The 72,089-nt window shown below is 34.4% G+C and overlaps 1 protein-coding gene and 1 non-coding gene across 4 annotated transcripts; one reads left to right on the top strand and one right to left on the bottom strand.

Annotated features, from left to right (window-relative positions):
* The first annotated feature begins 6,925 nt into the window (after positions 1-6,925).
* On the top strand, positions 6,926-11,436 carry LOC141678032 (uncharacterized). 3 transcript variants are annotated; one of them, XM_074484218.1, is made up of 7 exons: positions 6,926-7,715; positions 8,926-9,028; positions 9,138-9,203; positions 9,554-9,727; positions 9,839-9,935; positions 10,727-10,866; positions 10,962-11,436. In XM_074484218.1, the coding sequence occupies exons 1-6, from the start codon at positions 7,184-7,186 to the stop codon at positions 10,850-10,852; spliced, it is 1,098 nt and encodes a 365-aa protein (XP_074340319.1). In that variant the 5' UTR covers positions 6,926-7,183; the 3' UTR covers positions 10,853-10,866; positions 10,962-11,436. The 3 variants fall into 3 exon arrangements, with proteins under 3 accessions (XP_074340319.1, XP_074340320.1, XP_074340318.1); XM_074484217.1 differs by having other exon boundaries at positions 6,927-7,715; positions 10,998-11,436; XM_074484219.1 differs by lacking the exons at positions 10,727-10,866; positions 10,962-11,436 and adding an exon at positions 10,506-10,702.
* Positions 11,437-42,017: 30,581 nt separating this feature from the next.
* LOC141682252 (small nucleolar RNA R71) lies at positions 42,018-42,124 on the bottom strand. The gene has a single exon (XR_012559653.1). It is a non-coding gene; the product is annotated as a small nucleolar RNA R71 (small nucleolar RNA).
* Between the last annotated feature and the right edge of the window lie 29,965 nt (positions 42,125-72,089).

Below are 72,089 nucleotides of genomic sequence, written 5' to 3'. Positions count from 1 at the left end.
ACCATACCTTTGAAATCATTGAGACTCTTTCAAGTCTAAAATCATTCTTAATTTCAATTCAATAAACTTTATCATATTGCAAGGGTAGAGTATACCAAAACAATCATCATTTAGAAAATCAAAGGTATTATCAACTTGAAAGCATTTGCAATGGAAATAAGGTATAATAATCAAAATGAAGGAAAGAAACATGCTACCTCAATATACAAGGCTAATTGAAGGGTGACAGTGGGTATTCAATCATAACATAGAATCACAACATATGAGCCAAGGGTTGTAATGTTACTTGCCTTATTCACTTCCTTTCTTGACCACAAAACCTACTTTGTTGTCACCTAGTGGGGCCTTTCCTCTCCTAAACTGAGTGTTCATACTTTATGAATCTACACGTATAAAGACACTATTTTAGTATCTTTGTAGTCAATCGTTGTTCACCTTCAACGTCTAAAACTATTCTACCCATACGATATCAATTCCTGGCTCGTATTTATACATATTATCTCAACATACAAAATAGATAGGGCTCACGTACTTTTAAATTCGGTTCGGTAATTATTTTCAGAAACACATATAACCTTTGTTATAGAAGATAGGGTCATCAGACTCTTTTTGCGAAATATTTTCATCGCGATACCAGAGTGGGTTTCGTAAAATATTTATATTTATATAGCTATACATGTTCTTGACAATTACATGATACATTCCCGTATTTTTGAAATTAATTTCTCGGAAATCGGACAACTTTTCGTCTATTTATTGGACTACCAGTCGATATCATATCGACGCAATCAATCACTAACAACTCAATTCACAATCCGATAATCACTACCACTTAAATAACCAAACCGACTAATTTACGTTTTGGAAATAATTTTACGATCTAAATAAACATCACGGTCCACCGTCAGCTCGCCGAGAATCATCACCGACGGCGGCAAAATTCGGTGGTGCCCGTTTATTACGGGTTTCCTATGTGAACTTCACCGATAAATAATTATCTTCCATACGCAAATAAAGTTATTTCTTGAAAATTAATCAAATAATTTTCCTAAATAATATCCAAAAAGCCCAAATCAGAACACGCGCAAGAGTCCGAAAAATAAAGCACAAGCCGGAGGAAAATATGGCAACAACAGACGCACAACACACACAGTAACCACACACGCGCGTATGGACCACCTCGCCGGAAAAGAATCTGGCGACGACCGGAAAACAGAAATCAGGCGGCAACTTACCACGAACAGGGGGACGAAAGGAATGGGGAACCAACAGGGAGGGAGTGGAGGATCAAGAGAGAGGTGAGAGTAGGAGAGATGAGAGATCGAGAGGTGAGAGAAATGAGATACATGGGTGAGGTTTATGTATGTGTTTTTTTGTATATCTGCTCGCATAATTTTTTTTATTCCTATGCAAAACCAACAATTGACATGTATCCTGGGGTTAACAGAAGTGAGACACGTGTAATAAAAACTGACACGTATCCGTTTTCTAGCCTGATTTTGTTCCACTCAATGCTTTGTAACGAACCAAATTACGGGAGAAAATAACCTGAAAAATTTCCAAAAAACTTTAAAATTCTCAGAATATTTAAAAAATCAGTAAAATAAAAATTTCATAATTTTTGAATCATTTTTGGATTGTGCATGAAACCCGCATTTTGCGATTTAATGAACAAATGTGCGGGTAAATATAACAGGAAAAATTTCCGAAATAATTTTAAAATTCTCGAAATATTCAAATACTAATAAAGTATAAGTTTCATAATTTTTTGAAACATCCTTAAATTTAATTTTAAATTTGCACTTAATTACTATCATAACATTATTTAGGGATAAATAATTGATGAAATATTATTTTATAAATTTTATAAATTTCCATGATTAATTATTGAAATTATAAGGCCATGAAAATAATTTTAAAGATAATTCTATACTTATGAAAATAAATCTTCCATAAAATCATTTTTAAAATAAAAACAAAACAATACGACTCAACAATTAATAAGATAAATAATTCTCGAACACAACTGAGTCAAACCTCACATAATCACACATTTCTCTTCATGCTTCCATTTAATTTCCATATTAAATCGTAAATATTCTCACTTTTCCATTTTCGTTATATATACAAGAATCCAATATCCTTTATCGGTCACATCTTCACTTTATTCATTTAATCGTATAACAGATATGGGTCACTTAATCATGTACTCGCATATATACCCGTAAAATCATAAATCACTAGTTCTCTTTTAATTCTCATAAATTATCATTTTTCCAATTCCTTGCTCGTTAATTCCAAATCAATAACATTTAGAAGCACATCATACCAAAATATAAAATTATATATATATATATATTTATTTATTTATTTTCTAATACACATTCATATATATAATATTGATAAATATAAGTCGCAAAATTCTCGGATATTACAGTAGTCGGTCTGGTCACCGTAATTATTGTAATATTTAAATAAAATAATCTCATAAATAGATAAATATTCATAATATAATTATAATTTTTCTAATGGTTTTTGTTAAAACAAAATAATATATATAATTCACCCGCCCGAACTAAAAAAATTTATAATATTTATCCAATTTTAAATAAAAAAATTACATATAATTAGTTGGATTTGATGAATCGGGCTAAAATAAAATAATAAATATTATTGATTCCGCTAAAACATTATATTATCGAAATAGATTATAACGAAATACAAATTTGAAAAGAAATTCTTGGGGTCGATATAATGTCATCAAACTAAAATAAAATAATACATATAATCCATTCGGTCTAAAATAAAATAATAATTATCCGTGCTAAAATAAAATTAAACAAAATAGTAAGTATAATTAGTTGGAGTTGGTTGATAAAACGGGTCTGAAGCTAACATAATTTTTTTGCTTTTGACACATAAAATTTTACCATTGATTCGAGTTTAAACTTATTAAACTAACATAAATCTGAATATAGTTAGTTGGATTTGGTCGGTTAAGAGACTAATGACAATTCGTATACTATTGATCTCAACTAAAATTTACCTTTTAATTAAAAATAATAATTTTTCGTAAACACACCTATAAATATCAATAAAAATATAAATTTCAATCATTACACTATTTTTAAAAACTTTAGTATCACTAACTTACACACTTGTGTGTATATTAATACATACTAGCTTTACAACCCGTGTGATGCACGAATCTTTATTAATATTTATATATTATTTAAAAATTATAATAAATTTTCTTTAGTTAATATTAAATAGTATATAATTGATGAGATTTGGATTATTAACTGCTCAAGTTTCAGGTTTACTAATATAAATATTTGTTATTGGCGAGGTTCAAACCTGGGAGTTTGAGTAGTGTAAATTAATAATATATATATTTGTTAACCTGGGAGCTTGAGTAGTATAAATTAATAGTATATATTTGTTTTTGGCGGGATTCGAATCTAGAAACACTTGAGTAGTGTATATTATTTTAGTATTTGGATATAACGGTCCTGATTAGTTGATTAAAATGATCAAACTGTCATAAATTGGGATAACCAAACCAACCAAAAAAATAGCATACCAAAATATACCACATTCCGGTTATTATAATATAGTATAGATTATCAAATCATATTATAAAAATTTCAAATAAATAAATTTCATACCTTGATTTTTTTTACTTCAAAGTAAATTCAAAAAAATATGTAATTTTAAAAATAATCTGTGCGATGCACGAGTTTTAATCTAGTATTATTCGTACAAAAAAATATAAAAATTGTCTTTTAGTCGTATAATACAGAATTAAGTAATTTTGTCACCGAAATTATTTCTTCTACTAATCTCTTATTAATTTATTTATTAAAACTGCACTATTTCAATTCAAATATAACATACATAAAAGAAAATATATCCTGATTTTTTATTTTTACCATAAAATGTTAGTTAATATATTTTTATATATAGAGAAATATTATCTAAAATATAGTCAATTAAGTTATTAGTAATTTAATTTTAGTTAAGATATTTTATGTATATGAATGTTATCTAAAATATTAGTCAATTACTGGTGTTATAGCATCTCAAATATGTTCTTTAAGCAAACTCTTAAATCAAGTTATAAAAAGTATGGAAATAAATAAAGTTCTAACAATACTCTTAATGACTTTTAAATTCTTAAAAATCTCTTCTCTCTCCTATATTTTAAGAACCACTACATGACTCTTAACTTATTTTTATAAATAAAACATCTACTTACACATGTTTTCATTCAAATTTTGTTATTGAAAATTTCAAATATTAATATTATATAATTTAGAAGTCAAGATAAGAACATTGTTGAGTTAGACACAAAAACATATGCATTAACTTACTAAAAGTGACATTATTTATATTATATTTAAGAGCGAACTAGGAGACTATTGGAAATGGTCTTAGTATTTTTTAAAAAAAATCGTTGGAATGTTGTGGCATCACTATTTTTATCCTGAGTATGAATAACTATCCAGTGAATTTGCTCCGATCACTATTGTAGATAAAATACATGAACTTCTCGCTCGTTGCAGGCTTATTTATTATAATTGGGATGGACATTTTCCCCAAATCAGATGTGACTGTGAAATTTTTTTGAAAGAAAAAATAGAGAATGCGTAAGTGATAAAGATTAGGGTATTCCCGTCCCGTTTTTGATTACCGCCTCACTCCCGATCATCATTTATTATAGAAATAATATAATTACATTTAATATAAAAACAATTTATTGAAAATGGATATCATTCTTATAATGTTTATAAGTTTGAATTATTTTATTTTTTATTAATTAAAAATATTCAGAATCGAATGTATGTATTTTTATTTATCTTTTATTTAAATTATATGTAAATATTAATATAAAATAATATTTAAAATATGATATAAAATTAAAAAAAAAATTACAGTGTACTTTCAAAAATTAATTTTTTAGATTTTTTTTTAATATTTATTTGTTTAAAGGAAAGATTTTCCCGATTCGGGACCCCATTTCCCGTTCGAGACGGAGAGCGGGAAATTAAAAAGTCCTCGTTTTAGAATCGCAAAAGAAAAAAAAGTCATCGTTCAAGGTTTGGGAAACGATCCAGGATTCAGGGCAAAGCCGAGAGCGGGGATAACACTCCCGCTTGTGACATAACTCGATATATGCCCCTATTTGTAATGCATATAATACCATTAGTAAAAAATGCTATTTTCTCTTAAATTTAATAAATAAATAAAAATTAGGTCATTCAGGGTGATGATCATAATGCAAACCTCAAAAAATAGTCCAAAATGTGACGCTCTCAAAATCGGGGTTAGGATTGAGAACCTACAACACATATAATATAGCAACAGAAATATAATAAACCCCAAAAGCTACATCACGGATATTTCTTCAATATATACATCTTTGATGGAAATACAAATCCACCAGAAAGTTTTTATAATCTTATTTATTTACTTTGTGTTTGTTGAATACTTTTGAAGTTTTATTTGCATTCTTGCATATTCAAAACACAATTGTATATTTAAGAAAGGATTTTTCAGAAAAGCAAAAAAAAACCAAAATTTTATTCAACCTCCCTTTTGTAATTCTGTTGTTTTATTGTTAGGGAATAACAAGTCCGTTGACTCAAAACTTGACCAGGAGTCCTTGATCGATGGTTGACAGCGGTTGACGGCGATCTCTTTGTCAATCACTGACACGCAAAATGGGGCAAAGATGATCAACATTGGGTATGAGATTGACGGTCACATTATGCTTTCATTAATGGCGGAAAAAGAAAGTTACAAAGTTGTTTATGCAGTGGCCATGATTGAATAGAGAGATATAGAGATAAAAGTTAGGTTTTTCCTCCAGCGATTACATATTTTTTTTTGCATTTGAACCCACGACCGAGATAATCACTTGTTTGTCCAGTTTCGTGGATCCAGATTCCTACGGGCTTTGACGAACATTTGTATGAACCATTTTGGACATGAAGATCACCGCGATATGCATACAGTTTGAGGAAACATCAATATTTTTTATATCACATGCATTTTATTTGTTGCACACTAATTCGAGGATTTTCATGGAAACAATCTCCCTATTTTAGGATAGGAGCAGAGACTGTGTACATCTTAACCTCCCTAGACACCGTTCTAAACGGTTTATACTGGGTATATTTGGTTTGGTTTGATTTGATTTTGAATAATAATAATAATAATAAAAAGGTTATTCTTGTCATTTTTTCTTAAACGAGTCGGTCCGACTCGACTTTTGAAATTAAACAATCCAATTTTGAGTAGAGGTTTAGGCTCGATTAAGTATAAAATTAAACGAGTCGGCTCGCCTAACTTGTTAAAACCGACTTCTTTAGCTAAACCAAACGACTTGACTTAACTCGTGAAATTAATTGAGTCGAGTTCAAGAAGAGAATAAAGCTCGAATTACATCCAATCAATACTCGACTCGAGTCATAATCAGGCCAAGTAATTTGAAATGCAGGTATTTAAGTCATTGTTTCTAAAAAGTAAAAACAAATAATGTGTCCGTTTGAGAAATTTTAAAATAAGTAACTTATAATTTAAAATGATAATCGACTTATAAGTGATAACTAGATTATTACTTATAAATTATATAAGTGTTTGAATAATTTTACTTATAAATCAGAATTTTTTTACTTAAATAAATAAAAATAAATAATTTATAAATATAATTATCTTAATTTGTGAATTTAAATTAAATTAACATTTAAAAACATATATTTAAAAAAATTAAAAATTTAAAATAAATTGAGAAAAAATATATCGTTACTAACATTCAACTTATTAGCTGAATTTACAGTTTATAAATTGGGTCGACAAACTTATTAAAAAACCACTTTTTATATAGCAGCAACAGGCCCGATATAAGTTTTTCTAACAAATAATATAATCTACGCGTATAAACGGTTCCTCTAACATCTTTCTTCTTCAGCACTCAATAGTCCTCACCCCTTCTACAAATCTGTAAATCTACTTTCAATTCAACTCACCTCATTTTCATCACTTCTCTACCTCTACACACACAATATACACAACCCCTTTTCTCCAAACACCCTCAAAACACTCTAGAATCCTAAAAAGATCAAAACTTTATCTACAGATCTTGAAATCTTGAAATTTGATCATAAACCCTTGTGATGAAATGGGTCAAACATCAATAATTATATACATAACTATAGCTATATTGATTCTTTTCTTGATTTCTCACTCCCCCACCACCACAAAACCCTCTTCACACCGTCACCGCCGGCTGAAACTCCGGTCAAATTTCACATTTTCCGACCATTCTAAGCCGACCCATATTCCATTTGACCCCATTGTTGCTGATATTGAGCGAAAGCGAGAAGATAAGGAATGGGAAAAAACGCAGTATAAGATGGAAAAGGGCGAAGAATCGCAACCGGAATGGGAGGATTTTATGGATGCTGAGGATTATTTGAATGATGAGGAGAAGTTTAATGTGACTAATAGGATTGTGTTGTTGTTTCCGAAAATTGATGTGAATTTGAGAGATGGGTTTGTGAGTGAAGAGGAACTTACTGAGTGGAATTTGATGCAGAGTGAGAAGGAAACTTTGCATAGGACTAAGAGGGATATGGAGATTCATGATAAGAATGGTGATGGGTTTGTTTCGTATGTCGAGTATGATCCGCCTAGTTGGGTGAGAAATGCAGGTGATTGTTTGGTTTTGGTTAATTATAGCTTGTTCTGTTTGTGTTATTAGTAAGATTTAAATTTGATATTTTTTAGATTGATATTCTTGTTTATTAAATTGGAATGTACTTAAAAAAAAGAGAAGAAGATATAAATAAAATTTTGGATGATCACTAGGTTTAGTTCGAATTTGAGTTATGGACACTAAGATTGAATATTTACCTAGTAATCCACTTTTTAGTTTCAATGACATTGAGATGGAATTAAGATGTTTTGAGAGAACTGCTAACTTGACAACTTAATTATTAAAAGTTAAATTTTACCTAGAGTAACTAAATTAGGGTAATCGTCAACTCAATCAGCATATATACTTGAGCTCACAAGTGTAATGAATTTTGATACAGTAGTTGCAGATTCTTGTAGCACAATTACAATGCTGTCACATAGCTTAGCTAACTAGACCAGCATTAGCCAAGTGTTGTTAATTTTTAAAATGCTTAATACTTTTCTTGTACTTAAGTATATTTTCTGTTTTTTTATCTTTTTATATTGTATTAATTATCTTATCTTGTACTTTAGAAGTGTAAAGTTGTTTAGCCCTGCTACATGCTCTTTGAAGATGGGAAAAATGGATTCTTATTTGGCAATAGAGGGCAAGATAGTTTGTGGTTAGAATCAAAGCTAATAATAAGAGCACTTTACAATGAAGTAACTTTTAGCCTACTGAGTTTCTGTACTTTCACCGTGTTGTAAAGCCCTTAACTTCCCTTTAAATATATAAATATATCTAAATGGACTGCGTAAAATTGTAAAAACTCAATAAAGTTCTCTAGAAAGAGTTTGGTTTCATGCATTCTTCAGCAAACAATATGGAAAAAAACTTGACTTGTGCCACTTCTCAGTGAGAAAAAATGATATATCTAAAACCAACCTTTGTAACTATCGTTGCTATGCTGAGGCCTCTGAATCTAGTGGTATATTGTTGCAGAATTACCAAATCTTTTATGTGGAAGTCGTATCAGTCAATATATCTGTGTGTTTATCCACCAGTGCATAGGAATGTATGTATTATCCATGCCAATATGGTCTATATTCCATGCGGATTAAAGTTAATTAAATTGATTTTGGTACTTCGAACACTTGATTCTTTGTCTGCATTGAAAATTAAATATTTGACAGTATACCAGATGGGATGTTGAAACAATATAATCAGACTATTTCTTTTACCAGATAATGATTCCTTTGGATATAATATGGGTTGGTGGAAAGAGGAACATTTCAATGCGTCAGATGGAGATGGTGATGGACTCTTAAACTTAACAGAATTTAACAAGTAAGCATAGACAGAATTAGACAGTAGAAGATAGCTCCTGTTCACTTATCCATGCTTCCTTTTTTAGCTACATCTTTTTATAATGATTTTTTTGGGGGTGATATTATAGCTTTTTGCATCCAGCTGACAGTGGTAGTCCCAAGCTACTTCAATGGCTGTGCAATGAAGAAATAAGGTATCACTGTTACAATGTTTTTCTGTTTGACTTTACCTTCAGTCATATTTATTTATCAGGGACGTATAGTGTAGGATATGCATAGGCACTACATACTGGTATATTGTGTAGGTAGCATTCTTTAGATAATAAATATATCTCAGGTCTTCTAATTAATACAAACCTAACGGGGCTTACACTGAAATGTGATTAATTGGATCAAATCCGGACTCCTTAAATTTGTCATGTCTTGTGCAAATATTCACAAATCAATCAAACTAGTTTACCATTGGCAAGTTTCATGTAGTTATAAAGAAAGTACAAGTTTTATTGTAGGAGCTAATTTATGTGCTTTCTTTCCCTTCCCACAGAGAGAGAGATACTGACAAAGATGGGAAGCTCAACTTCAAAGAATTTTTTCATGGGCTGTTTGATCTTGTACGAAACTATGAAGAGGAGAATCATAACTCTTCGCATGAGTCTGATGATTCTGTGGACGCGCCTGCAAGAAAGGTGTTTGCAGAACTTGACAAAGACAATGATGGGTACATAACTAGAATTTATTCTGTCATTTAATTTTGAGAGTTTTACTACAATTTCTTTCGACGCATTTAGATTAGAATAATCTTAGCTACCAGCTAAAATTATTTTTACAGATATTTGTCGGCTACAGAGCTACTGCCTATAATTGGCAAACTTCATCCAACAGAGCATTATTATGCGAAACAACAGGCAGACTATGTTATACAACAGGTACTCATTTCTCCGAGTAAACATTGCATGAACGCGATCAAAAGTGAAGTAGATTTATACAGCTTTTATCTTAGAAAGTGCAATTTTTCTGTCTATATGAATGGGAGCAAGACAATGGGGCGGTATAGAGTATAGAAAAGAACTTTTTTGTTTACAATAAGCGAATTGGTTCTTCTCGGCGGTCCGTGAAGACTTTATAAGTGTATAGAAGTATAGGCAACCACCAAAATGTTATCATCAGTAGTATGAATTGCTTACAAGTGATATATCTGACAACCTAATGATATGAGTTCAGTTGGTCTCTTTGGCTAGTTAAGAGGATATCTTTGGTTAGTTGAAGCACACAAGTGTCTATCAGTTGACCAAATGAAACATATTCTAACATCTAATAATTTTTTATGTTTCATTTTTTGCATAAGTCTAACATCTAATATTGATGTTAGGTGCTGAACTAGGGGGTATAACTGATAGACACTTATGTATATACGTAGGAAACTAGAGATGATTTAGGATATATTGGGCCTCGGTTCTAGTTTCTTATGAACATACTCAATCTGCTTTTTGGGTCAGGTTTTGTATGCATGTCTTGTTATGCCCCCTAGTCCAGCAGCACCTATCGCTGGTTCACATAAGCTGTTTAGTTGGGAGAAGCACTAAACCCGGAAGTCAAGATTGAACTTGATCAGTCCTTTCTTTTTCAGTCTCAAGTGTTGGGACAAACAAGGATGGTTATAATAGCAAATTTTAGTATTTCATTTTCATTTTAAGCATTGCAGCTATAATATTTGCAGGCCGATGCTGATAAAGATGGACGTCTGACTTTGTCTGAGATGATCGACAGCCCCTATGTATTCTACAGCGCTATATTTAATGAAGACGAAGAAGATGACTACAATTACCACGATGAGTTCCGTTAATTCAGAAAAATTAGGTAATGAACGAACTTGCCTCTCGTCATCCACTTCTTTTTAGGCCTTATGACATGAAATGTGGTAATGCATATGCTTGCGATCTATTTGTTTCCAGTCTTTTTGGTATTGAACATGGTGCTTCTGGTGACAGCTGTGCAGGATCTCGAGACCACAATTAGTCAAAATTTATTTTGTAAGATACGTGAAGGCACTGCTTATGAAGGGGGATTGGCGAATTTCGGGAAAATGATGGTAAAAAGAATCCTCATGTAAAATTACTCAAGAGCTTCGTCCTACTTTCTTTTAGATTGGGAATGCTTGGCAACTTATACTAGTCATCAGTTAGGGCATACTTTGGAGTTCTCTTTTGGCAGGTGAAGCATGCACAGAGCTCTATTTCAATTGTACCTCGTTTTTAATTTAAAGAATTACGGTATTTTTTTTTTTTTTTAACTTTCATAACTTACAAGTAGTCATATTCTGTGTAACAGAACACTATACTACTATTGTGTCACACTATTAGACTGACCTCATTCCCCTACGAGAATTTGTTCTGTTCGAATGTATTCAGCTACTTTTGACATCGCAAATATCTTGCTTCAGTTTTTACTTTTTCATGCTGAAAGATGTGATCTGGTCACTTATTATTCCTGATGATTTGCAAAAAAAATGTAAACAATCGGTAATGGCTAATTACAACTTTTCTAATGTTCGAAGACCACTGATGTCTCCACCAAAACTCCAATCCTCGTAGGAGCTTGTGAACAATAACAAAACAAATTAAGTTCTCACTGATAGGGAGAACTATACCCGAAATGCGGGTAGCAAAATTTATTTGAGGGTACTAAATTTTTAATAAAGAGAAATTTTTACTTAAAAAGTAAATTAAATAAAATAAGAGAAAATAATTAAAAGGGGTTTATTTACCAAATTTTTACCAAAAGGAGTATAAAGAAATAAAGATTAGAACTTTCACGATTTTTTACTAAATAATCATCAGGACTAAAGGGCAACTTGTTTTTCCTTAGAAAAATATAATGCAACTTCTCCTATAATTTTCTTAATTATTTGAAGAAAACGTGTGTCATCAATGTTGACTATAGAATGATTTTTGTCTCCTTAATGTTAGAGGTTTTGTTTTTTCTCTCCTGTCTTACTACAGATTTGTGAGAGGTAGCTACTATGGCTACAGTGAATGACATGTGCACTTGGCTGATTTAGATATAGATAACGAAGAGCATGATGAGTTGGTTATTTGGGTATTAGTATAAAGGATTCAAGACCAGGTCTATTTTTGTTTCAACTTTGTTATAAAGATGATGTGCAATGGGTTGTCAAGAGAGGTCCGTGGTCGTTTGATGGGGCGCTAGTTGTTTTGAATTCGATTAAGACGGGGATGATGCAACTAAGATGCCATTAATGGAGGTCGAGTTCTGGGTTCAGATTTACAATCTTCCAGTGAGTTATATGTCAGAAGCAATTGGTAAGCAGCTGGGTAACTTTTTTGGTTCGTTTGTGCAATATGACTCGAATAATAATTCGAGTATCTGGAAAGTGGATGTTCGTAAGCCTCTAAAGTATAAAAAGAAAATATGTAAGAAGGACAAGAATGAGGTATTAGTCAATTGTAAGTATGAAAAACTTGGGAATATCTAGTTTGTATGTGAAATGTTGTCACATACTGAGAGATTTTGTCCGAAGAAACTCAGTATGGTTGTTGATGCTATTAAGAGGGATTGGGGTAGCTGGTTAAGAGCTCCACCACGAAGGGCGGCAGGTGGTAGTCGGAGCAAATGGTTGAGAGAGGATGGTGACGAAAATTGGGGAAGTAAGTTTGGCAATGACTGTCCAGGAGAAATTTTAGGGATTTCAAAATCCTGATTTTGCGCGGTCAGAGGATAATCAGTCCAACAAACGTAACAATAATATATCTAAAGCCAGTAACTCGGAGTTAAGGATTTTATGGATATAAATTCAAAATTTGGAGGGAAATGTTTTTCAGAATTTAACTGATGGGCCAGAAGAGGAGGAGTTAAATGGGCTCAGGTATGAGTTTTCAAATACAACTGTTTTTACTCACCAAACCCACAAGGAATCTGTTCTTTCTCGTACTGATTGTACATATGCCACCCCTAATATTTTGGCTACGCTTGCTAGGCAAGCTAGCCAGTCCAAATGAGTTGTTTATGATGGAACTGTCGTGGTCTTGGGAACTCTCGTACAGTTCATACTTTTCGTGACCTTATTAAAGAGCACAATCTCAAGTTTGTTTTTTTGGTTAATTTCTTTCGCAAATAAAATAGAGGATCTCAGAGCCCTTTTTGGTTATGATCAATGCTTCTCAGTTGATAGAGTGTTGATAGAGTGGGACGTAGTGTAGGTCTTGCTGTTATGTGGAAGTCTCCTGTGAAGTGTCAAATTACTAGTTATTCACAGAATCATATTGATGTGGTGTTTTTGGAGAATAATATTGAGGCTTGACATTTGTCTTGTATATATGGGTATCCTGAGAGAGAGAGGCGGGAGGCGGGGGGCAGGGCAGTTCTTTCACATCTTCCTTAGTGTATATGGGGGGGGGGATTTTAATGATCTTATGTACGCTTCTGATAAACAGGGGGTGCTCGGGGGAAGAGAGAGAAGGTCGTGGGAATTAATTCGTAGATGATCAGTTCTTTCACATCTTCCTTAGTGTATATGGGGGGGGGGGATTTTAATGATCTTATGTACGCTTCTGATAAACAGGGGGTGCTCCTCATCCTCAAAATTTATTGGAGAGTTTTCGTACTACTGTAGAAGATTGGCAGTTATCGGAGATTGATATTTTTGGAGGTAAGTGTACGTGAGAACGGAGTAGAAGAACTGATGATTGGGTCAGAGAGAAGTTAGATCGTGCTTTTGTTTCCTCTTTATCACTTAAAGGTTTTGCATACAACGGTCTTAGATCACGAACCTCTGTTTTTGGATTTGGTTTGAGTGGATATTCCAAAGAAAACTCTTAGATTCATATTCGAGAATATATGGCTCAAGGAGTCTTCTTTTATTGATGAAGTTATAGCTATGTGGAAGAGCCTTCCTAGAACTCATCTGCTACCCAAACTTTTTGTTGTATCATCATTCATGGCTAGGTGGGGTAAGTCATTTTTTCATATGTTTCGTGAGAAACTGAAGTTGCATAAATCGAATTTAAGCAGGTTGGTTGATTGTACCGATGAGGTTAGTATTCAAGAGTATTTGAGGGAAAGAGATAAGTTGAATAAATTGTTACTCAATGAGGAGATTTACTGGAAACAACGGGCTAAGTTGCACTGGTTAAATAAGGGTGATGAAAACACTAGATTTTTTCACATCTTCCTTAGTGTATATGGGAGGGGGGATTTTAATGATCTTATGTACGCTTCTGATAAACAGGGGGTGCTCGGGGGAAGAGAGAGAAGGTCGTGGAAATTAATTCGTAGATTATCAGTTCTTTCACATCTTCCTTAGTGTATATGGGGGGGGGGATTTTAATGATCTTATGTACGCTTCTGATAAACAGGGGGTGCTCCTCATCCTCAAAATTTATTGGAGAGTTTTCGTACTACTGTAGAAGATTGGCAGTTATCGGAGATTGATATTTTTGGAGGTAAGTGTACGTGAGAACGGAGTAGAAGAACTGATGATTGGGTCAGAGAGAAGTTAGATCGTGCTTTTGTTTCCTCTTTATCACTTAAAGGTTTTACATACAACGGTCTCAGATCACGAACCTCTGTTTTTGGATTTGGTTTGAGTGGTTATTCCAAAGAAAACTCTTAGATTCATATTCGAGAATATATGGCTCAAGGAGTCTTCTTTTATTGATGAAGTTATAGCTATGTGGAAGAGTCTTCCTAGAACTCATCTGCTACCCAAACTTTTTGTTGTATCATATTCATGGCTAGGTGGGGTAAGTCATTTTTTCATATATTTCGTGAGAAACTGAAGTTGCATAAATCGAATTTAAGCAGGTTGGTTGATTGTACCGATGAGGTTAGTATTCAAGAGTATTTGAGGGAGAGAGATAAGTTGAATGAATTGTTACTCAATGAGGAGATTTACTGGAAACAACGGGCTAAGTTGCACTGGTTAAATAAGGGTGATGAAAATACTAGATTTTTTCACATCTTCCTTAGTGTATATGGGGGGGGGGATTTTAATGATCTTATGTACGCTTCTGATAAACAGGGGGTGCTCGGGGGAAGAGAGAGAAGGTCGTGGGAATTAATTCGTAGATTATCAGTTCTTTCACATCTTCCGTAGTGTATATGGGGGGGGGGATTTTAATGATCTTATGTACGCTTCTGATAAACAGGGGGTGCTCCTCATCCTCAAAATTTATTGGAGAGTTTTCGTACTACTGTAGAAGATTGGCAGTTATCGGAGATTGATATTTTTGGAGGTAAGTGTACGTGAGAACGGAGTAGAAGAACTGATGATTGGGTCAGAGAGAAGTTAGATTGTGCTTTTGTTTCCTCTTTATCACTTAAAGGTTTTGCATACAACGGTCTCAGATCACGAACCTCTGTTTTTGGATTTGGTTTGAGTGGATATTCCAAAGAAAACTCTTAGATTCACATTCGAGAATATATGGCTCAAGGAGTCTTCTTTTATTGATGAAGTTATAGCTATGTGGAAGAGTCTTCCTAGAACTCATCTGCTACCCAAACTTTTTGTTGTATCATCATTCATGGCTAGGTGGGGTAAGTCATTTTTTAATATGTTTCGTGAGAAACTGAAGTTGCATAAATCAAATTTAAGCAGGTTGGTTGATTGTACTGATGAGGTTAGTATTCAAGAGTATTTGAGGGAGAGAGAGAAGTTGAATGAATTGTTACTTAATGAGGAGATTTACTGGAAACAACGGGCTAAGTTGCACTGGTTAAATAAGGGTGATGAAAACACTAGATTTTTCCATTCTTACGCTTCTACCAGGAAAAGGATTAACAGGAGTACATATTTGTTTGGGGAAGATGGGGTTCGAGTTGAAGATTCGGTGGGTATGAGTGGGGTGGTTCGAGATTATTTTACTAGATTGTTCACAGAGGAGGTGGAGGAATGTTGTGCAAGACATGTTTGTGTAATAACAAGACTAAGTCAAATTGATAGCCCTAAGAATTAGTTGTATGATAATCTCTATTTGTATTTTGTAATGTATTTGTTGAATCTGTAAAAATGTCAAAGATTAGACTGGTGTATATTTCTGTAAACAGTCTCAAGCCTAACATATAAACTCTGGAAGAAGATCAAGAAGATCATGCCTCAGAGAAATTATGAAGAAGCTTGGAGTTGAATAAATCTATTTTGGGAAAAATATTCTAAGTCTAAATATCTACAAGTCGGATCAAGTCATATAGAAAAGTTATTCGAGAACTCTGGAATGACTTATCGAGAAGTCCAAAATACCTTATAGAGAAGTCTCAGAGATATCGACAAGCCAAATGAAAATATGAAGATTGGAGATATCGACAAGTCAAAATTATTAATAGAGATTTCAGAGATATCGATAAGTCAAAATATATATGGAGATCTCTGAGATATCGACAAGTCATTTCTGCATTAGAGAACTTAGAGATATCGACAAGTCAAAATAAAGATGTGAAGATTGGAGATATCGACAAGTCAAATTCTCATTAGAGATCTCAGAGATATCGATAAGTCAAAATACTTATAGTGATCTTAGAGATATCGACAAGTCATTTCTACATGCAGAAGTTTGGAGAACTCGACAAGCCAAGTTCACTTATAGAGAACTAGAGATCTCGATAAGCCATTATACTTATCGAGATGTCAGTTCTCTATAGATCAAACTGGAGATCTCGATATGAAGCTCAAGTACAGAATGCAGACAAGTTAAATATTCAAGATTATCAATCAACAAACGATCTAATCACTTATATTGAAAAGTCTACAAAAGCAGCTTGAAGAGTAAAACTAGAGATCTCGATAAGCCATTATACTTATCGAGATGTCAGTTCTCTATAGATCAAACTGGAGATCTCGATATGAAGCTCAAGTACAGAATGCAGACAAGTTAAATATTCAAGATTATCAATCAACAAACGATCTAATCACTTATATTGAAAAGTCTACAAAAGCAGCTTGAAGAGTACAAGATCAAATGTCAAGATTAACTGACAAAGAAATTCATATATTCACAGGATTTGCAAAGATACACTAAGCCAGAAATGGAAAGATATAGAGATAACTTAAAGTAGGGTTTAGTATATTCTATTGCATGCTTTGTAAAGCTGTGTTTACTAATTTATAAAGTAAACACTGGTCCTTTGTTTTTAATTGTATAAAACAGATCTAAATTTTCTTGTAACTCTCTCAAGGAAGAAAATGAGTTCTTTACTTATAAAGAACCCAGGATTTGTAGCAAAACACTAGCTTGATTTTAATACGAAATTAAGTGAGTTTTGAAATATTGTGTGCACTGTTTATTTCCAGTTAACATAATATTGTTGCATTTCTTATCTGCTTTGTTCACCAACTAACAAACATTCAAAAAGCCTTAAAAATAACCTAAACACATTCACCCCCTGTGTTGTATTCATTACCTAACAAGTGGTATCAGATCAAAATCAAAAAGCAAATAGAATAAAGATCTTGGAAGAATGAATACACAGAAGATATATAGTATCAAGATTCCCGCCTTTGACAGATCTAACTACACATTATGGAAAAAGAAAATGTTGTTGTTTATAAAGATGGCCATCCCATTATATGTTCAGATTCTCAAGAATGACCCTTTCACCCCCATGGAAAGAGTTGAGGAATCTACATATAAAGACATGGTCATTCCAGCTCATTATGCTCCTAAAGATCTCTCAAAGTATACTGAACCTGAAAAGGAGAAATTCTCTATGGATAAAGGCTTACAACTGATTTTAATAGAATTACTTGACAATGTAATGCACAATAACATTATCAATTGTGACACAATCAAACAGATCTGGGAAAAAGATAGAGATTCTATGTGAGGGAACAGAGGAATTTAGGTCAAACCAAAGGAGAATTTTGGTATCTCAGTATGAGGGTTTTATGGCTAAACCAGAATAGAGTATAACTGATGTTTTTGAAAGATTCAATAAGCTAATTAATGACTTGTAGCTTCTTGACAAATATTATGAAGTTGAGGAGGTTAACTTGAAGTTTTTGCTCACCCTTCCTGACCATTTAGAACATAATATCTTAGCTATAAGAGAAAGGAGAGACTTGAGCAGGATGACACTGGAGGTTTTATATGGCATCTTAAAAACCTATGAACTGGAAATCATTCAAAGAAAGTCTTTAAGAGCTGTCAAGGGCACATTATTGATGGTTCAAGTGCTCTAGTGGTTAATGACAACCAGTCATCTGATGATGAACAAGAAATCCGGACTCCGGTTGTTTCAAGTAATGAGCAAAAGAACAAGGAACCACAGAATCAAGTTATTCTTGAACTTGAAGAGGATGAATTCTACATCTTAGATGAACTGAATGAGCTAGATTAGTCCATGGCTTACTTAGCAAGAAAATTATTTAACATTAGAGCAAATAAGCCAAAGTTCTTCAAAAAAAAGGGACAAACATCCAAAAAGAACAACAACTGGAAAGGAAACGCACAGTACAACTCTGGTGGTAAAAATGGCTACAAAACAGGATCTGTTGACAGGTTAGAGATCAGGTGCTTCAATTGTGATGAATTGGGCCATTTTGCTATAGAATGCAGAAAGCCAAAGAAAGTGAAAAAGGACAAGGCTTATCTTGAATTGGAAATAAAGTATGAAGCTCTTCTAAAAAAACAACAGGGTAAAACTTATATTATAGAAGGAAAAAGTTTGGATGATTTTGACAATGATGAAGATGAGGAATTTGAAAACTATGCACTCATGGCCTTGGAGCAAGAAGAGTCATCTTCATCAAAAATAAAGGTACAAACTCTTACTACTATTGATTTGAATGCTAGTCAATATAGGGTGACTGTTGAAAAGATGAGCATAAAAATGTTCCACATCTATACTAGCTTGGTAGCAGCTACTGATGTAATATCCGGGATATGACGTGTAATTATTTTTATTAGTAATAAATATTAGGTGATTATTTTATGAATTCTGGTAATTATTTGTTAAGTGGTATATGTGTTTGGATGTTTAAAAATAATATTAATTGAGTATTTTAATTTTTATATGTCCAAAATAAAATATAGATAATTGTCATATCTTCCTATTTATTTTTATGTTGATTTATGATTTTATAGGAAATATATGGATTTTATAAATTCTTTTTTTCGAATCTTTATAAACTATTTTATACAATCGGGAACCAACCGACGTCATCCGTTTTTACGTTTTTATAACCCGAAACTCTTCCGAGAACTCCTTTCTAACCTAATTGCAATATTCCGAGCATTTTCCATGTTTCGACTTTTTCGATCCGGCGTACGGTTTGTCCTGTGCGGGTCCCGGCGCAATATTTTCGATACATTATTCGTTTTGGTAAATCAATAAAACTCGTATTCTCGATAAAGGGGATCTTTTTATTAAATTATTACAATTATCACCTCGTAATAAGTGTAACCAGGCGCTGAGACCCAGACCGCAGTACAAATTGTATTGATTTGGATAATTATCCCGAAAACTGATACCGTTTGGATCTGTTTTTATAAATAAACGTATTATTTTATATCCAGAACGATCCAACGGGATACCAATTTTCCGTAAATATAAATAGCCAGTACAGTATCTATTTCTGGTACAGATATCATAAAACACAGTAAAAATCCTGTAAAATCCAGAGAAAACCCTAAATCAAATTCTGTTCTTCAAAATCAAACCCAAATTCGGAGGCGTTACCGGTCTCAGATTTTGACGCTCATATACTCAAAACGAAGCTACTGAAATCTAGAATCCAAATCTTTCATCAATTTCAACCCAGAAATATCAGGTGATTTTCTATTTAATTGTTTTAATTCAAATTTCTTGATAATTAAATTATGAATTTTTGTACGGATGATTGTTTGTATGATTTGATGATTGTATGTTGTAGAACTTTTCTTCCTGATGATTTTGATATATTATATGACTGATTTGGAGTTCAATAACATGCTCAAATATGTGTTTGATTCTCGAAATTAGAAATTAGGGTTTTTAATTAGTTTGAACATTCTTGATTAAAATTAGGTGTTTTTGAATTAGGGGTTATTAGTTAATTTGGGTGATTGGGTTATGTTCTTGATGAAAATTGCAATCGATTTATATATCTGGAAGTGCCAAACGGTTCCTGGGCTGGTCTAATTGACCGATTTAAAAATCGCCGAAGTTCATGGTCGAACTCGCCGGATTTCTTGTTCAGTTATTGTTTGTGATATTGGATGGTGATTTTGAATTCCCAGAACGTTGAGGAATGAATTCATGACAGAAAACGATATAAAAGATCGTGGTTTGCAGGCAGATTAAGGTCGCCGGAGTCCGGCGGCCACCGAAAACTGGGTTCATCCTAGAAACCGGCGGTTCGTCCCGACCCGGTTACCGACCCGTTTACCTGATTATCAAAACCCGGTTTTGATCTTATAATCCCAATTACAATTCCTAGAAACTGTTTCTGGGATTTTCTTTTTTAAAATAATTCAAAAATCTCTATTTTAACTTCTAAAAATTCATTTTAATTACCAAAATTCATTATTTATTATTCTGAAAATTATTTTTAATTCAAAAATTAATCTAAACTATTTAATTTTAGTTAATAATTAATTATTTAGTTGATCAATTAATTTAAATATTAATTGATTAATTAATTTAATTAGTTATTAATTAATTTTAATAAATTATTTAATTAGATTTAATTATTTTGAAATTGATTTAAAAATTCCGAAAAATAGTTTCGAGATTTAAAATATTATTTTAAATTGTTTTCAAGGCTTGATAAATATTATAAAATTATATTGAAGCCAGATTTGGCCAACCGAACCCTGTTTATTGCTTTAAAATTTATCCAACGACGCATTTTGACTCCGAAAAATACTTTAAAAATCATATTAAATACCCGAAAAACTGTTTATGACCCGAGACTTCCTTATAAATGAAATTTCATTGATTGTTTAACGTGTTATGTGTTATATGTGACTTGCTTGTTTAATTATCGGACTATGTGATCAGTGTATATTTGTTTTTAGCATAACTTTTAATTCGTTAATCGTATTTGGGTGAAACGAAGGGTAGATGAAACTTTATACCGTCCATGTGACGATTAGAATAATGTGAGATGAATGTTGATAGATACTCATGATGCCTAGCAGAGTAGACCAGGCGTAGAAAAGGGAAGTAGGTGATCAGAAAATGGAATCGATGCGTAGAAAATACAGCAGGTGATCAGTGAATAGAAGCAAGGCATAGAAAAATAGACGAGTGGTTGTTGAATAAAGTCTTTAGACAAGTACAAGTGAAATTTGAATCGATTGTGATAAGGCAAGTACTTATAAACCTTTTTCGAGATATAATGCAAATGTTTCTAAATTTTCTCGTAACATATTGTTAAGTATTCAAAATAGCTCTGTTTTATATTGCAAATACTTTGAATCCTTCAGCCTTGAACCTGAGCCACATTATTTGATCTTTGAGCCGTAAGCCTTATTCTTTGTGAACTATTTCTTATTGATTTACCAGATACTAAACGACACAAATACGATACTACTCCACAAATATATATACCCATCATATACCAAACACGGGAACATAATTGTTTAAACATACAGAAACTTTCATACTCAACCATACCTTGTGACATCAAAGAACTAAAATCTTGTAATAATATTGTTCATCTAATACCCGATTCTTCTACAGGCTGGAGGCCATTTCTTTTATATACTTGGACATACCCTTGTGGTATCCATGAATTTTCACCATGCTTTTATACAATTTTTTTTGTTCTTGATTATGATCCGGTTTTATTAAAATTATATTGTTTATCATATTGAACTGCTTTAGAATTGGTTAATTTTCTTTATGTGGACCAGATTCGTGGTCAGACCAGATTCGTGGTCGAATTTGGCCAATGTGTGCCTTGGATCCAGTTCGTAGAGCAGAGCTGTGTGCCTTTCTCGGGGTTAGTGCGTGACTGATCAACAGCCTAACCTTGGTTTTAAAACTTAAAATGAATATCCAATTCTAATGATTGTTTAACAAGAATCTTAATTTCTCCGAATCATCTCGTTTGATCATTGATTAACCTCAGTTATTGTTATTGTGACTTATGAGCTAGTTAGCTCACTCTTGCAAATCTTTTTAAGTATTCTACAGTTAAGAAGAATACGGTTGATAGCGAGGTTTCCCAGTTCAAAGTACGAGCTAGGATTCCAGATTGAGTTGGATCGATCTAGCAGGAGCTTACTTCGGTAGTGAGATAGTAAGATTATAAGAATAATTTTATTATCAGTTGTAAGTTAAATTAGTTGGGATTTGGTATGTTGTAATAAAAGTTAAGGTTGTGGCTTGTTTTCATACTTTAACCTGTTGCGATCCGTGGTTATGTAAAGCAGGGTCATTGCAAATAATATTTCATATACAGGTTTATATTTTGTGTATGTGTTGTGGACCCCAAACTTCTGACTCGGGTTTGGAGGGCGCCACAGGTTGGTATCAGAGTTACAGGTTATAAGTCATTGAAACAAGCCTAGATTGTCGGGATTGGGTAGAGGATTAGGATTAGGAATAGGAAATATAAAGATAAGTCACTGTGAGGTTGAGTGCGACTGTATAGTAGGTCTTCGGCACGGTTCATGTTACGATTCGGGATTCTTAGCTTGCGACGTAATTTCCAGACAACGACAATGGCAGATCCTAATTTCCCTGTATCATCTGATCATTTGGAGCCTTCCGTTTGAGGATCGTCGTCTTCTAGATTTGATTTACACTTTGTTCTTCCATCGGTATTAATGGTATTCCCTTCTGTTATGACAGTTGCGCCTCTCCAAGTTATTCTACGCTATTATAACACCTCTTGACACGAGACTTCCTATTCAAGAACCTCCATTTGCTTATTCTTGTTCTTCTGTACATTCAACTATGAATGTATCTTTTCAGTTGACTCTACACCATGTTCTATACCCTCAGTTTAAAAACCTGTCTTATGGAACTACAGTATTTATGAGAAGGGATGCGATAGCTACAGTAAATGGTAAGTACATGAGATATTAAAAAAGGTGAGAAGGGGTTTAGAAAGAAGATTCACGTGTTTCGGAGGATAGCTGTTACCAGATTAAATGGATCCACTAGTGAATAGACCACTCGTGATTAGATTGTGGGAGGGACTAAAGGAATTTTGAAAGAGTTAGAGAGAAAAGTATAGATCTGGAATTTTCATAGAATTAGATGATGATGCTATGATAAATATGATATATAAAGCAGTGATGTGACGTGATGTAAGCAAACTGTGTTCTATGAAATAGACTCGTTGGCTGTTAGATAGACCTGTTCCACTTAATGACTACAAAGACGATGACGGGAGTACTACCATTATGGAAGCTTCGAAATGAAGCTACGAATAAGATAATATGCAACGACAGCTGAAATTTTCGTCGATTATGGAAGGTAATAGACCCAATGAAGGAGAGAAGATAAATGGAAGTGAATGGACCTTTGTGTGATCATTTCTTTAACTTGGTATCTTGTTATAAGAAGGACACAACCAACTCATATAGTAAGGACAACCAGATGTGTGATTTTCAAAATTTTTAAACAAGTTTTCGAAAAAGATTTTCCCTTACAAAATTTCTAAAATCCTTTTTGGAATAAAATAAGTTTTAAACATTGGTTGTCAAGTTACTACTTGAGTTTCTTGTCTGTTAAAAGACCCGGATCACCTAGAAGGATGCTGTTTCAAACTTTGTATTGCTAATTCAGAGAACAAAGTAACCCGCGATTATGAAGAAGTTGATTATTCCTAACAGTAAGGTGCAAATATTGTTTGATAAGATCAACAACAGAATCAGCGCACAGTGTAACTATTCATCCAAATACTAGGACTATCAGAGTTCAAAGAATTCATTGATTTAACAGAAGCCTGAGCATGACTGAAGAAGATTGGGAAGATTTCCAGACTTTTCTACAAGAAGAATATTATTAACAAAAGGATCGTTATGTTGAATGATTCATGGTTATTCTAAATTAAAAAGAGGAAACTCGAGGTGATCTGATAAGAATGCCATTATGATCGAATTGTTAAAGTATTATACATGTAGATACGATGTTACAGACGCAAGACTTAACAAGTAAGAATCTACCATAATGCTTAATTTGCGAAGGCATTTCAGCGTACTTTCTAAAGTTGTTATATGGCACAATTGGGATATGATCGAACAAGCTCGAAAGATGAATACAAGTGAAATGTGGATGGTGACCAATGGTATCATTCTTGTCCTCAATACCACATCGTATATTCCTTTTTAATTCCTAAAAATGTATGAACTTCTTTTCTTAATAAATTCTTTCTGATGATATCAAAAAGGAGGATTTTGCATTCCTTTCAAATTTAATTATTTCCCTCAAGTTTTGCTTTCTGATTGGGACAGACAGTGTTATGATGAGACACTTTATCGGAATGACGAAGAGTCGGGTGGGACGTCACCTAACCATGTGCTGTATGCCATATGGTATGAAGGACTGACCATCTTAAGTACCAATGTGGTTGTCTCATCCATATTGAAATCATTACTTCTTCTTTCTTTTCAACTCTAAGTTTATTAAAATTATGAATCTTTCTAGTTATTTTGTTGTACAGTCGTTCTTTGCAAGGGTTTTTCAAATAGAAGTCAACGTATTATGAACCAAGCGGGCAAAGTTCCATCCACCTCTCATACATGAAAAAGAAATAAGGGCATATGGAGAGGATTACAAATCACTAGCCCTATCTAGGGAAGCACTAAGAGTCAAGGGAATCTACTTCAATAAGAAAAATGTCTCCGAGAATGAGAGTTTGCGATTTTCCTGTGAAATATGTTATTTAGAATACGTATGTGATGACGTGAATGATTATTGCGGATACCTTATGCGTTAAACTATTGAAAGATGTGGGAGCAACTTGATTGTTTATCTCTCAAGGTTTTGTTGATAAGATGAATTACCCTGTTGAATTGATAAGATTATGACTAAAGGACTAGCAAGTCAAGAACGTGTAATTGTTAAATAAGTACCAATGGTGGAATTGAGATTTCTAGCAATAAGTTGTGAGGAACTGATATCATTTGAGATAAGAGGATTGGACATTATTCTAAGGAATGGATTAATTATTTAAGCGTGATGCCCAGATAGACCATCGTGATGGAAGATAGTTCTGAAGATGCCAAATGAGAATATGAAGAAGTTTAGAAGACGAAGGAAGGTAAAGAACTTGTTAACAATGATTTAAGTTAAAAGGTTACAGTGACCAAGATGTAAGAGCTATGGCGATTATAAATAAAAGTCAGGAGCACACATAATTTGAAGATTTTATAGTTTCAAGATATGTTTCCATACGAGTTACCAATATTTCCTTCAGATAGAGAAAGTGAGTTTATGATTGACTTAGCACCTGAAATGAAGCCAGTGTCCAAAGCCCCGCACAGAATGGCGCCAGACAAAATAAAGGAGTTACCAGAGCAAACGTAGGAGATAATTAGAATAGAAAGCAACTGGACCTAGCGTACCCCCTAAAATGCACCGGTATGATTTGTTAATAAGAAAGATGGAAGTGTGAGATTATGTGTCGACTAGCGGAAGCTCAACAAGTTTACTCTTAAGAGCAATTATTTTTACCTCGAACCAATGATTTGTTTGATCAAATGAAAGAAGCAAAGTATTTTTATAAGATTGATTTAAGACTAGGTATATTACCCATTGAAGATTGAACCTATGGACATATCAAAGATAATTTTTAGAACTAAATACTGTTGTTATAAAAGTCTAGTAATGTTATTTGGATGAACTGATATACTAGTAATATTTAAATTTGATGAGCAGAATCTTGAAGGAGGATCTGGATAAGATGTAATTGTGTTACTTAAGGTCAAAGAAGAACCATGCAAATTATTTAATGATAGCTGGGAAGTCAAAGAAGAAAGAAGTGGTATGAAAAGTTTACAAGGTGAAAGCTTTAATGGCAGGGAGTATAATTCTTAGCATAGATAGTCAGTGAGGAGGAGACAAAAGGGGATCCAACAAAAATTAAAGATAGTATGAGTGAATAAAGACCAAAAGCACCAACAAAAGTAAGAAGTTTTATTATTAGCCGGTTATTATTATAAATTTGTTCAAGATTTCTTGAAAGTTGCAATATCTTTGACGAAGCTAACCAGGAAAAGCAAAAAATTTATATGAAATGTAGAAGGGTGAAGAAAGTTTTGCAGAACTGAAGGAAAAAGTGGTTACAACACTTGCTTTATCACTTTGAAAGTATCAAGGAGGTTTAGTAGTGATACTTCTCATAAGGGAATAGGATGTGTGTTGATGCAGCACAATAAATTTATTGTATATGCATCCAGACAACCGAAACCTTATGAGCAGAAGTACCCTACTCATAATTGGGAATTAGCAGCAACAATAATATTCGCTTTGAAAGATTGGGAAACATTATATGTATGGAGAAAGATGTGAGATATATACAGACCATAAGAGTTGAAAGTATGTATTCATGAGGAAGAGCAAATGTGGTGGCAAACGATAAAAAAAGAAAAGAAAAAAAGGAGAGAATGAACATGGAGACATTACTAGAAGAATTATCTATGGAATTTTAGAAGTTGGAAGTGGAAGTCAGGGTTCATGATCCAAAAGGTGCAGGAATGGATAGTATGACCTTTCAGTCGAAGTTGGTAAGAGAAGATAAAAAGATATCAAAAGAAGATGATGGATCAGGATGTTAACAGTTAGCAAGAAAAGACAATGGATCACGATATTAACAGTTTAATGAGAGGAAATTTATGCACTTAAAAGAATGATCATGGTATCCTAAGATTTCTTTCAGAACTTGGATGCTACAAGTGGCAGAATTAAGGAATGAAATCCCAAAAGGGAATTTACAATCCTAAGTATTTAATCCGATCAAGAAATACCAAAATATCCAGAAGTTTAAAGAAGAATATTGATAGCCGAGTACGAAAAGGAAATTCCACAATGGATTATGATGTGTTAGGCATATTAAATAAGGCAAGTGTTAGAGGCCTAGTGGATTATTGCAACCATTAGAAATACAGAATTAAAATAACAGCGTATCACTCTGGATATTATAGTCAGATTACCAAGAACGGAAGCAAACCACGATGCTAATTAAGTTATGGTAAGCGAGTTGGTTAAATCATCTCATTTTTGCCCATTAATGAAAAGATATTCACTAGATAAGTTGGTTCGCATGTATTTGAAGAAAATAGTAATTTGTCATGGGGTCCCTGCGTCTATTGTATAAAGTCAGGTCCCACGATTCAATTCAGGATTTTGCAAAGGTTTTCCAGAATGTTAGACACCAAGTCAAATATGAGTACAGCTTATCATTCGCAGACTGACATCCAAGAGCGAGAAAATGATCCAAACAATTGAGGACATGTTACGTCTTTATGCCATTGATTTCAAAAGGAAATTAAGGCGAGCATTTGCCTTAGTAGAATTTGCTTACAACAATAACAACTATCATGCCAGTACTGGGATGCCGCCATACGAGACTTTTTATGAACGTAAATGTCGATCACCAGTATATTGAGATGAAATTGGCAAACATGAAATATTTGGACTAGAATTGCTACAACCGATAAAGGAAGCTGCCGAAATTATTGAGAAAAGGATAAGAGCCACGCAGGATTGTTAAAGGAAATGTGTAGATCAAGCTAAAAAGAGTACACAACTTAAAGAAGAAGATTTAATATTGTTAGCAATATTACCATAATAAGGGATCATCTAGGATCGGAAGAGAAAAGAAAGATGAGTCCGAAATACGTTGGACCTTTTGAAATTTCGAAACCTTTTGAAATTTCGAAATATATCGATAAAATAGCAAACAAATTAGCGTTACCCAGCACGGGTAGCATATTCACAATGTTTCTATGTGATAAGGTTAGAAAAGTACGGTATAGAATTTTAGACATGCGATAGGATGTGAGCCGATAAAACTTCAGACAGAATTGTCCTATGTTGAGAATCCAATAGAGACTATAGAAAAAAAAGAGAAAGTATTAAGAAAGAAAGTTGTAAAGTTAGTAAGATCATTGTGAAAACCAAAGGGTTGAAAGAATAACCCAAGGTTTAGAAAGTGATATAAGTGAAATACTGCCCAGAGTTATTTGCTTAAGTGATTCCGAGGACAGAATCCTTTTAAGGGGGGGAGGATGTAATATCCGGGATATGACGTGTAATTATTTTTGTTAGTAATAAATATTAGGTGATTATTATATGAATTCTGGTAATTATTTATTAAGTGGTATATGTGTTTGGATGTTTAAAAATAATATTAATTGAGTATTTTAATTTTTATATGTCCAAAATAAAATATAGATAATTGTCATATCTTCCTATTTATTTTTATGTTGATTTATGATTTTATAGGAAATATATGAATTTTATAAATTCTTTTTTTCGAATCTTTATAAACTATTTTATACAATTAGGAACCAGCCGACGTCATTCGTTTTTACGTTTTTATAACCCGAAACTTTTCCGAGAACTCCTTCCTAACCCAATTGTAATATTCCGAGTATTTTCCCTGTTTCGACTTTTTCGATCCGGCGTACGGTTTGTCCTGTGTGGGTCCCGGCGCAATATTTTCGGTACACTATTCGTTTCGGTAAATCAATAAAACTCGTATTCTTGATAAACGATATCTTTTTATTAAACTATTAAAATTATCACCTCGTAATAAGTGTAACCAGACGCTGAGACCAAGACCGCAGTATAAATTGTATTAATTTGGATAATTATCCCGAAAAACCGATACCGTTTGGATCTGTTTTTATAAATAAACGTATTATTTTATATCCAGAACGATCCAACGGGATACCAATTTTCCGTAAATATAAATAGCTAGTACAGTATCTATTTCTGGTACAGATAATCGTAAAACACAGTAAAAATCTTGTAAAATCCAGAGAAAACCCTAAATCAAATTTTGTTCTTCAAAATCAAACCCAAATTCGGAGGCGTTACTGGTCTCAGATTTTGACGCTCATATACTCAAAACGAAGCTACTGAAATCTAGAATCCAAATCTTTCATCAATTTCAACCCAGAAATATCAGGTGATTTTCTATTTAATTGTTTTAATTTGAATTTCTTGATAATTAAATTATGAATTTTTGTACGGAAGATTGTTTGTATGATTTGATGATTGCATGTTGTAGACCTTTTCTTCCTGATGATTTTGATATATTACATGACTGATTTGGAGTTCAATAACATGTTCAAATATGTGTTTGATTCTCGGAATTAGAAATTAGGGTTTTTAATTAGTTTGAATGTTCTTGATTAAAATTAAGTGTTTTTGAATTAGGGGTTATTAGTTAATTCGGGTGATTGAGTTATGTTCTTGATGAAAATTGCAATCGATTTATATATCTGGAAGTGCCAAACGGTTCCTGGGCTGGTCTAATCGACCGATTTAAAAATCGCCGGAGTTCATGGTCGAACTCGCCGAATTTCTTGTTCCAGTTATTGTTTGTGATGTTGGATGGTAACTTTGAATTCCCAGAACGGTGAGGAATGAATTCATGACAGAAAACGATACAAAAGATCGTGGTTTGCAGGCAGATTAAGGTCGCCGGAGTCCGGCGGCGGCCACCGGAAACTGGGTTCATCCCAGAAACCGGCGTTTCATCCCGACCCGGTTACCGACCCGTTTACCTGATTATCAAAACCCGGTTTTGATCTTATAATCCCAATTGTAATTCCCAGAAACTGTTTCTGGGATTTTCTTTTTTAAAATAATTCAAAAATCTCTATTTTAACTTCTAAAAATTCATTTTAATTACCAAAATACATTATTTATTATTCTGAAAATTATTTTTAATTCAAAAATAAATCTAAACTATTTAATTAATTTATTTTAGTTAATAATTAATTATTTAATTGATCAATTAATTTAAATATTAATTGATTAATTAATTTAATTAGTTATTAATTAATTTTAATTAATTATTTAATTAGATTTAATTATTTTAAATTGATTTAAAAATTTCAAAAAATAGTTTTGAGCTTTAAAATATTTTTTTAAATTGTTTTCAAGGATCGATAATTATTATAAAATTATTTTGAAGCCAGATTTGGCCAACCGAACCCTGTTTATTGCTTTAAAATTTATCCAACGACCCGTTTTGACTCCGAAAAATGCTTTAAAAATTATATTAAATACCCGAAAAACTGTTTATCACCCGAGACTTCCTTATAAATGAAATTTCATTGATTGTTTGACGTGTTATGTGTTATATGTGACTTGCTTGTTTGATTATCGGACTATGTGATCAGTGTATATTTGTTTTTAACATAACTTTTAATCCGTTAATCGGATTTGGTTGAAACGAAGGGTAGATGAAACCTTATGACTTCCATGTGATGATTGGAATAATATGAGATTAATGTTGATAGATACTTATGATGCCTAGCAGAGTAGACCAGGCGTAGAAAAGGGAAGCAGGTGATCAGAAAATGGAATCGATGCGTAGAAAATATAGCAGGTGATCAGTGAATAGAAGCAAGGCATAGAAAAATAGACGAGGGGTTGTTGAATAAAGTCATTAGACAAGTACAAGTGAAATTGGAATTGATTGTGATAAGGCAAGTACTTCTAAACCTTTTTCGAGATATAATGCCAATGTTTCTAAATTTTCTCGTAACATATTGTTAAGTATTCAAAATAGCTCTGTTTTGTATTGCAAATACTTTGAATCCTTCAGCCTTGAACCTGAGCCACATCATTTGATCTTTGAGCCGTAAGCCTTATTCTTTGTGAACTATTTCTTGTTGATTTACCAGATACTAAACCACACAAATACGATACCACTCCACAAATATATATACCCATCATATACCAAACACGGGAACATAATTGTTTAAACATACAGAAACTTTCATACTCAACCATACCTTGTGACATCAAAGAACTAAAATCTTGTAAAAATATTGTTCATCTAATACCCAATTCTTCTATAGGCTGAAGGCCATTTCTTTTATATACTTGGACATACCCTTGTGGTATCCATGAATTTTCACCATGCTCTTATGCAAATGTTTTATTATTGTTGATTGTGATCCGGTTTTATTGAATTATATTATTTATCATATTGAACTGCTTTAGAATTGGATAGTTTTCTTTATGTGGACCAGATTCGTGGTCGAATTAGGCCAATTTGTGCCTTGGATCCAGTTCGCAGAGCAGAGCCGTGTGCCTTGCTCGGGATTAGTGCGTGACTGATCAGCAGCCTAACCTTGGTTTTAAAACTTAAAATGAATATCCAATTCTAATGATTGTTTAACAAGAATCTTAATTCCTCTGAATCATCTCGTTTGATCATTGATTAACCTCAATTATTGTTATTGTGACTTGCTGAGTTAGTTAGCTCACTCTTGCGAATCTTTTTATGTATTCTATAGTTAAGAAGGATACGGTTGATAGCGAGGTTTCCCAGTTCAATGTCCGAGCTAGGATTCCAGATTGAGTTGGATCGAGCTAGTAGGAGCTTACTTCGGTAGTGAGATAGTAAGAATATAAGAATAATTTCATTATCAGTTGTAAGTTAAACTAGTTGAGATTTGATACGTTGTAATAAAAGTTAAGGTCGTGTCTTGTTTTCATACTTTAACCTGTTGCGATCCGTGGTTATGTAAAGTAGGGTCATTGCAAATAATATTTCATATACAGGTTTATATTGTGTGTATGTGTTATGGACCCCAAACTTCTTACCCGGGTTTGGAGGGCGCCACAATTGAAGAGGTCCGTAGGTTTTCAAAAGCTAATGAGAAGCTTGAGATTTAGAAACAAGATCTAGAACTGCAGCTTGTTGAGCTTGAAGTTGTCAAGCAAGAAAATGAATATCTAAAGAACAAACTAAAGTGTGCTACTGAGATAGAAGCCGTATTGAGGGAGAAGCTAGAGAAGAATGAAGTGAAATTAAAATCATTCAGAAATGCATCTCAGTTAGTTGGTCAGTACCATGAGAAGAACAAGCCATGTGCTAACATAGCTATTGACTTGGATTATGATGTATTGAACAATAACAAGAAAGTTGAAGGTGATAAGGGAAAAGCAATTATAAGTGAAGATGTCCCAGCTATGCTGAGAAAAGTTGGTTCACCTATGTTCAAAGCATGTGAAGTGAATTTCAGTGAAGAAGAGTTGATCCTAAAGCAAGAAATTGCTGATGAAGACAATGTAAAGAAATTTACAGAAATAACTCCAACTTCAAAAGTTGAGAAGAAGCCCATGATTGATCAAATCCCCAAGAAGCAAATCAAGGAAGTTAAAACTGAGAATGCACGAATGAAGAAGAAAAATAGAAATGGAAAGATTGGGATAAACAAAAGCAATAACTTTGCATTTGTTGCAGATGCTCCTAGAAAACAGTGTCAGAAATGTGGCTCTACAAATCATCTAACTCATCTTTGTAAAAAGGATGTTAGTAAGCCAAGATTGGGAGCATGAAAATATAATGAAGCAAAGACTAAGGATCCCTATTCCATCTGTGATAAGTTTGATTGCATTTCTTGTAACATGAAAGTAATGACAAGTTGCTACAAACTGAGAGTAGACCTTAAAGAAATCAATTTTGGGTCTACAACTAAAAAGGAACATGCAAATCAAGCAATGAACACCATTCTTTCTGAATTAACTCATTCTAATTCTGCATATTCTGTTAACAAGAAGAAAATACCCAACACTGTTTGGGTAGCTAAAAACACTTAATCCTCATTGTGTGCAGGGAAAAATGAAGAAAGTTATATGGATCATAGAAAGTGGATGTCAAGACATATGATAAGTGATATGACCCTGCTATCACAGTTTGAGGAGATGGTTAGCCCATTAGTGACTTTTGGAGATAACAACAAAGGTTTCACAATGGGATATGGAAAATTGATTTCTGGGAATGTTATCATAGAAGATGTAGCATTGGTTGCTGATTTGGAAGTAAATCTCATAACTGTCAGTCAATTCACTAATAAAGGATTCAATGTTAAATTTGACAAAGGAGAATGCTTAATCATCAACAAAAAGACTAATAAAGTTGCTCTTAAAGGAGTAAGAAAAGGAAGTTTATTTGTTGCAGACTTGGACTCAGCAAACGAGGATGAAATTTGTCGCTTCTACACCAAGGCAACTGAAGAACAAAGCAAGTTGTGGCATAAAAAGCTCTCTCACTTGAATTTTAAAGCAATCAATACTCTAGTAAAAAAGGAGCTAGTGAGAGATATGTCAAATATGGAGTTTCCTCAAAATGAGGTCTGTGAACCTTGTAAAAAAGGAAAAATGAAGAAATCAAGTCACAAGAGTAAAACTGTGAATTCTATAAGTGCACCTTTGCAACTTATTCACATGGACTTATTTGGACCAGTTAATGTCTTGTCAATTTCAAGAAAGAAATATGCACTTGTGATGGTGGATGACTACTCAAGATACACATGGGTAGAATTTATTCTTTCTAAAGATGAAACTCCACACATCATAATCGAACACATTAAGAAGATTGAGAAACAGGCTGAAGATCAGAATTGTGTAAAAAGATTGAGGAATGACAATGGCACAAAATTCAGAAATACAACCTTAACTGAATTCTGCAAAGACAAGGTTATTGTTCATGAATTCTCAGTATCTAAGACACCTAAATAGAATGGTGTTGTTAAAAGAAAAAATAGAACATTAGTGGAGGCTGCTAGAACAATGCTGCAAGATGCCAAATTGCCAACTAGTTTTTGGGAAGAAACTGTCAACACTGCATGCTATACTCAAAACATATATATCATTAACAAGAATCTTGTTAAATCACCCTACTCAATCTTATCTAAAAGAAAGCCTACTTTGAAGTATCTTCATGTGTTTGGAAGCAAGTATTATGTTTTAAAAGACAACTCTGAATATGTGGGAAAATTTGACTCTAAAGTTTTTGAAGTAATTTTTCTGGGATATTCATTGGAGAGAACTGCCTACAAAGTCTATGTTTTTGAACAAAAAAAAATTATGGAAAGCACATATGTGACTTTTGATGATGACAAGTGTCCAAGTTTGGAATGCCTTGATGAAAATGAAGCTGAGGCCCTGAAATTTGAAAATCTCAACATTGATAGTGATTTTGAAGATGAAGCTGAAATCGACACAAATCACAGAATGGATGAAGATTCAACTGAAAAAGTGAATCATGAGAATGAAAGCTCATCTCAAACACCTAAATTTGACAGTAGAAACACAGGGGGAGAAAGAGGAGAAAGTTCTGCAATTCATGCTAGTGGTGAAGAAAATGCATAAAACTCAAGTCAACAAACTCACACCAGAAGTGGGATAAGAGTCACACAAGAGAAGCAATTATTGGTAATCCAACTGTTGGAGTAAGGACTAGAAGTGCAACTTCAAATGAATGTTTTCATGCATGTTTTCTTTCACAAGTTGAGCCCAATAAAACTGAGGAAGCTCTACTTGATCCTGATTGGATATTTTCTATGCAAGAGGAGCTAAACCAGTTTGAAAGAAATAAAGTTTGGGAGTTGGTTCCTGCACCAAAGAACAGAAGTGTAATTGGAACAAAGTGGGTGTTCATGAACAAAATGGATTAAAATGGAATTGTCACCAGAAACAAAGCAAGGTTGGTTGCAAAAGGCTACTCACAAGAGGAAGAAATTAATTATGATGCAACTTTTTCTTCAGTTGTAAGATTTGAAGCAATAATAATTTTCCTTTCATTTGCAGCACACTCAAATTTCAAGGTGTATCATATGGATGTAAAGAGTGCATTCATCAATGGTGAGTTGGAAGAAGAAGTTTATGTGCAACAGCCACCAGGCTTTAAAGATCCAGAATTTCCAAACTTTGTATACAAATTACTCAAGACTCTCTATGGACTAAAGCAAGCATCTAGAGCTTGGTATGACACACTGTCCGAATTTTTGATCAAACATGGATTCACTAGAGAAATAATAGACAAAACTCTTTTCTATAAGCAGCATGGTGATGATACGATCCTAGTTCAAATTTATGTGGATGATATCATTTTTGGCTCCACTAATGAAAAGATATGTCAAAGATTCTCAAAGCTCATGCAGAGTGAATATGAAATGAGTATGATGGGAGAGTTAAGTTATTTTCTTGGACTTCAAGTCAGTCAAAGAAGTGATGGAATCTTCATCAGCCAAACTAAGTATGTCAAGGATTTATTGAAGAAGTTTGGTATGGTTGATTGTTCACATGCATCTACACCCATGTTTACAGCTACTAAGTTGGATGAAGATAAGAAAGGAAAAAAGTATAGACATTTCAGGTTATAGAGGAATGATTGGATCTTTATTGTATTTACCTGCTAGTAGACCAGACATCATGTTTGCAACATGTCCGTGTGCAAGATTTCAAGCCAATCCAAAGGAATTACATTTGATGGCTGTGAAGAGAATTTTTAAATACTTAAAGTGGACTCCAAACTTGGGATTATGGTATCCTAAGGGAACATGATTTGAAGTTGTTGGATACACATATACAGATTTTGCTGGATGCAGGATTGACAGAAAGAGTACTAGTGGAAGTTGTGAGTTTCTTGGACAAAGAATTTATCATGGTATAGCAAGAGACAACAATCTATGTCAACTTGCACACCTGAGGCTGAATACATAGCTGCTGAAAGTTGTTGTGCTCAGGTGCTTTGGATTAGAAATCAACTAATGGATTATGACGTAGTGTTACAAAAAATTCCAATTATGTGTGATAATACTAGTGCTATATCTATTTTGGCTAATCCAGATAATCATTCCAGAACAAAGCATATTGATATAAGTTACCATTTTATTAGAGAACATGCTACAAATGGTACCATTGAGCTCATTTTTGTTCCAACGGAAAAACAATTAGTTGACCTTTTTACTAAACCTTTGGATGAAATAACTTTCACTAGACTTGTAGGTGAAATTGGAATGCTAAATTCTTCATCCTAAAGGCAAGAACTCAGCTAATATTTTGCAGCAGATTAATTTCTAGTAAGTCAAAATTAATTGGATTTAATTGGAAATTAACTGAAACATGAATTATAAATATTTCAAATTTCTCTGCATATTTATTTTTCATTTTACTTATTGTCAACTTGGAATTTTTCAAAATTCTAAGTAAATTGTCTCTTTATTAATTCATATTATCAATATATGAAGTTAATAAAAGATAGATCTCAAAAGTAACAAAAGTATATAGAGAACTGAGTTCTCGATAAGTATAAATGACTTCTCGATAAGTCATTTTGAGACTTCTCGAAGTAGTTCTCGATAAGTAAGTTTTGGGCTTCTCGAGTAAGACATCTCGATAAGTCATTTTGACTTCTCGATAAGTCTGTGTTAGACTTCTCGTGAACATCTCGATAAGTTATTATAACTTCTCGAATGACTTCTCGAATAAGGTCATTACTATACTTCTCGAATGAATATATTGATAAGTCACTCTATGACTTCTCGACAAGTATTACTGAATTCTCGAGTAATCTACTTTGAGTTCTCTCTAAGTACAATTTAAACTTATCTTTAACTCAAACTGAAATAATTTTATTTAATAAAATATTTTTAGTGTGATACTTTTGATAAAATTTATTCAGGTTTTATTTTGATTTATTCAAATAAAAATTGGAAATAATTCAGTCTATTTAGGACAAACTGGGTATTTATTTGACATCTCGACAAGTCATTTTCTAGTTCTTGATAAGAGTGAGGAAAATGACATATCGATATGTATCTATTCTCGCAATATGACTTCTCGATAAGCGAATTCTAAATGTCCATTTTTAGTTCTCGATAAGTCATTTACCTTCTACTATAAATACTCAAACATCTCGACATACACCTCTTTGCGCCTTCGAGATCTCTAAGTGACCTAATTTTTCCAATTCTCAACCGCTCTCTCTCAGTTCAAACTATTTCTCTCTTATTTTTCTTACCCACTCAAATTCAAACTATTCCAATGGCCTTAAACATAGTTACACCTTTCATCCCAAATAAGGGCACCAATTACCTCGCTTTTACTGATGCAAACCAGGCTCCTGGTACTTTCAAGATTTTGTGAAGTTTCTCTCTAAGACTTATTTGGCTGGAGCCTTATAGCAATTCCAGTCTTGTGCTTGGATGTTCTAGGGGATTTATGGAACACAACTGTGATAAAGACAATATTGCATGAGAACCAAACTGCTTCCATGGTGGTTAATTACTTTAGTAAGGGTCAACAAGTGGAATTCTCTGAAACTGATGTAAACATGGCCTTGGGGATTCCTACTAAAAATCTGATGGAGGTTCCAACTCAAGATGAATTAGCTGAATTCATGGACTTCATCAACTATAGTGAAAGGATCAACTTGGCCAGTCTCAACAAGAAGAATTTGAGGAAGGAATGGTCATTCCTGTTTGACTCCATTGTGAGAGCATTCACATATAGGAAGACAGGGTATGATAACATTTCTAGTGTAGTTCAAAAGATGGTATTCTCCATGGCTCACAACAGACACATCAATGTGGGGATGCTAATTCTGCAGGAACTCAGCAACTATGCCTTTATCTTCAAGAGGTAAGGAAATTTTATTTTCTAGGTTTATAATGCCTACTTTAATCCATAAAGTTGCAGACATTCATTTACTTAATGGTATAGATAGGACAAAAATAGGCAATTATAAGCAAGTGTCCATAATTTTATTTGGTTTACTTACTACAAAGAACAAGGTAAGTGTGAGTCTCAAAATCACTCCGTTTATGTTGGAGAGATTTAAGACTTACCCTTACCCCATGCTTGACATGAGGTCTAATATTACATCTGGTGCAGTAATGGTTCCTGTACCTGTGGAAGAACAAACATAGGAACACCAACAGGGACCTTACTGAGACCCTTTCTTCTTTACCATTAGAATCTAGGAAACCAACCACTTCATCCTCTCAAAAGGGTGAAGTGAGTAAAAGAAGAGAAAGCAGGCACCTTTAGCAATAATAAATGAGAGTGGTGAGGACCAAACATAACAAGAGTCACCCTTGGTCAAGAAGACAAAGAAGGTTAAACAAACTGAGTTGACCACTCAAGCCACCTCTGCACCCCCCCAATAGGATGCAGTTGTAAAATAGGGAAGTAAACAGACTCTAGAGGCATCCTCAACAGAGTGTCTCTATTGAACAAAGTATTCACCCTAATACATCTTGTACAGAGTCTGCACCATCACTTGAACAAATTCAAGTGTATGAAAGGAGAAATAAGGATGGCACATACAAAGAGAGCACATCTCTTGAAGCTCCATTATTCATTTAGGGGGAGCTTCCAAAACTCAACTCTGAAATCCAAACTCTAATTTCCTAAATTTCTTCTTCATTTAATCAAAATCTTGAATCTGATTCTCAAGAGTTACCAACAACAATTGACATGGTTAAAGAAACTGTGTTCACCACCCAGGAACCAAATTTAGTTGGTGAGAGGCTACATGATGGGGTAGACCTTGATAACACCAACACAAACACAGGGGTTTCATCAGTTTTCACTAAAGACCCTGTGCTGGTTACAAATGCACCTTCATGTGCAAATCAACCTTCACAAGCTGTAAGGTTTGAGGGTAGTACTCCTGAGGGAGAGCTATCTAAATCTTCTCCAATTCAATTGGAGGTTCCTGTTGGAGGAACAACTCCCCTCAAAACCCTAGCTGAGATTGTACTCACAATTGAAGCTAGGAGTTCAATTGCCAATGATCCTGCTATGGGGGAGGCAAGTACATCATTTTCAAGTGACAGTATTTTGAAAGAAACACAAGGGCATGACAATAAACTAGTTAACTCCCCTCCAATTCAAATAGAGGTTCCCACTACAAGTGGAGAACGACAAACTATCACAACCACAGGTCACCCTGTGAGTCAAACTGTGACTTCTGTCACAGGTGGTTCTACTGAAACCCTACCCTCCACCTCACAACCTACAGACATTCCTTCAACATCCAACCCTTCACAAAAATCATCTCATCCAATCCAACAGTAGTTAGAAAATGCTCAATCCCAACCAACAATAGTAGATGACCTTTTGGTTGATCAATTTTCAGGCCTTGCAAATATCACACAACATCTGCTTACTACAGACATGACAAATCAAGACTATTAGAAAATTCTGTTAACTTATAATAAAGATATTGAGAAGCAAAAGTAGAAGATAGTGAATGAAGCTGAGCAGGATGGGAATGTGGATGCCTGGCTCCTTAAGGATTTCACCTTGGAGATGGATGAAGTATTGGAAAAGTTCAGGGAAGAATATGTTACCATTTTGGGGAGTAATGCCAAGGTCCTCACTCCACAGGAAGTGTATGATGCAGTCAATGAAGTCTACAAGGCTCAAATTAAGGCTTTTCACCTCTTTGGTAAAGCACTTCAAGTGACTTTGACTGGGCATCAGGACAAGATCAGAAAATTGGTGAGGGATAAGATGGATGAATCATTCCTTCACAAGTCAAGATTCAATCAAAATTCCAAAATTTTGCTGACTAGATGGCAAGATTTGATCTGACTACAGTGGATGCCAGTGTTAAAAGTCTAAGGCAATATTTTGTGGCTCTGCATGAAGTGGTTCAACAACATATTACAAATTCTAATGACACTAGACTCAAAGTAGATATGAGCCATCAGCACTTTTGATGGAAGGAATAAAAGAAGCTGTGCAAGCCACCTTTGGAACCCCTCTACCTTCAAGCTCTCAACAACCCATCTAAACATCAACAAACTTGCATATCCAGGCTCTTCAATCTCAGGTCTCTACCCTACAGTCAGCCAATGAGTCTCTAACAAATCAAGTCTCCCAACTCACAGCCATGGTTCAAAGTCAGCAGGCTAATATTTAAACCTTGGTGGACTCCCATAAGTGTTAAGTGGCATTTAAATCCACCTAGAATGCTTTATAAAGGCTTGAATTGATGTTTTGAACTCAAGTTATTTGTGTATTTGATGTATTTTTGTAGTGTTTTTGCATTTCAGGCATAGTTGAAGGAATCAGGAGATTTAGCATTGCTTTGGTGCTAAATTGGTGTTAGGAATGTGCCTAGGATGAAAGCTCATGGAATGCCATCTCAAACCAGCCAGAAAAAACAAGCAGAAGAAGAAATTCCTGTAGGTCAGCGCGCCCGCGCTGTGATAGCGCGTGCCCGCGCTGTGATAGCGCGTGCCCGCGCCAGGGAAGCAGAAAGACAACGCGTCCACACTGGAATAACGCGCGGTCGTGCCAGGCCGGGATTTCAAAATTCCGTTTCCACTTGGATTTTGGGAGTTTGAAGCCCAGCTTGATTCTACAACCTATATAAAGCCTATAAAAGACGTTTTTAATGAGAAACACGTATTGAATACTAAGGAGAGACAACGAGAAGACCTAGGAGTATAAATACAACAAAGGAGAAGAAAAGCTTATTTACACTTGTGATTCTTTAATTGAGTTATAATCTTGGATGCTAGTTTTCTTGTTTGTTGAACCAATTATTCTTGTTTAATGTACTTATATTATTTATTCAGTTATAAAGACTTAGTTTATTATACCATGCTTTCATCGGAACCCACGATGATGATGAGTTCGGTTATGGACTAATCGTTATCATGGGGTTCTAACGGATTTACTTATGGATTTCAATAGTTAAATTTGTTTCGATACCTTAGTGTGTGGTGATTGTATGATATCCTAGTATTGGTTATGCTTATTTGTCTTATGAGTGTCGCGAACTTATAAGATAACGTGTTAATCTCTATTGAATAGAAAGTGAATAAAGGGGTTTAAAACTTGCCATGCTAGCATATGTTCACGTATTTGATATGCATGATTCGTAGGTAATTTTAACCATCTTACTTGCTCTATGTAATCATGATAGATAACTTGTGCATTAGACCGTTATGTTGTCAAATTCTATAGACATATAGGGTCTCAATATAATTGGTATTTATTCAGCTTCTATCTCTTTTGTGGATGTCGGGTAGTAGGGGTATTCGTACAACGAAAGTTGGTTTTTATTAATTTCGTATTATCTGATTAGTGTCATCACCATTGCATGCTAAGATTAAGAACAAAAGGCTAATGAATGAAGTATTTAATGAAGTTAGAATCCCATGTTTGTGTTATATAAGTAAATCAACGTTAATTCTCTTAGTTAATCTTAGTTAGAATAATTTTGTAGTTATAAACAATCTCAACTTATTATCATCTTAGCATTGAATAATAACCATACCATTGTTGCATAGGTGCATAAATTGAAGTTAATCTAAAAGAGTCTCTGTGGGAACGAAATAGAAATAATTCTATATTACTTGCGAACACGTATACTTGCGTGTAAAATTAACGCGTGTTTTCGTCCTAACAAGTTTTTGGCACCGCTGCCGGGGACTCGGTGTTAAGTTTTAGTTTATATGCTTGACATCAGTGGTCGTTAAAGTTCAGTGACTCAGATATTTTACTTACTTGTTTACTTGTTGCTTTTTCAGGTACTCTAGAGAGCGTTTATGGTAACGCGTTCTCGATCTCGAAAGAGAACATTGGATAAAGAGGAGGAAGAGGTTTTAGTAGAGGAAGAAGTTCTTGTTGAAGAAGAGGAAGAGGTTTTAGTAGAGGAAGAAGTTCTTGTTGCAATGGGTAAACTAGAAGCGAATATAAAGGCTTTGATGGACTATTCTCAGCCGAAGATCAATGATATTCAGTCTAGCATTGTCAGACCAGCCATCATGGCTAACACTTTTGAAATAAAGGCTAGCACGATTCAGATTGTGCAGAATTCAGTTTAGTTTGGGGGTTCTCCAACGGAAGATCCTAACATGCATATTAGGGATTTCATAGAGATCTGCGACACTTTCAAATTTAACAATATTTCTGAAGATGCTGTTAAGCTAAGGCTTTTCCCATTCTCTCTGAGGGATAAAGCTAAGTGTTGGTTGTATTCTCTACCGCCAGGCTCTATTACTACTTGGGAAGATCTTGCTTAAAATTTTCTTACTAAATTCTTCCCTATGGCGAAGACAGCTGCAATCAGGAATGCTCTTACTCAATTGGCGTAGCAATCTGGAGAGTCTTTGTGTGAAGCTTGGGATCGTTATAAGGAGATTCTTAAAAAGTGTCCTCATCATGGGATGCCTGACTGGAATATTATCAACTACTTTTATAATGGCTTGGGAGCACAGTCTAGACCCATGCTCGATGCAGCATCAGGTGAAGCCTTATGGGCTAAGAGCTATGATGAAGCTTATGAGCGATTGAACTGATGGCTGCTAATGAATACCATAACTCTTCTCAACGATTACCCCGAGGGAAGGTAGCGAGAATTCTAGAGGTAGATGCAGCTACTGCTATACCTTCTCAGATTAAGGCTTTGACAATGAAAGTGAATTCTTTGGCTAATTATGGAGTTAATCAGATCACTATTATTTGTGAACTTTGTGCTGGTGCCCATGAGACGGAGTAGTGTGCTATTTCTAGTGAATCAGCTCAGTTCGTGATCAACTTTCAGAGATCGCAGCACCTAGTTCCAGCCACTTATCATCCCAACAACCGCAATCACCCTAACTTTAGCCAGAGCAACACTCAGAATGCGGTTCAACAACCTTATCAGCAGTATACAGCAAAATAGTATAACCCTCCTGGTTTTCAGCAACCGTAGTATGCACCAAGACAACAACTCCAACTGCAATAATCTAATGAAAAATCTGAATTGGAGGAGTTGAAGCTCATGTGCAAGAGCCAAGCGTTTTCTATTAACACCATGGAAAACAAATTGGGCAGATTGCCAATGCTTTGCTGAATCGACAACCTGGTACTCTCCCTAGCAACACAGAAGTTTTAGGCAAGAAGGAAGCTAAAGAGCAGGTTAAGGCAAATACATTGAGGCCTGGGAATGTTGCAAATCCCGAAAAATCTCAAGTTTCGGAAGATGAAGCTGTGGCTGAAGAAGAAGTGCAGAAGGAAGCAAAAGTGGAAACAAGGAAGAAAACTGTGGAACACACTCCTCCTGAGGGTAATACAGGGGAAAAACAGGTCTATCCTCCACCTCATTTTCCTAAGAGACTGCAGAAACAAAAGTTGGATAAGTAGTTTGTGAAGTTTCTGGAGGTGTTCAAGAAACTTCATATCAACATACCTTTCGCTGAAGCTCTTAAACAGATGCCTAGATATGCGAAGCTTATGAAAATTATTCTCTCTCGAAAAGTGAAGCTCGATGACTTAGAGACCGTTGCTCTAATGGAAAAATGCAGTGTTGTGCTGTAACAGAAGTTGCCTCCGAAGCTTAAAGATTCTGGGAGCTTCAGTATTCCTTACATGATTGGAAACTTATCTTTCGACAAGTGTTTATGTAGTTTGGGAGCTAGCATCAATCTGATGCCTTTTCCTGTCTTCAAGAAGTTGGATTTACCTGATCCAAAGTCTACTTATATGTCCTTGCAGTTGGCCGATCATTCTATTACATATCCACGAGGCATTGTGGAGGATGTCTTGGTCAAGGTGGACAAACTCATCTTTCCTGCTGATTTTATAATTCTTGATTTCGAGGAGGATAAAAAGATTCCCATAATCTTGGGAAGACCATTCTTGGCTACTGGTCGAACCTTGATAGATGTGCAGAAGGGTGAGCTCACTATGCGAGTGCTGGATCAGGATGTGACTTTCAACGTATTCAATGCCATTAAATTCCCTACTGATAACGAGGAGTGCTTAAAAGTGGAACTGGTCAATTACGTGGTTACTTCAGAACTTGATCAAATGTTAAGGTCTGATGCCTTAGAGAAGGCCTTATTGGGGAATTCAGATAGTGAAGATGATGAAGGTGATGCACAGTTGCAGTATTTGAATGCTTCTCCATGGAAGAGAATGCTGGATATGTCTTTTGAATCTCTTGGAATGTCATAACTGAAAAATGCTGAGGGGTGTCTCAAGCCTTCTATCGAGGAAGCTCCTACACTCGAGCTTAAACCATTGCCTGAACATTTAAGGTATGTTTTTTAGGTGATGCATCTGTTAAATGGCATTTATATCCACTTAGAATGCTCTATAAAGGCTTGAATTGGTATTTTGTACTCGAGTTATTTGTGTATTTGATGTGTTTTTGTAGTGTTTTTGCATTTCAGGCATAGTTGAAAGAATCAGGAGATTTAACATTATTTTGGTGCTAAATTGGTGCTAGGAATGTGTCCAGGAAGATTGCTCATCGATCACCATCTCGAACCAACCAGAAAAATAGCAAATCGGAATTTTTTCCAGAAGGTCAGCGCGCCCGCGCTGTAGTAGCACGCGGCCACGCCAGGTGATCAGAATGTCAGCGCGCCCGCGCCGGTGAAGCGCGCAGCCGTGCCAGGCCGGGTTTCAAGAATCATGATTTGAATAGAATATTGATTTCTGGACTTCTTGCTGATCAGGGCTGCTATATAATGATAACTTAAGATCATTTTTAAGAGAGATACATAATAGAGCTTAAGGAGAAGACGTAAAAAGACCGCATAGCACAATTCAACCAAGGCCAAGATGATCTAGTTTATTCTTGTGATTCTTTGTTCAAGTTATAATCTTGGATGCTAGTTTTCCTATTTGTTGAACCTATACTCTTGTTTAACGTACTTTGTTTATTATTCGTATTTATAAAGACTTAGTTTATTATACCATGCTTTCATCGGAATCCACAGTGATGATGAGTTCAGTTATGGGCTAATCGTTATCATGGGTTTCTAATGGAGTTATTTATGGATTTCTTTAGTTAATTTGTTTCGATACCTTAGTATATGGTGATTGTATGATATCCTAGTATTGGTTGTGCTTATTCGTCTTATGAGCGTCGCAAACTTATAAGATAGCGTGTTAATCTCTATTGAAGCGAAAATGAATTTAGAGGTTTAGAACTTGCCATGAAAGCATAGGTTCATGTATTTATATGCATGATTCTAGGTAATTTTAACCATCTTACTTTTCCTATGTAATCATGATTGATAACTTGCGCATTAAACCGTTATGTTGTCAAATTCTATAGACATATAGGGTCTCTATATAATTGGTGTCTATACAGCTTCTATCTCTTTTGTGGATGTCTGGTAGTAGGGTATTCGCACAATGGAAGTTGGTGTTTACTAGTTTCGTGTTATCAGATTAGTGTCATCACCATTGCATGCTAAGGTTAAGAATGAAAAGACTATTGAATGAAGTATTTAATGAAGTTAAAAACCCATGTTGTGTTATATAAGTTAATCAACCTTAATTCTCTTAGTTAATATTATTTAGTATAATCTCTTTGTTAATCTTAGTTACAACCACTCTTAATTTGTTATCATTTTAGCATTGAATAATAACCATACCATCATTGCATAAGTACATTAATTGAAATTAACCTAAACCAGTATCTGTGGTAACTAACTAGAAAGAATTCTATATTACTTGCGATCGCGTATACTTGCGTGAATATTAACGTGTGTTTTCTTCCTAACAAGTTTTTGGCGCCGCTGCCGGGGACTCGTGGTTATTTTAGTTTATGTGCTTGACATCAGTGGTCGTTAAAGTTCATTGACTCAGATATTTTACTTGTTTGTTTGTTGCTTTTTCAGGTACTTTGGAGAGCGTATATGCCGCGTTCTCAACTTTGAAAGAGAACACTGGAAAAAGTAGAGGAGAAAGTTAAAGAAGAAATCTTAGTTGAGAAAGAAGAAGAAGCTCTTGTTGCAATGGGTGAACCAGAAGCGAATACAAAGGCTTTGATGGACTATTCTCAGCCAAAGATCAATGATATTCAGTCTAGCATTGTCAGACCAGCCATCGCGGCTAACACTTTTGAAATCTTAGCTAGCACGATTCAGATGGTGTAGAACTCGGTTCAGTTTGGGGGTTCTCTGACTGAAGACCCCAATATGCATATTAGAGATTTCATTGAGATATGTGACACTTTCAAATTCAACAATGTCTCTGAAGATGCTATTAAGTTGAGGCTTTTCCCATTCTTTCTTCGGGACAAAACTAAGTGTTGGTTGCATTCTCTACCACCAGGCTGGATAACCAAGGTTCCAAGACACTTGTCAAAGAAACCAAAACTGAAAATGCAAGAAAGAAAAAGAAAAATACAAATGGAAAAATTGGGATAAACAAAAGCAATAATTTTGCTTATGTTGCAGATGCTCCAAGAAAGAAATGTGAAAAATGTGGCTCTATGAATCACCTAACTCACCTTTATAAAAAGGTTGTTAGCAAGCCATCTGAAGGAGCCTGTAAATACAATGAAGTAGATGCAAATGATCCTTACTCATTTTGTGACAAGTTTGATTGCATCCCTTGCAACTTGAAAGTGATGAAAAGTTGTCACAAACTGAGAGTGGATCTTAAAGAAACAAAAATAGGATCTACAACAGATAGGGAAAATGCACAACAGTCATTGAATTCTATTTTATCTAAAACAACTCATTCTACTTCTGCTAAATCAGTTAACAAGAAGAAAGTACCCAACACTGCTTGGGTTGCTAAACACACTTAAAACTCATTGTGTGCAGGGCAAAATAAAGAAGGTTATATGGATCATAGACAGTGGGTGTTCCAGACATATGACAGGTGATAAGGCCCTGCTATCACAGTTTGAGGAGAAGGATCGCCCTTTAGTGACCTTTGGAGACAACATCAAATGATTCACAATGGGATATGATAAGATTATTTCTGGAAATATTGTCATTGATGATGTAGCACTGTGTTAGGAATATGTTGTGAATTTGATGATAAGCTAAACAAAACACCTTAGTAGATTTAACTTAGTGTATTTTGTAGCCCTCGACGGATGATCTAATATAGTCCCGACGGATAAACTTTACAGTCCCGACAGATGACAGATTTACATCCATCGAGTGAGTAGCTTATGTAATAATAAGAACTATAGCACATTTCTGCAAACAACTTTTTGTAGATTCTGTAGGAGTATATGAGTCATGTTGACTACTAGTGGATATACATAATAGGTTGATTAATTGTAAATATGAGATGTCTTATAATTACAGAAGGGGGTTGAATGTAATTCTGGCTTCTTTAACAATACAACCATACATCATAATTGAGCACATCAAGATACACTTGGGTAGAGTTCATGCACTCGAAAGATGAGACTCCATACATCATAATTGAGCACATCAAGAAGATAGAAAAGCAGGCTGAAGATTTTAATTGTATAAAAACATTCAGAAGTGATAATGGAACATAATTCAGGAATGCAATATTGAGTGAATTCTGTAAAAGAAAAGGCATTGTTCAAGAATTCTCAGCTGCTAGAACACCTCAACAAAATGGAGTAGTTGAAAGAAAGAACATAACATTAGTTGAAGCTGCTAGAAAAATGCTGCAAAATGCCAAGTTGCCAACAAGTTTCTGGGAGGAAGTTGTTAACACTGCATGTTATACTCAAAACAGATATATCATTAACAAGGCTCATAGAAAATCACCTTACTCAATCATGTCTAAGAGGAAGCCTATTGTAAAGCATCTTCATGTGTTTGGAAGCAAGTGTTACATTCTAAAAGACAACTCTAAATATGTGGGAAAATTTGGCTCAAAGGTTTTTGAAGCAATTTTTCTGGGATATTCGTTGGAGAGGACTGCCTACAAGGTTTATGTGATTGATTAAAAGAAGATTATGGAAATCACATATGTGACTTTTGATGATGACAATTGTCCAGGCTTGGAATTCCTTGTTGAAAATGAAGCTGAAGCCCTTGCAGTTGATAACCTCAATATTGACAGTGATTCTGATGATGAAGATGAAGTCAATGCACAACAGATGTTGAATGAAGAGACTAATGAACAGGAAAATCATGCAAAAAAAGCTCATCTAAAACACCTGAATTTGATAGCACAAAATCAGGGGGAGAAAGAGAAGAAGGATCTACAAGTCATGCCAATGATGAAGAAAATGATGAAGGCACAAGTCAACAGACTCACACAAGGAAGTGGGATAGAAGTCACACTAGAGAAGCAATTATTGGTGATCTTACTGGTGGTGTGAGAACTAGAAGTACAACTGCTAATGAGTGCCTACACGCATGCTTAAGGTCTCAAGTAGAGCCTAAAAAAATTCAAGAAGCTCTAATGGATCCTGATTGGATATCTGCTATGCAGGAAGAGCTGAACCAGTTTGAAAGAAACAAAGTTTGGAAGTTAGTTCCTGCACCAAAGAATAGAAGCATTATTGGAACAAAATGGGTGTTCAGGAACAAGATGGATGAAAATGGTATAGTCACCAGAAATAAGGCAATGTTGGTTGTAAAAGGTTACTCACAAGAAGAGGGAATTGATTATGATAAAACTTTTGCTCCAGTTGCGAGACTTGAAGCAATAAGGATTTTTCTAGCATTTGCTGCACATTCAAATTTCAAAGTGTATCAAATGGATATCAAGAGTGCCTTCCTAAATGGTGAGCTAGAAGAAGAAGTTTATGTTCAACAACCACCTGGATTTGAAGATCCAGAATTTCCAGATTTTGTGTACAAGTTACTCAAGGCTCTATATGGACTAAAGCAGGCACCTAGAGCTTGGTATGATACATTATCAGAATTCCTACTTAACCATGGTTTTACTAGAGGTACCATAGACAAGACTCCCTTATACAAAAACTATGGTGATGATATGATCCTAGTTCAGATCTATGTGGATGACATTATCTTTGATTCTACTAATGAAAAGCTTTGCCAGAGATTTTCTAAGCTTATGCAGAGTGAATATGAAATGAGGATGATGGGGGAATTGAGTTACTTTCTTGGACTTCAAGTTAGTCAAATAAGTGATGGGATCTTCATCAACCAAACTAAATATGTCAAGGATTTATTGAAAAAGTTTGGTATGGTTGATTGTTCACCTACTTCTACACCTATATCTACAGCAACAAAGTTGGATGAAGATAGAAAAGGCAAGAGTGTAGATATTTCAAGCAATATAGGAATGATTGGATCATTGCTTTACTTAACTACAAGTAGACCAGACATCATGTTTGCAACATGTCTATGTGCAAGATTTCAAGTCAATACAAAAGAATCACATTTGATGGCTGTAAAGAGGATTTTCAGATACTTGAAGGGAACTCCTAACTTGGGATTATGGTATCCTAAGGGAACTGGTTTTGAAGCTGTTGGCTACAAAGATGCAGATTTTGCTGGATGCAGGGTTGACAGAAAGAGTACTAGTGGAAGCTGTCAATTTCTTGGACAAAGACGTGTATCCTGGTATAGCAAGAAATAACAATCTGTATCAACTTCTACAACAGAGGCTGAATACATAGCTGCAGGAAGTTGTTGTGCTCAAGTGCTTTGGATTAGAAATCAGCTAATGGATTATGGCCTAGTGTTACACAAAATTCCTATCATGTGTGACAATACTAGTGCTATATCCATAGTTGCTAATCCAGTTAATCATTCTAGAACAAAGCACATTGATGTAATGTACCATTTTATTAGAGAATATGCTATAAATGGTACCATTGAGCTCATTTTTGTTCCAACAGAAAAACAATTAGCTGACATTTTTACTAAACCTTTGGATGAAGCAACTTTCACCAGACTTGTATGTGAAATTGGAATGCTTAATTCTTCATCCTAAGGCAAGAACTCAACTAATGTGTTATAGCAGATTAATTTCTAGTAAATCAAAATTAATTTGATTTAATTAGAAATTAATTGAAATATGAATTAGAAATATTTCAGAAATCTCTGCATATATATTTTTCAAAAATAAAAACTTAACTTGGAATTTTTTAAATTCCAAGTAAACTGCTAAATTGTTAATTTACATCCTTAATATGTAAAATTAACACAAGGCAGACTTAAATTGTTCAAGAGTATATAGAGAACTGAGTTCTCGATAAGTCTAATTGACTTATCGATAAGCCATTTTAAGACTTCTCGAATGAGTTCTCGATAAGTCAATTTACTGAATTCTCGAGTGACTTCTCGATAAGCTTTATTATGACATATCAATAAGTCATTGTAGAGTTTTCTACAAGTGTTACCTTACAGAGTTCTCTACAAGAATTATTTTTAGACTTATCAATAACTCAGAACTAAAATAATTTAACTCAATAAATTATTTTGGTAAAATACTTTTGGCAAAATCATTCTGATTTTACTTTGAATTTATTCAAATAAAAATTGGAATCAAATTCAGGCCATTTCGGAGAAACTGGGTATTTATTTGACATCTCGATAAGGTTATTTTTAGTTCTCTACAAGAATAAATAAAATAAATTATCGATATGTCTTTCATTTCTTAAAATAACATCTCGATAGACTAATTTCAAACATCTATTTCTGAGTTCTCGACAAGTCATTTACTTTTACTATAAATACCCAGACATCTCGATACATATACATACTTACAACTTTCGAGATCTCAAGTGACCTAGCTTTTCAATCCAAACCCAATTTCTCTCTCATTTTCACTCATTTCTCGCTAATTTTTTTTATCCACTAAACTTCATACTCATAACAATGGCAGCCAACAATATTGAACCCTTCATCCCCAAGAAGACCAATTTCCTTGCATTTCTGGATGCAAACCAAGCACCTGAGATTTTCCAATGTTTTGTCAAGTTCTTATCTGAGACCTACTTTGTAGGTGCTCTTACTTCTAATCCTGTGTTGTATTTGGATGTGTTAGGGGACTTTTGGAATATAGCTACAACAAGGACAATTGTGCATGAGAACCAAGTTGCAACAATTGTGATAAACTGCACAATCAAGGGATAACATATGGAGATCTCTGAAAATGATGTCAATCTGGCACTGGGCATTCTGTAATAACCCCAATTTTTGGGAAATTTTTGAAACCCTTATGAATAGTGTTTTTGCTGAATGAGAAAACTTTTCATGCCACACTATGTAGGGGTTCTGATATGGATATTCTGAGATTTTATTAGTACTTTATATGGGATATAAGTGTATGTAAAGATCGTCAGAATCCAAATCCGAACACTTTGATTTTTCCCGGAAATCCACTAGATACGGAAAGAATTGAGAAAAAGGTAACAAGATAAAAAGGATTTAAATTAAAGGATTATAAGAGAGGATCATAAAAAGGAATATAATGTATTGAGATAGGTTAAGGGAACCTAAGTAATAAGATCCCGGGTATGATCCCTCAAACGATAAACGAAAACGAAAGTTAAGCGAACCGTATAACAGATCAGCGGTCATTAGGCAAACAATTAGGAAGTTAATCAAAGGGATTAGAGGGGATGATGTCATCCAACCAATAGAAAGAGGACAAAGGAGGGGTGATGACATCATAGCATGACACAAGCATGACATAGAAGGGAAGCAAGTGTGGTTGAATTATAACCACACAAATTCAAGGTTAATTAAGTCATTAACCAAAAACAACACAAAAATCAACCAACCAAGCAAACATTTCATTTTTTCACCAAACAAAACACAAACCCCCATTTTCTTCTTCATGCTCTCGGCCAATTTCTTAAAAATTGAAGATCCACGCTCCACCACTTACTATTTAGCAAGGTAATTATCTAAGCTTCCCCATGGATAGTTACATACTTCCTATAAGTTTAAGCTTCTAATTCCAAGCCAATCTTTTTCTATAAATCATGGAAGAAGATGGTGAATAGTGTTTTTCAAGAAATAAAATTTGTGTTCTTGAAGTTTTGTTTAGATTAAGCTTGGATAAGGACTTTAAGGGTGATTCCAAGCCATTCTCTTGATTCTCCACTCTCCAAGGAAGGTATAAACTACAAACCCTAGCTTTAGTTTTGAGTAATTAGGAATGAATATGTTTGATATAGTATATGTGAAGCATGATGCTTGATTGTTTGAAGTTTGGTTGAGTTTGTAGAGATTAGTTGGTTTTGTGGTATTGTTGGAGTTGTAAATCTTGATAATTAGTTAAAGAACCTAAGTAAAGCTTTTAGTTCATGTGGGGAATAAGTATAAATGGTTAATGTGGATTTGTTGGGGCTGTTATGATGTGGTTTGGATGGATGTTGGTTGTGTGTTTGATTTAAGGTTGAATTGTGGTTGGTTTTGAATGGTTTAAATTTGGGAAATCACGTAAACATAGCCGTCGTAACGTCCGATTTTCTTTAGACTGTTTTTGTGCATAACATTAGGACCCGAGAACCCCCTGCTAGATTATGACCATTGCCATGTCTAGATAGCTCATGTTACGAGCTTCGTTTTGTTATGTAGTTCGTTCGATTCTGATGCACGGTTTAGGAGAAACGACCGTTTCAAGTAACGGCGTTTCGCGAACGAAACTTTTCCCCTTGCCTTACTTTGAAACATAGGTTAAAGACCAAAAAGGGTTAATTAATGTATGAAACATTTATGGTAAGTGTGCTAGGCAGTTAGTAAGACACTCGCGAAGGAATCGCCTTAAAACTCATAAAGGTTAAATTATTAAAAATGGTGGAGCCGAGGGTACCCGAGTGACTTAAGCGAGTCAGTAAGCGCAAAACAAGCGTTAGAGTCTAAGTTAGTTAAAGTATAGATTTACAAGTGACTTTGGTTTAATTCCAACTTACTTGTTGTTTATAGGTTACCAGACTCGTCCCGAGCCTTTTATCACCCCAAGTCGCTCAGGCAAGTTTTCTACCCGTTATAACTGTTGTTGTGATGAATATATGTATTTGCATTATCTTGCGATAAATGCATGTTGGTTAATTAGCAAATGTTGCAATATATTGAAGCATGCTGCTATGGTATATATATATGCATGCCTGTTTCGTATTCTTTCCATATATATCTGTTGTTTCAGTTGATAATACCTATGCTAGAGGATAGCGGTAATTTGCATATACCCTTAGTACAGGGACCCAAAGGTGAAAATATTTTCTAAAACCGGGAGTCGAGGATCCCGAGTAGATTTTGTATATATGGATATAAATATATATATATATATACTTATATATATATATGGTCATAGTTTTCAAAACTATTAATCGAATAAGGTTTATTCGATAACTTTAACTTTATTTTATTATTGAATATTATTTCGAATATTATTCGAAGGCGTATGACTCCTTTATATTAAATGAATATTATTTTGAATATTCATTCGAGGACTTATGACTCCTTTTATTTTATTAAATGAATATTATTTTGAATATTCATTCGAGGACTTATGACTCCTTTTATTTTATTAAATGAATATTATTTTGAATATTCATTCGAGGACTTATGACTCCTTTTATTTTATTAAATGAATATTACTTGAATATTCCTCTGAGGACTTATGACTCCTTTTATTTTATTATCTGAATATTATTGAATATTCATTCGAGGGCTTATGACCCAGTTTATATTATTTAATGAATATTTTTGAATATTCATTTGAGGATCTATGACTCCGATTATTTGCTGAGATTTGTTCTTTATTTTATTAAAGAATAAGGTGTAAATAATCAAACTTATTTTCGATTATTCAAATAAAGATAGTACTTTCATATAAGTATATTTTTGGTTATTTAATACTCGTTTCAAGTATAAGTTTTAATACTTCTACTTCAATTATTTTTATAAAGATTATTCTTTATGGGAATATTATTTAAATAATAATATTCAGTCATTTTCTAAATATTCTGGGGACTGATTTACTTCATTAAATCAGCTTTACTCCAAACACTCTATAAAGTGTTTTCGAGTCTTCAAAATGATTTTTAAAAGTTAGAGCGGATCCCAAAACTCATTTTTATATTTAAGATCTTCCTTTTTAAGGGGATTTAAATACTCGCTCAAAACCTGAGGGATCCGGCTCTGTGGTGTATTTTATATTCGCAACACGGTTGCAGTTTTGGTAAATGAATTGATTACTTACCCAACGTTCGGGAAGTAAGTCCATCTATTGAGTCGGCATAAGCAACATGGGCTCAGTGGGCGTCCATGATAGTGTAAGTGGCTCAGTGGGAGTCCATCAAATGCATAAGTGGCTGAGTGGCAGTCCAGCATAAGGTCCTATTACGACCAGGGTGATGACCAGTGGGGAATTCGTCCATCTACTAGTAGAAAAGGTTACTTATGGGTATCTTTGCCTGATCAGCAAGATATCTGGTTTATGCCAAATTCTTTTCCTTTCCAAATTTATTGGATATTGCAATTCTGTTCATACTTTACATGACAGAGGTTTTCAGGAAATGTATAAAGAAGATATATATGTGGATATATATATATATCAGAACTTAATGAAGTATATGATAACTTCATTTCCTTTAATAATATTTCAAAGATTTAATCTATTCAAATCTTGTCTTGTAGTCTCATCTATGTGATGAACTGTTGAAAGCTCATTATACTTTGAACAGTGGTAGTTCAAGTAGCTTTATAAATGATATAAGTATAGTGAAGTATTTGGTAACTTCGTCCCTTGTTTTTACTTATATCTAGTAAGTAATTATCTTACTCATGATAAAAGATTCTAGTAAGTATCCATTTAGATACTTATATTATTATTATCACTATATATTATCTTGCGAGCTGTAAGGCTCACTCTTGCTTTATTTCTTCATCACACAACAACAGTTAGGAAAGATGGCCAGACTCCAGCAGACCCAGCGCAAGCGCGTGGGAAGCGTCCCGCGTCTTCCCGATGATATTGTGGCTGCTATAGCTGCAGAGGTAGATCTATTGGTAGATCAGGCATTCTATTTTTGAGAATCAAATTATGTATAATTATAACTTGTGGCAGATAATGACAATTAACTGTAAATTTATCAAGTAATCATTTTGGGTTGTAATAACTTTTAAATTTTGGATTCAAAGACTTGTACTTATTTAAATTTCATCTCTGAGACTATAACGGGTTGTGGTGTGTGTTAGTGTGGGGTCACAACATAAGGTTATTATTATTAATTAAGTGAAGTGATATTGTGGAAAGAAAGACCGTGACGACCCGGATCCCCGACCCCGGATCTGGGGGTGTTACAGAAATGGTATCAGAGCTAAGCGTTATAAACCTCAGAGATGATGTGACGTTAAGATAATAAGTTCACTAAGATAATAAGAACTCTTGCCAAGTTCATAGTCGGGCTACCTAACGTAGTACTGACAGTTAAAACCCTTATGGGAACCCTTATAAATATCGTGATAGGAGCGTAGTTAGTTATCGTATATGGTAGCGGGACTCCGAACCTCGAGGTTGAGGAGCAACAGCGCGATGATGTTTTATTACTAATTGGAGATCGGAGTGTGGATCCGATAGAGTGTCCTAATGCAGGACCGGATGATGTTCATATTGAGGATGTAGCGGTTGAGGATGTTGTCCTAGAAGGGATAGTTGTTGAGGAGGATCCCGTGGAGGATCCTGACAAGAATGAATAAAAGACCACTGAGGAATTGATGACCATGGTTAGGGAAACTACCAGAGGTAGGATTGGTCGGTCACTACCGGAGGTTCGTTCAAGTTTGTAAAGATAGTAGCCCCCTTTAACGAGGCTTACTCGTAAGACTGAAAAGTTCAAATGGACAGAGAAATGCGAGAACAACTTTCAATAACTGAAGCAAAGGTTGGTGACGGCCCCTATGCTGACGTTGCCGGATGGAAAAAGGAGATTCTGTGAAGTGTAGTGACGCTTCGCATAAGGAATTAGGGTGCTTCTTATATAGCACAACAAGATAATCGCGTCTGCGTCAATACAATTAAGGGAATTTAAAATTCGATATCCCCACCCATGAGCTTGGGCTCGTGGCAATAGTTTTGCCCTAAAGATTTGAGGCACTACTTGTATGGAGAGAAGTGTAAGATTCACAAACCATAGGAGCTCTAGTACATTTTTACGTAGAAAAAGCTCAACATACGCCCGAGGAGGCGGTTAGAGCTAATCAAGAATTATGATTGGGAGATTCTGTATCATTCGGGGAAAGCCAATGTGGTGGCTGATGCCCTTAGTAAAAAGGAGAGACTCAAGATGATAATGTCTTTGGGAGAATTGATAAGAGATTTTGAGAAAATGGAAATAATAGTGAAGGTAACCGGAGCCGGTACCGAAAAGCTGTTTAAGATTGCAATACAACCTGAATTATTGGAAAAGAACATATTGTGCCGGAAAAAGTGATGAATGAAGGCAGAGAGCCAACAAATAGATAAGAGATTAATACCGAGAAAGATAATAAGAGAATAATGAGGTGTTTCTACAGAATTTTGGTTCCAAACATTCAAGAGCTTAAGGACGGGATCTTAGATAAAAGCCATAGTTCGAGGAATAAGATTTACAGCAAACCCTGAACGTGATAGTCAGGGAGGTCGCCATCAAGATAGAAGGAACCCATAACATAATGAGGTGGAAAACAAGGATTTTAATGTATAAGATAACCCCAATTATGGGAGAAGGATGAAACATTTCATACTAAGAAAAGAGAAGTCAGGCAAGATAGGGAGAACCAGGACGATACTCCTATGGGGCAATTCATGGACCTGCCTAAACAGAACTTATATTTTATTCCCAACCACCACCTTGAGGAAACAATGTGGTGTGAAATTCTTTCAGGACCTCTAAGTCGCTAAGCTCTCAGAGTTCCAAGGAACAAGCTGACCCAGTCGAGGCAAGAGCCTGGCTAAAGGAAATATAGGAATCATTTGAGGTTCTAAATGATGGACGAATCACAAAAGACTATTTTTATCACTTACCCTCCTAAAAGAGAGGCCACCTGCTGGTGAAAGACCAAGAAAGGCACAGAGCCAGAGGTTAGAATAAACTGATTTAAGTTCAGTCAATTGTTTTCGGGAAAGTAATTCCCAAGGTTATGGAGATAGTGTAAAAGCTTTAGAGTCAGAACAAAGGCAGACGAGTATGATGAATTATGAATCTAAGTTGTAAAAGTTGTCAAGATTCGTTCTAAGGACACGAATCCAGAATGACGGGATGTTTGAAATCAATGCTTATGTTGTGTTGGTTCATGAAATAATGATAAGAGAAAGGGAAATAAAAAGAAACTGAAGTGGAAAGGAATATAAAGGCAATAGAGTTTGAGGAATGATAAGGGAGTTGGGTATGAGGAAACCCTAAAGACTCATAGCAATAGAAATAGAAAAGTATGTAATCGTCAGGATGATGATGATCCACCATGAGTTAAAATTGATGGTTGAAGGCATAAGAGATACATATATTGTACCCCCTTTAAGTTGGGAGGATTCGAGGAAACCTTGAGATAGTTTGAAGGATAAATAATGAGACGCGGATAGACTGATGAGACAATAAATTAAGAAATTAGGAAATGGGATGAGGGAAGTGACCTTCAAGAATGTGAAGTGTATGTAAGACCGGTGGCTTGATACCCAGAAAGAGAGATGCCAGGTATAAAAGATATCTCATCATTGAGATGACTGTTGAGATAAACAACAAAAGTAAATGAGGATTTAGTAAAAAAAAAAAGAAGTTCATGTTGAACACGACCAATATCTTCCAGAACATCCCTATTATCATTACTAAATTAGGCAAGAAAAGTGGATAATCGTTGTTATCTTTTGGAGGCCATATGCATTGACCTCTTTCTAAATTAGGATGTTATTGTGAAATTAGGCATAGACTATTGAGGTGAGAATGATTAAATAAGATACCCTTATCGGGGATATATGACTTGATTTATCTATGGAAGGATGCATGTACCTTTTAAAGGTGAAATTAAGGATAGATAATCGGTAACTTAAAATGAATCCTAGGGGAATGCATAAAGGTTGGCATTTCACCCTTAATAGGGATAGTATGAGTTTTGATAGTATGAATTGGAAAGGATTAAGGTAATAACAACCTTTAAGTATCAGTGCAGAAATTTTTCAGAAGTATATAGACAATGATTCTGGTATTAGTAAACGGTATTTTGATATGCCCTGTATCTAAGGAATACAGGAGGAACGATTCAAGGATAACCCTAGAGGTTTTACAAGGAGAAAGGTAATATTCAAAATTTTCAAGAATAGAAATGTTGATAAAGGAAATATGACGTAATTATATTGATGCCAAGTGAGGCACGTGTTAAACCACGAGAAGGTATGGATCGAACCAGTAATGGTCGAAATTGTTCAGGGCAGTTAGGACTTAAGATAAAAGATGTTCTAAGTATAATTGAGAGTCAGTCGTGACAGTGATTAACCTCTAAAGACTGAGGCAATAACTTATGGAAAAAAATAGTGATTTTTTTTTACTCATCAGATTTTAAGGAAAACATCTTCACATAAGCTGTGATTGAAATGAGGTAGAAAATTATTTGGAGGTGGTTAAAATGACATTGACTGTAAGGAAATTGTACTATCAGGAAAGGCCAAAGAGGTGGCCGACACTTTAAAGGTAAGAGGATAATTATAGGCGACTGTGCCAAAAGAATACAGTGATGATGGTTAAAGCTGTGAAGGTTGTATTATGGTTTGGAAGATTGACATTCCTTCTGATGACTGTGCAATACCCAACCGTAATAGTAGTTGGTAAAGGTTTAATTCATGTAATCGCCATGAACGGGCTATCTATCTTAGAAGGTCCTATCTTGAGATAAGCCAGGACCATGTTTCAAAAAGGACTAAACAAACCTTTAAGTTAAGTCTTCTATTGAAGGCATATGATTACGAATGGTATTAACCTGCTATCGTTGCTTTGAGCGAAACTCTTCTACAATTTTATCTGCTTCATGTCATGTATGTATATCAGAATCAGGAGTGTACTCCATGAATCATGAATGGTGATTATGTTACCTCCTTAGAAGGATTTGATACGACATGTATGGACTCCGTATGGTTAGATATTAAGACTTCATGGAAAATGAATGACTACAGTAGGTCAGTGGTGGACCATAGTAAGGCAGCAATGATTCTGTGAGTAATGAGCTGATTACAACTGTGAGAGTTGTATTGGAATGGGTGTTGAGATTGAGTACCACTAATCGGGTCGTGGTAGTGTATAAGTTATCATTGATAGACTAATTAAGTAGAGTATCTACCTATTGAATATTTATTCCTTCTTATGAAAAGAGAGTCGTATTACTATACGAGGAAGGTTACGGTGCAAGCATAGAATTCAAGTAACAATGATGTCTAGAATGAGATCCCAGGTTCGATTTTCGGTATCGAGGGAGTTTCAAAGGTGATTGTGTATAAGCTCGAGGAAGAGCATGGGTCCGTAGAATGATGGACGGAATAGCAAATATTTAAGCATGTAAAATGCGATGCTATAATACTTGATGTTGATATAAATACACATATGTTTTGTTCTCCTATATCAAACCTCTATAGTTCAGAGGTAGGTTCCAAGCCAGATATTTGGTGGCAGTATATTTCTTTTTTTTCACATATACAATTCTCTTCAATTCGTTCTTTTCTCTTCTTTTCATTTCATGTAAGCTGAGAAGAACAACCCTTCCAGAAGGGGAGGTATTGCTGAATAACTATCTATCTGTGTGATAGAAGCCTAGTAGGATACCATCTATTGTTTAATTGCTTGTCAAGTACTAAAGGCTGGCCACCTTCTGTACTAACTATGCGATATAACAAGTGTTCATGATCATAGTGATCTCTCAACAAATTCCTTTACTTCTATATGATTGATCAAGCTTCCAAAGATAGAAGCAGCTGAAAAAGGAGTAGTAAAGTTATGGTGGTATTCAGAATGGGAACACATTCGTGATACTAAGGTTGACGTGGTTATTAAAAGGTTATAGAACGCTAGCGAGCAAAAGTATAACCAGTATAATATTAGGAACGAGAGGTGATAGCGATTAAGAACTAGAAAAGAATGGGTATTGAGAAGCAAAAGCTATAATGCTAGAAGCTATGATGAGAGTCTCTGCAATAGACTTGAGAGAAATTGGAACGATCACTTAACACGGATTGAGTTTTCTTACAATAATAGATCATATGTCAGTATTGAGATATCGCCTTATGAGATCCTTGAGGGAAGACAATGTTGATCTCCCTTATGTTAGGATGAAGTTGTAGAGCGCAAGATGCTCAGACCAGCAGTGGTCCAAAGGACCAAGGATATAATAGATCTAATCAGAGGATGGCTGGTAGTAGCCCAAGATGGACATAAGAAGTATGTTGATTTGACACGAAAGGACAAAGAATAGGAAGTAGGGGACCTAGTGCTGTTATAGGTATTTCCTTTGAAAGGATGGATGATGTTCGGAAAGAAAGTAAGGCTAAGCCCACGAATTATTGGACCCTTGGATATATTAAGACGTATCGGGAAGTTAGCATATGAGCTAGCCCTACCCCCGAACATGTAGCAAGTCATAACGTGTTTCACGTATTAATGTTAAGAAAGTGTAATTCAGATGCCAGATAAATAGGGGCATAGGAGCGCATAGACATGCAACCAGACGTAACCTATATGGAGCAACCAGGAAGGGTATAGATTAAGAAGGAACGAGTGCTTAGGAGAAGGGTTATCAAACTAGTAAGAGTTTGATGGTAGAACCACAATGTGGGAAAATTGACTTGAGAGTTAGAAAGTGCAATACTAAGAAGGTATCCCTATTCATTTCTATCTGATTCCGGGACGGAATCCTTTTAAGGAGGGGAGACTGTAATAACCCCAATTTTTGGGAAATTTTTGAAAACCTTATGAGTAGTGTTTTTGCTGAATGAGAAAACTTTTCATGCCACACTATGTAGGGGTTCTGATATGGATATTCTGAGATTTTATTAGTACTTTATATGGGATATAAGTGTATGTAAAGATCGTCAGAATCCAAATCCGAACACTTTGATTTTTCCCGGAAATCCACTAGATACGGAAAGAATTGAGAAAAAAGTAACAGGATAAAAAGGATTTAAATTAAAGGATTATAAGAGAGGATCATAAAAAGGAATATAATGTATTGAAATAGGTTAAGGGAACCTAAGTAATAAGATCCCGGGTATGATCCCTCAAACGATAAACGAAAACGAAAGTTAAGCGAACCGTATAACAGATCAGCGGTCATTAGGCAAACAATTGGGAAGTTAATCAAAGGGATTAGAGGGGATGATGTCATCCAACCAATAGAAAGAGGACGAAGGAGGGGTGATGACATCATAGCATGACACAAGCATGACATAGAAGGGAAGGAAGTGTGGTTGAATTATAACCACACAAATTCAAGGTTAATTAAGTCATTAACCAAAAACAACAAAAAAATCAACCAACCAAGCAAACATTTCATTTTTTCACCAAACAAAACACAAACCCCCCATTTTCTTCTTCATGCTCTCGGCCCATTTCTTAAAAATTGAAGATCCAAGCTCCACCACTTACTATTTAGCAAGGTAATTATCTAAGCTTCCCCATGGATAGTTACATACTTCCTATAAGTTTAAGCTTCTAATTCCAAGCCAATCTTTTTCTATAAATCATGGAAGAAGATGGTGAATAGTGTTTTTCAAGAAATAAAATTTGTGTTCTTGAAGTTTTGTTTAGATTAAGCTTGGATAAGGACTTTAAGGGTGATTCCAAGCCATTCTCTTGATTCTCCACTCTCCAAGGAAGGTATAAACTACAAACCCTAGCTCTAGTTTTGAGTAATTAGGAATGAATATGTTTGATATAGTATATGTGAAGCATGATGCTTGATTGTTTGAAGTTTGGTTGAGTTTGTAGAGATTAGTTGGTTTTGTGGTATTGTTGGAGTTGTAAATCTTGATAATTAGTTAAAGAACATAAGTAAAGCTTTTAGTTCATGTGGGGAATAAGTATAAATGGTTAATGTGGATTTGTTGGGGCTGTTATGATATGGTTTGGATGGATATTGGTTGTGTGTTTGATTTGAGGTTGAATTGTGGTTGGTTTTGAATGGTTTAAATTTGGGAAATCACGTAAACATAGCCGTCGTAACGTCCGATTTTCTTTAGACTGTTTTTGTGCATAACATTAGGACCCGAGAACCCCCTGCTAGATTATGACCATTGACATTTCTAGATAGCTCATGTTACGAGCTTCGTTTTAATATGTAGTTCATTCGATTCCGATGCACGGTTTAGGAGAAACGATCATTTCAAGTAACGGCGTTTCGCGAACGAAACTTTTCCCCTCGCCTTACTTTGAAACATAGGTTAAAGACCAAAAAGGGTTAATTAATGTATGAAACATTTATGGTAAGTGTGCTAGGCAGTTAGTAAGACACTCGCGAAGGAATCGCCTTAAAACTCATAAAGGTTAAATTATTAAAAATGGTGGAGCCGAGGGTACCCGAGTGACTTAAGCGAGTCAGTAAGCGCAAAACAAGCGTTAGAGTCTAAGTTAGTTAAAGTATAGATTTACAAGTGACTTTGGTTTAATTCCAACTTACTTGTTGTTTATAGGTTACCAGACTCGTCCCGAGCCTTTTATCACCCCAAGTCGCTCAGGCAAGTTTTTTACCCGTTATAACTGTTGTTGTGATGAATATATGTATTTGCATTATCTTGCGATAGATGCATGTTGGTTAATTAGCAAATTTTGCAATATATTGAAGCATGCTGCTATGGTATATATATATGCATGCCTGTTTCGTATTCTTTCCATATATATCTGTTGTTTCAGTTGATAATACCTATGCTAGAGGATAGCGGTAATTTGCATATACCCTTAGTACAGGGACCCAAAGGTGAAAATATTTTCTAAAACCGGGAGTCGAGGATCCCGAGTAGATTTTGTATATATGGATATAAATATATATATATATACTTATATATATATATATATGGTCATAGTTTTCAAAACTATTAATCGAATAAGGTTTATTCGATAACTTTAACTTTATTTTATTATTGAATATTATTTCGAATATTATTCGAAGGCGTATGACTCCTTTATATTAAATGAATATTATTTTGAAAATTTATTCGAGGACTTATGACTCCTTTTATTTTATTAAATGAATATTATTTTGAATATTCATTCGAGGACTTATGACTCCTTTTATTTTATTAAATGAATATTATTTTGAATATTCATTCGAGGACTTATGACTCCTTTTATTTTATTAAATGAATATTACTTGAATATTCCTCTGAGGACTTATGACTCCTTTTATTTTATTATCTGAATATTATTGAATATTCATTCGAGGGCTTATGACCCAGTTTATATTATTTAATGAATATTTTTGAATATTCATTTGAGGATCTATGACTCCGATTATTTGCTGAGATTTGTTCTTTATTTTATTAAAGAATAAGGTGTAAATAATCAAACTTATTTTCGATTATTCAAATAAAGATAGTACTTTCATATAAGTATATCTTTGGTTATTTAATACTCGTTTCAAGTATAAGTTTTAATACTTCTACTTCAATTATTTTTATAAAGATTATTCTTTATGGTAATATTATTTAAATAATAATATTCAGTCATTTTCTAAATATTCTGGGGACTGATTTACTTCATTAAATCAGCTTTACTCCAAACACTCTATAAAGTATTTTCGAGTCTTCAAAATGATTTTTAAAAGTTAGAGCGGATCCCAAAACTCATTTTTATATTTAAGATCTTCCTTTTTAAGGGGATTTAAATACTCGCTCAAAACCTGAGGGATCCGGCTCTGTGGTGTATTTTATATTCGCAACACGGTTGCAGTTTTGGTAAATGAATTGATTACTTACCCAACGTTCGGGAAGTAAGTCCATCTATTGAGTCGGCATAAGCAACATGGGCTCAGTGGGCGTCCATGATAGTGTAAGTGGCTCAGTGGGAGTCCATCAAATGCATAAGTGGCTGGGTGGCAGTCCATCATAAGGTCCTATTACGACCAGGGTGATGACCAGTGGGGAATTCATCCATCTACTAGTAGAAAAGGTTACTTATGGGTATCTTTGCCTGATCAGCAAGATATCTGGTTTATGCCAAATTCTTTTCCTTTCCAAATTTATTGGATATTGCAATTCTGTTCATACTTTACATGACAGAGGTTTTCAGGAAATGTATAAAGAAGATGTATATATGGATATATATATATATATATATATATATCAGAACTTAATGAAGTATATCATAACTTTATTTCCTTTAATAATATTTCAAAGATTTAATCTATTCAAATCTTATCTTGTAGTCTCATCTATGTGATGAACTGTTGAAAGCTCATTATACTTTGAACAGTGGTAGTTCAAGTAGCTTTATAAATGATATAAGTATAGTGAAGTATTTGGTAACTTCGTCCCTTGTTTTTACTTATATCTAGTAAGTAATTATCTTACTCATGATAAAAGATTCTAGTAAGTATCCATTTAGATACTTATATTATTGTTATCACTATATATTATCTTGCGAGCTGTAAGGCTCACTCTTGCTTTATTTCTTCATCACACAACAACAGTTAGGAAAGATGGCCAGACTCCAGCAGACCCAGCGCAAGCGCGTGGGAAGCGTCCCGCGTCTTCCCGATGATATTGTGGCTGCTATAGCTGCAGAGGTAGATCTATTGGTAGATCAGGCATTCTATTTTTGAGAATCAAATTATGTATAATTATAACTTGTGGCAGATAATGGCAATTAACTGTAAATTTATCAAGTAATCATTTTGGGTTGTAATAACTTTTAAATTGTGGATTCAAAGACTTGTACTTATTTAAATTTCATCTCTGAGACTATAACGGGTTGTGGTGTGTGTTAGTGTGGGGTCACAACATAAGGTTATTATTATTAATTAAGTGAAGTGATATTGTGAAAAGAAAGACCGTGACGACCCGGATCCCCGACCCCGGATCTGGGGGTGTTACACATTCCTACTGACAAGTTGGTGGAGGCTCCAACTTAGGATGAACTGTATGAATTCATGGACTTCTTCAATTATTCTGAGAAGATCAACGTGGCTAGCGTGAATAAGAAGCATTTAAGGAGGGAATGGTCCTTTCTTTTTGACTCAGTAATAAGGGCATTCACCTGCAGGAAGTCAGGGTTTGACAACATATCCAGTGTTGTCTGGAAGCTGGTTTTCTCAATGGCCACCAACAAACAGATCAATGTAAGACACTACATACTGGAGGAATTGAGCACCAGGCTAACAATGCCATTGGAATCAAGAGGTAAGGAAATTTTTATACCTAGATTTATTATGTCAGCTTTAAACTATAAAGTTAATGACATACATATGCTAGAAGGAGTAAACAGGTCATTAATTGGCAACTGTAAGCAAGTATCTAAAATTCTATTTGGATCACTTCTTACTAAGAATAAGGTTCCAGTAAGTCTTAAGTTAACACCTTTCATGATTGAAAGATTTAAGACTTACCCTTATTTCATGCCAGACATAAGAACTAGTGCAAGTCAACTTAGTGCAACAATGGTTCCTGAGCTTGTGGAAGCACAAACACAAGCACACCCACAGGTACATACCCATGTTGATCTTGTTCATTCAAAACTATTAGCAGCTAGGAAACCAACCACCTCATTCTATCAAAAGGATGAGGTGAGTAAAAGGAAGAGAAAGGAGGTAACGTTAATAGTTTTGACTGAGAGTGGTGATGATCAAACAGAAACTGAGTTATCCTTGGTCAAAAGATCAAAGAAGAGTAAGAAAACTGAGCTGACCACTAAAGCCACCTCTGTATCCTCCCAAAAGGATACAGTTGTAAATATGGGGATCAAATAGACTCTAGATACATCTTCTCAACAAGGTGTGTCTATTGAAAAGAGGATTCACCCCAATGCATCCTGTATAGAGTCTGCACAGCCTACACTTGATCAAATCTAATTGTATGGTAGGAGAAATAAGGATGGCGCACACAGTGAGGGCATATCTTTTGAAGCTCCCTCATTCATTCAGGGGGAGCTGCCAACACTCACTTCTGAACAACAGGTTCTAATCTCAAAAATTTATTCTCTACCTACAGCACTTGAATCCAATCCTCAAGTGCAAGATAAATCAAGTGACTTGGTTCAAGAAATCTTGCTCACCTTCCAGACACTACAATCAGATGGTGAGAGGCTACTAGATGGGGTAGACCTTGATGACACCATCAAAACCATGAGGGATTCATCAGTTTTTACTGAAGACCCCATGGAGATACTAAATGCACCTTCATGTGCAAATTAGTCTTCACAGACTGTCAGGTTTGATGGTAGTACTCCTGAGGGGGAGCTATCTAAACCCTCTCCAATTTAATTGGAGGTTCCTCATGTAGGAACAACTCTCCTCAAAATCCTAGCAGAAATTGCATTAGCAGTTAATGCTAAGAGTACAATTGCCAATGATCCTGCTATGGGGGAGGCAAGTTTATCACATTCAAGTGACAGTGCTTTGCAAGAAGCACAAAGGTTTGAGACTGGTGCACATGACAGTAACCCAGTCAAATCCCCTCCAATTCAATTGGAGGTTCCCACTATATGTGAGGAATAACAACTTGTCAAAACCACATAGCAATCTGTGAGTAAAACCGTGACCTCAGTCACAGGTGGTTCTGATTCACAACCCTCCACATCTCAATCACACATAATCTCCCAATGGCTCCAAGACACTGAAAATCAACCTTCAACAATTGAAGATCTCAGAGTTGATCAACTTGGAGGCCTTGCACAAATCTCACAATAGCTACTCACATCCAACATGTCAAATCAGGACTATCAAGCTATCATGCTCACCTACCATGCTGATGTTGAAGAAACTCAAGAAAAAATTATTGATGAAGCTGGTCAGGATGCTAACTGTGATGCTTGGTTGGACAAGGAATTCACAATTGAAATGGATGTTGTGTTAGCTAAATTCAGGGAGGAATACATCACAATTATGGGAAGCAATGCCAGATCCCTAACTCCACAAGAGGTGTATGATGCCATCAATGAAGTCTATAAAGCTCAAATCAAGGCTTTCCATAACTTTGGAATAGCACTTCAAATCACATTAAATGGAAATCAAGACAAGATTATGAAGATGGTCAGGGAAAAGATGGACCAAATCATCCCCTCTCATACTAAGATCAAAAACCAGTTCAAAACCTTCTCAGAACAAATGTCAGTATCTACAAGTTAGGACCAAAATCAGATAAATTTTATTTTATGAGATATCCTGATGAAACAAAAGGGTATAGTTTCTATAATCCTACTGAGAACAAAGTGTTTTTCGCTCGGACCATTGTGTTTCTTGAAAGAAAGTTAATTTCTAAAAAAAGTAATGGGTGGACCATATATCTTGATGAAGATTAAGATCTACAAAATAATATTGAACCATAGTTGGAATGTGAGCAAGATGTCCATCAAAATGTTAAGGGTAATCCTAGTCCAAAAATATAGGTTATTTGTAGATCTGGTAAGGTTCACCATGAGCCAGAGAAATATTACGATTTTCTCTCGAGTCAAGTTAAAGATGTGATGCTTATGGATAATGATGAGTCTTTGACCTACAAATAACCTATGAATAGTCCAGAATCCGAAAGATGGCTGAAGGCCATGAAATCCGAGATGGAATCCATGTATGAAAATAAAGTATGGACTTTAGTTGATCTGCCTGAAGAGGTAAAACCTATAAGGTGTAAGTGGGTTTTCAAGAAGAAAACTGACATAAATGGTAAAGTACAGACCTATAAGGTGCGACTTGTGGAAAAAAGTTTTAAAAAAATTAATGGTATAGCCTATGATGGTACTTTCTCACCAGTTGCCATGGTCAAGTCTATCAGGATTTTGCTAGCAATATCTGCTTACTATGACTATGAGATTCGGCAAATGAACTTTAAAACCGCTTTCTTAAATGGGAGCCTTGAAGAGAATGTGTACATGATACAACTTGAGGGTTTTGTCAATCCAAAGTGTTCTAAGATAGTCTATAAGTTGCTTCGATCTGTTTATGAATTGAAGCAAGCCTCAAGGAGATGAAATATTCATTTTGATGAGATAGCCAAAGAGTTTATTTTTTTTTAAAATGAACATGAATCAAGTATTTCAAATAAGGTTAGTGGGATTCATTTATATGTAGATGACATATTACTAATAGGGAATGACATACCTTCTCTACGGGTTGTTATGACTTAGTTGGGAAATAGTATCTCGATGAAGGACTTAGGCGATGCCACTTATATATTACGGATCAAGAACTTTATATATAGCCCGCAAGGGTTGGCTCAATTGGTTAAAGAGGGGATAGGTATCCTCTTGGTCAAAGATTCGAATTCCACGAGAGGAGAATTAATGATTATGCCTCCTGAGCCGGAGCATATCACTTAAATGCGGTTTATCTTGGCTCACGTGGTTTGCAGGCTATTGCGTGAGCCTGTGGGGTTTACCCAGTGTGCACCTGAAGGGTAGCGGTTGCGGGTTACCTACGATAAAAAAAAGTAGAAGAAAAGTTTTTAAAAGATGGGAACATGATAGAAACTTATTTTCTAAAAAACAAATAGATGTTTAATATAACTTAGTTGTTTAATTATTATTTTTTAAAATTGAGTTCTAATTTTTACTTTTATAAATTTATGATATATGTGTCATTTACTAGCTAAATTCTTAATACTTATGGGCTTATCTTATAGAGACTAAAATTGTTAAATGTGTTGTTGGTAGAAATTTGTAACAACACGAATTTGGAGGTTGCTGAAATCACGGAGCAAATTATATTGATTTGAAGCGGTTTTCACGAAGAACACGAAAAATACGGGACGGAAATTGATGAATATTGTAGCTCATCTTGTTTGATGAACAATGCCACATGAATATTGTTTATTCTCTCTGATTTTAAATTGTTGATCACCGTAAACAAGAGGCCTACGTACCCTTTTATAGGGGTTTAAGTCACACGTAGTTCTTAGACAACAAGTTACCCAGAAAGGGTTTGGGTTTGGTCCAATGCATCAAGGCCCATATTCGTTGATCGTGGGGCCTTCCGTAAAAAGCCCATATTTATCCATGGACCAAGCCCAATTAGGCTGTAATCGGCCTTATGGAGATTGTGGCCTCGCCTGCGACCCCTTAGAATCTGGTCATACGATGTGGCCTTATGGAGATCATGGCCTCACATGTAGAGCGCAATATTTGTGTGTTTTTACGATTGTTTGTAAGTCTATGAGTATGCGTCTGAAGCCGCTTTTCAGTTTTTGTTAAGTTTTTTGTTTTTTTACTTATTGATAGTCGGGAAAACAATTTTAGAAAGCAGCTCAAACTTTTAGCAAGCCCACTCCAAAGTTTTTCATCTAAGTCGCATAAATTTTGAACCCAAATCTTTAGCGTAATGCAACATTTATACAATTCATTGCAATCGCATGCATTTTTAAACTCCCTTCAAATATTTTCACGTCAATTGCATTATTTATAAAAACCATTTCAATATGTAGGAACTCATCTCTAAATAATAATATTTAAAAAATAATTTTTAGAAATCTAGTTGCGATAACCAATCTATGGTATAGTGCCTATAACCTAAAATCATTTGGTACTCCAATGGCGTCATGCATTGACCCAACCATTTTATAAGAGTAGCCAAATAAAAATCTTTAGCATGCTCCGATCCAGACAACAGAACACTGATGCTTGTTGCACGAAAAAGTTAAACTCTATGCGTAGATTTTACAAACACCACTATAGTAATGATCTGCCAATATGTGCATTAATTTTGGGGGAACATGCCTTTTAGTTGTGAATTGTGCCAAATTCATATCTGAGATTAAAAACTTCAAATAATTCTTATGCTCAAATAAAATTTTCTCCAGAATTGCAGCACGCTCATACAAAATATGGCTGTGCGGATTAAAATATGATTCTGCAAATTAACACGCTGAATCGCGAAAGTCAGAAGCCAAAAAGGCAAATAACGTAGCATCATCTAAAACATATACACCTAATCAACCCCTTCGAATAGGTAGAGTTTTTAGTTTTCATTTAAGGCATTAAATCAAGGTACTTCACACGCCATAATATTATTGACTCCCATCCTTATAGTCATGTCTAACTGAGATGCATTAGATTGTGATTCTCTAGGGTTCATTAACCATGAACCACATGCTCTGAGTTCTTTTAATTACCTACCTCAATTTATATTTACTTGCTAAGATTAAAATGCTACACATTTTTATGCATTATCAGTCCACTAAAATTTACTATCGACATCTTTGTATATATTATATTAAATCAGAAATATTTAAAGAGTCTGGTTTTGCATGAGACCTTCATTGTAATTAATAAATTATCAAATATAAAACAAGTAACCACGGCTCGCTCATTCCCTAATTAAAACACAAGTTAAATTTACAATTTTATTACATCCTTTTCAAAAGTTAATATTATTTTTTTCTAATTAAACAGTGTTGTCTTTTGAGTCAACCATGTTTCTTTCGATAAACACCTAGAAATGTCAATTATATTAAATCTTCCCTTTAGTACACCTCCGAAAATACCTACATTATATATTCGTTATATCTTCTATTATTATTATTATTATTATTGTTATTAAAATATATAGAAATCATTAACACACACTCAAATATACCATATACTATATTTATCATTAATCATTAATAAAATATATGCAAAATCTCTTAAAATAAGAGTTATTCAAGTTATCAAATTATTAAGTATATACTTTTAAATTAGATAAATATAAATTAATTATCTTTTTTACATATAAGTAGCATTGATGCTATAAATTACCAAAAATATTTGTTAAAATATGTACAAACAAGTATTTTAAGGAAAATAAGTGAAAGTTTTTTTTTGATTTTGTTAGTTTGGAAAAAGGCGCTTTCAAATGAAGGTTGAATTTAAACTTTTAATATTATATCTTATATCCAGTATGTACCTTATAAAACTTCAATTTGGGCTGGTGTGGTTGATTCTTATTTTAAATAGCCCATAGTCAAGACAATTTGAGAAGGTTTAACTTTAAATAGTTATGGTTGGTTGGTCTTGTTTTACATAGCCCATTATCAAGAAAATTCTAGAAGGTTTAACTTTTGATAGTTATGGTTATATAAGTCTGACATTGTATCACATGTTCATACATCCAAAGCTACAAACACATAATTTTCAAGATCCCTTTTCTCACCCAAACAAAAACAGCCCTGTCCCTTTTCTCAACCAAACATCACCCATCTCTCAACCAAATATCACATGTTCATCCAAAGTATTAACACTAATGTTTATTAAGATCCCTTTACTCACCAAAACAAAATGAGCTCACTTGGTTCTCTCAATCAAATATTTCGATTTCCCCTCAAATTTTGTCAAATGAAAGATAGATGTGATATATTCATGAAAAACAATTTCAATTTGCAGTCAACTTTTCTCTAAATCAAAAGATAGTCTCATAATTCATCAATTCATTAATATTATGGTTTCTATGGCCATTGATTATTTTGAGTTGAAAAATTTTGTGATTGGTTTAAGGTATGTCTTTACTAGTTTGGTTTCATTAATTTTAAAATTTTAAAGTAATTATAACAGATTCACACATCCAGATCCAGATCTTTTAGTGATAGAAAAGGATGAAAATTTCCCTCTAGTAAAAATGACGAATTAAGATTTCACTGTAATTAAATTGACAAAATTTAATGTGGTTTATAATTAAGTATATTTGTTAAAATATTATTGTAAAATGATATTGATTTTAATGTATTAAATTTTATTATATTTTTATGTTAATTTATTTATTGATTAAATATTTACAGGATGAAATAATGAAGATAATGCTCCATAAAAGTATAACAAAGCAAATCTTGGAATCCAGGTAATTTTAAAATACCTTGACTCATTGGTTTTTTGATAGCTGGAGGCACAATGAAACACTTAGCTGGTCATATAAGTTTTTATTATAAATAACATATGTCAATGTTTATATAAAATTTGATGTGTCATGGTCATATAAGATTTTATTATAAATAATATATGTCAATGTTCATATAAAATTTGATGTGTCATTTTTTGGAGTAATTATTTTAATTAATATATTGATTTATGTATGAGTATTTATATATACATATGTAAATGATGAATATTTTTTAATTTAAACATAATATTTAAATAAATAATCATTCTGATTTTTCGAGGATACTTATTCATTATTCTCATAATAAATTTATAATTTAATAATTGAGTAGCAGTACTATGTGCAAGTCCACTCTAATTTTTAATGAATTGTGGATTTCGGTGAACCAAATCATAACCTGACATTTTCTTGTTTATATTTTGTATTTTACTTATAATATTGTTGATCTTATTTATTATAGTATTAAATCTGGTATTTGGT

The sequence above is a fragment of the Apium graveolens genome, chromosome 8, assembly GCF_009905375.1.
Source record: "Apium graveolens cultivar Ventura chromosome 8, ASM990537v1, whole genome shotgun sequence".
Classification (NCBI taxonomy): Eukaryota; Viridiplantae; Streptophyta; class Magnoliopsida; order Apiales; family Apiaceae; genus Apium; species Apium graveolens.
Note: the sequence above shows the minus strand (reverse complement) of the source record. Positions and strands in the feature narration are given on the sequence as shown.

Coding starts and splice junctions, on each gene's coding strand:
- LOC141678032 (XM_074484218.1), top strand. CDS start 7,184: ATGGGTCAAACATCAATAATTATATACATAACTATAGCTATATTGATT. Junction 7,716..8,925: donor TAGTTGGGTGAGAAATGCAG/GTGATTGTTTGG, acceptor TTCTTTTACCAG/ATAATGATTCCTTTGGATAT. Junction 9,936..10,726: donor CAGACTATGTTATACAACAG/GTACTCATTTCT, acceptor TAATATTTGCAG/GCCGATGCTGATAAAGATGG.